Below are 62,063 nucleotides of genomic sequence, written 5' to 3' on the forward strand. Positions count from 1 at the left end.
GATGATCAAAATCTGCAGGGTGTAAGATGAACAAATTTTCAACTTCTCCCCCCCCCCCCCGCTTTTTTGAGAAGGTAGAGCGTGAGACAACTCAGATAATAATAGTAATAACTAACTCTTAGAGCTTTTATTATGTGCCAGACACTGTTTTAAGTGTATTATGTTTATAAAACTGTTTACATCCTTTCAGTCACCCTATAAGATAGGTACTATTCTTATTTTTCAGGTGAGAAACTCAGGCACAGAAAGGTAAAATAGTTTGATCCTAGAAAATGGCAGAGCTGGGATTCTAACCCAGGCAGTCTGGGTGGGTCATGAACCCATGCTTATGGTACCATGCTAGAGGTGTACTGACTCAGCCTTATCCAGGGTCACTTAAAATTTATGGCAGGTGAGCAGCAAAGAATACTGATTTCATTCCATGTCTTTATAGCACCTCTGGAGAGAGAAGGTCAATAGTTGTTGTGGTTGGTCACTCTTGGACACTTGACTGTAATATTAGATTTTAAATTCTTTCCAGGAGACCTGGGACTGCAAATATATCATTTTCCTCTTATTATCTGCTTTCTACTTTATTTTTCTTCTTTATCTTTCCTTTGCTGACCTTTCTTCTCCATGACCTGCTTCATCACTAGCCCACTCTTCTTCCCCAGTCTAAGTGAGCCATACACAGCGGGGTGTGTTCTTGTTTGTATGTTATACTATTGATTGAAGAACTTGGAGTTACTGATACAGATGTATGTCACTAGTTTCAAATTTAACAATTTGGATATGTGACTAGACTTCTCACCCTCTCTTCTCCCATGCAAAGAAGTATGCTGTTAGACTTGTAAACAAATTTATGGGAGGAGGGATAAAACTTCTAAGAGCCTGCTTATCGATACTTCTTCTCTATCCACTAACACATGTAACTTAGGGGCTAATATTTTTGTTAGCCTAACACAATCAAAATATTGCATATAAGCCAGAGTGATAAAGTTGCTTTTTAAAAATACCATCATACCTTCTCAGTGAGAATGGCTACTCACGTTAATCTTAATTCCTGAGGTTTCAGTAAAGGATATTTCTTTTCTCTATTCAGTGCCTCAGCATCAAAAAGAATTCAGTTGCATTTGGGGCTGTGCCTAACTCATTATAAGCACTCTTCATGCATCCTTGGCTCTCCTATTTATATAGTAAATAAGAAAAACAATTTAACACATCATTGCATAAGATTTCTAGGGCACCTGATAATTTTAAAGTGGTAGTTGGAATTTTGGATTATGAGCCCATTTTCCACATTTGAAATAACCTCATAGCCTTCAGCTCTAATTTCTTGGTTCAATTTTCTTAACCATTTAAACCACCTCTGAAATGACATCAGTTTGCTTTTCCATAGGATATGCTTTAGTATTTGTGGAATGGCTCAGTGGGAAAATCTGCAAATTTTATGAATCATAAAAGCACATTTGTAAGACAGCATGGCATTTTATTGGGCCAATGACTGTTATCTCAGCCTGTTCATCATCTTTTAAAAAATTAATTTTACTGAATTTTTTTTGGCTGCACCATGTAGCATGCAGGATCTTAGTTCCCCAACCAGGGATTGAACCCACACCCTCTGCAGTGGAAGTGCGGAGTCTTAACCACTGGAGCACCAGGGAAGTCCCCATCCTTTGAATGCTGTGGTGTCAACACAATCAAGACAGAACTGGAACCAATATGGATTTATTATAGTAAATGGGAAATAGAATTCAATCATGAAACTATTGGGAAACATACACCAAATGAAAGCAAACCTAAAAAAATAGAGACCGCCCCCATCCCCCAGGTTCTTGGTGTGATTTTAGTCCCTCTGGCGCTTTGGAGCAAATGAATCCTGCCCACCCCATTGTGTGGAAGGCATTTGAAAGAAACAGGCACTGCTTTGTGCATTAAAACAGACTCTGAGACCCTTAGCAGCTGCATCAGTCATTTCTAGGACTCCTCATGAGAGGGCTCTTTGAGCTCAATGGTGGCTTATGGTCCCAACAGCTTGGAAATCCAGTGAACATACAGTTGCCTAGTTGCCTGTGAAGCCCTCCTGCACTTCAGCCTGCCACAGTGGATCTGTTAGGTGGAACACATCTTTCCCGGTCAGCCAGGCTGCGAGACTATGGCTTCGAGGCTTCAGCTGCATTAACAGCTGACTCCTGGCTCCATGTGATCATATTTTCATATTCTCATGCCTACTTAGCATTTTATGGTATTGCATAAAGCAATTCTCTCAGAAGATTTTAAGAGTGAAAACACACTGAAATTGGTATCTATATCACATGGCGCTGTATCAAGGATGCCTTTGTCCTGTGAGGGGGGGTTGTTAAACTGCTGTGTCCCATTAGTCCAGATTTCTGGATTTGCAGATTAACCCCGTGGCAGAGCATACTGACAGGTTTTCTTTTGTAAACACAAACAAACAAAATAACTGATGAGCCCTCTTGGTATAGATTATGCTTTCAGGAAGCCATGCACATTCATTTCTTTGAGATATTCATATCAGTGTGACCTGTTCATTTATGGCTCACTTTTGACTTCTTGTAGCAAATAGGGAAACATCTTGTTGTTGTAGTTGTTTACTCGCTAAGTCATGTGAGACCCTTTGTGATGCCGTGTACTGTAGCCCACCAGGCTCCTCTGTTTATGTGATTTCCCAGCCAAGAATACTGGAGTGGGTTGCCATTTCCTTTTCCAGGGGATCTTCTTGATCCAGGGATTGAATGTATGTCTCCTGCACTGGCAGGCAGATTCTTTACCACTGAGGCACCTGGTAAGCCCCCAGGGAAACATTACCCTCCAAGAAATGCCAGCAAAAGTGTGAATCAAAATTCTTACAAGTGTTTAATGCTCCTTGACCTAGTAATACTACTTCGGAGAATTCTATCCTGAGGGATTAAACAGACATGTCAAAGATTTATGGCTGTGTGTGTGCTCAGTCATTCAGTCATGTCCAACTCTGCAACCACATGGACTGTAGCCCAGCAGGTTCCTCCGTCCATGGGATTATCCTGGGAAGAATACTGGAGTGGGTAGCCATTATCTCCTCCAGGGGATCTTCCCAACCCAGTGACTGAACCCACATCTCCTATGTCTCCTGCATTGGCAGATGTATTCTTTACCACTGAGCCACCTGGGAAGCCTGATAAATATTTATACACAAGGGTGTTTGAAGTGGTATTATAACAGTGAGAAATTGGAAATAACAAATGTACAGCTATAGAAAAATGGTTAAAATATTACATACTCATGTTGAAAAACATGCAACCTTTACAACTCATGTTTTTGAAGCAAGTTTAATGACATAGGAAAATAGCAAATATAATATTAAGTGAAGAAAGCAGATAAAGGAAAGTAACAGTGAATATCTCTGGACGGTATAATTATAGGTAATTTTATAATTTTCTATATTTTCAAAAACTTCTAAAATGAATAAAAATTATAATCAGAAAAGAGTAATGAACATCATGTATACATGAATATATATCTCTAAAAGAAATCCAGGAAATCTGGGGTAGTTTTAGCACCTAGCTCTCAATAAACATTCATGGGGTAGGTAGACAGATGAATGAACAAATGGCAGTTGACACTTATAGGTACCATCATTGACTTTATATGATTGCAAGAAATAACAAATGAAGATTTATTAATTAAAAGGAGAAGAATTTCAGACCAGTCAGCAGTTCGAAGGATGACATAGAAGGTACTGGAGGAATCACAAAATGAGTGGCTGATGGCAGCTAAGGTGTGGGGCCAGTTGCTGTTCTTGTTGCCCAGCTGTCAGTACCATCTTTCTTCTCGTTCTGTGCATCCTCGAAGTATCTCTCGAGCCTGCTGTTTTCACTGGGCTCTGTTCACTTTGGCCAGTGACTGAGCAAGTGCAGATGAAATCAAAGTCACAAGTTCATTTCCCATGTGAACCAGCACACACTTCATCATACAGGGTGACAGTATCCCAAGGCCAAAGTCTGGCTAGCCAGCTCCCAGAGATGGCTGTTTGGTCATGTGGACAAGCAGGGGGGGTGGTGATGGATCAGGGAACATTTGTGAGACAACTCAAAATGCCCGTGTCCAGAGGGCTGTGTGTTCTGTTCTTGAGGGTTGTCCTCTGAAACAGAGGTGTGCTATGTGTAACATTAGCTACCCAAGGAATTAGCATAAAACTTAGCCATGTCACAGTATTTTTTTTAACAGATTCACAGTAAGCTGTTCATGGAAATGATTGATGAGCCCAGTTGATCCACATTCTGTCCTACAAGGTATTAATATCTTTTGGCTATTTTGATCAAATTGCTGAACAGGATCTGGCTTCTCTGCAAGTGTATCAGGAGACAACATTGGATGCGTGAATGAAATCTAAATATTTCCACGCCAGTGCATTCCCTTATCTGTACAGGAACCTGCCTCAAAGAAAGCCATTAGGGCAGTACAGAGCTTTCTGTATCTCTGCTCTTGGTGGCTTATCAAACACAGGCTTCTTGATTGCGGTTACTCTTAGACACACGTATATGATAACAGTGCCCAGTTTATATCTCCTCTGTCTTGATCCTGCTAAGGTATTAGATTGATGTTTGTCTTTTCCAGCCTGAGTCACCTCTCATCACTCATTTTTCAAAACCCTTATTCAGGGATTGAGGAATTCATGGTTTGGAGCCTGATAGTCCTTGTCCTAGAGGTCACAATGCCTGCAAACATGACTGATTCCCTTGAATCAATCAGCTGGATATTTTATACCTCAGGATTTTTAAGGAAGAGGAAGAGAACATTTTCTGAGCAGTAACAATGTGCTGGGTTTACTAGGCATTTTTACATACAGTGTCTAAGTTAATCTTCACCAATAACCAAATAAAGTAGGTATAATTACCCCCAATGTTACAAATGAGAAAGCTGTGGCTTTGAGAACTTAAACGACTGAATCATAATTTGATTACTGGTCGGTTGGACTTCAAAACCTGCGATTTTCCCATTGGACACACCGACTTCCAGGAATAGCAGGGTTTTTTTAGGCTGAACCTCATAGCACAACAATCAGCTGGCCTCCGCTCAGCTCCTGCCTTTCTCCTGTAACTAAATTCCATTCCACTTTGCTTGTGTTACCTTGGCAAGATCAGGCCTTTGCAGCAAGGCCAGAAAATTAAGCGTTGAACCACTAATAAGGAGACCATTGATTTGAGCCTGCTTTCAATTTTGTCCTCAAACCCAGTTACCCTTTGTGTTTTACCTCATTCCCAGTAACTCATAACCCAGTCCAAGCTGGCATAACTTGCTGGGTGCTTAGCCTTTCAAGGCATATTGGACTCCATCATCCACTCGAGAGCCAGAAAGTTTTTCAGTTGTAGGAACATAAAGGTTACTATGGCAAAGGCAAGCACGGTGCTGCTCTAGGTCAGAGTAGCAAGCAGAACAACTTGCAAAATGATCTACCAGAGGAGGCTTAATGTGTATTAGAAGAGATCAGAGAAAAATATGCCATTTGGTCTGAAGGTAAGAGAAGAAAGGGAGAAGGGAACTTTCAAGAGCATGGACATGAAAAGGGATGACCATTAACTTCAGAACAACTGAGGAGAGCAAGCTGGGGGTTAATCTAAGAATGAAGGGGAATGAAAACCCAAGTGCAAAGCATCCTTCTGAGAGGCCAATTCCATCCAGGTTCTGAGCATCATAGTTTGAGATTGGAATGAAAATTGTCAGAGGCCTCTTAGAGTTAGGCATTACACATTAGGCTCCGGTGTATCCCCAAGTCATCATTTGTAGAGATATCGAGGGGTTAACCTTCCAAGGTTGTTTGGCACCAGGTCCCAGACAAATCAATCTGTACTGTTTTGGTTTCTTCCTTTCCCATTTTTGTTGTCCACTTGGCAGCTTTCTAGGGAAATAATCTAGTTTAGGGCCTTAGGAGACAAACTTCCGAGGAATGTATTGTGGAGACTAGGAGGTTGGAGTAAGGGTTATAGGAAACTCAAGTAGGCTGAACATGGCTCCTAGATTTCTTCCCCACTATGCTCTTATAGTTTCTGCTGCCAGGGTTGCCCAGACGGAGCCTGAGCATAATTCCCAGTTGTCAACTCTCATTTTCTGTACCCACAAGAGAGCAGGATGAGGCTGGTCTCCTGGGCCATTTTGGGGGCATCCTCTTATGCAACTGAATTTCTTAGGGAAATGCAGATTTGGGAGTAAATGGCAGAAGGTCGAGCTTTGAGGAGCAAAGTGGGCCCAGTGTGGAGAGCTTGGCAGTGCCGTGTTTTGGTACCTGCCCCTTTCTTTCCTTTAAGTGTCTTGGAATCTGTGGTTCAGCATCGTCACCAGCAAGAAGCTACAAGTGACATAAGAGGCCACCTGAGGGAAAGGGGCACCACAGAGTTAAGAAGGTGGTGGGCTGGGTGGGTAGGGGGTGAGCAGCAGAAAGAATCACAAGACTGGCTATTTGTCAAAGAAACACTCTTGAACACCATACTAAAGACCAGCTTTAGTATCTATTTCAGGTTCCTACATTTATACAACCTCACTACATAAAATGTCTGATTACATCAGGGAGGGCAGGACTCCTCTTTTTATCAAAGCAATCACTATAGTAAACAGTTACAAAGAACAGAACCTCATTTTTCTAGTACTGTGCTGTCTAATCTGATAGCCTCTGTCCATGTGTAGCTCTTCAGCATTTGGAACATGGCTAGTTTGAATTGAGGTGTTCCATAAAGGTAAGATACACAGCAGACTTCAAAGATTTAGCATGAAAAAGAGTATAATATTTTATATTGATTACAGGTTGAAATAATAAAGTTGGAGGTATATTGAGATAAATGAAACATTAACATTAATTTTGTCTGTTTCTAGTTTTACCTTTTTAACACGACTACAAGAACATTTAAAATTACATAGGTGGCTTGCAATAGATTTCTATTAGACAATGCTGTTTTCGTGTGTTCAAAAATAAGATTTGAGCTTAAGCCTCTTTCCAGTAGTACACTTGTTGCTTTAAGTGAGTATACCTGTATAGGAGAAACAGGTTCATTGCCAAAGAAGGGCAGGGAGGAATGGAGATTTGCAAGTGGGGAAGCTGATTATAGAGGGTGAGGGGGTGCAGGGGTACAGGGGGTGGTCGGTTGCCAGAAGCAAGTGCTCTCTTTCCCCCATAGCTCCATCTGATCTCCTAGCTGGGGCTCTGCGAAGCGAGGGAGAGGCACTTTGAAACTGGTCTGCCTTTACCATCTTAGCCTTCAGGCTCTAAGTGGGACATGGTGGTGATGTAACGCACACTTTCCCTGTGCCCCTCTGGGCCCCCATCCCTGGCCAAGAGAAGAAGGCATGCGGCGAGCCCCTTCTTCATAGCCAGGGCCATCTGGGAGAACTGTTGCCGCACCTCCTTCTGCCAACAGGCATAGATGAGTGGGTTCAGCAGGGAGTTGCCCACGCCGAGCAGCCACAGGTACTGCTCCAGCACCAGGTAGAGGCGGCACTCCTGGCAGGCCACCTGCACAATGCCCGTGATAAGGAATGGGGACCAGGACAGCGTGAAGCTACCAATGAGAATGGCCACTGTGCGCACAGCCTTTAAGTCACTGGGGGTCCGTGGGGGCCGGTGAGCCCCGGCCAGGGCTCCTGCATGCTCCGTGTTGCGGATCTGCTGGCTGTGCGTGGAGGCAATCTTGAGTATGTCACAGTAGAAAAAGACAAAGAGCAGCAGGGCCGGAAAGAAGCCGACGCAGGAGAGGGTCAGCACGAAGCGCGGGTGAAACACAGCGAAGAAGCTGCAGGACCCCCTGTAGGTGGTCTGCTGGAATCCGTGGATCCCGAGGGGAAGGAAACCAATGATGTTAGACACCAACCACAGCCCGGCAAGGCAGGTCCCGACCACGAACCCATTCATGATCTGGAAATAGCGGAGGGGCCACTTGATGGCAAGGTACCTGTCAAAGGCAATCAGCATGACCGTGAGGACAGAGGCGGCTGCAGAAGAAGTGACAAATGCCATCCGAAGGCTGCACAGCGTCTTCTCCGTGGGCCGAGCCGGGCTGGAGAGCTGGTCTGTGACTAGGCCAGAGATGGCCAGGCCAAGCAAGGCATCAGCCACAGCCAGATTCAAGGTGAAACAGAGACTGACGCTATCATTCTTGAAGATCAACGGCAGTACCGCCATGGCCACAAGGGCGTTAGTAGCAATAATGAGGGAGGCCAGGACAGCAAGGATCACTCCAAATGAGACAGATGATTCCATATCTTGAAGTGGCAGGATTTCCACTTACCGGGGGAGACTGGCCCTCCAGCTCAAATTCTCACGGGCTGGGTGAGACGGAGCTGTGTGTTCAGAGTTGGCAGTCCAGGCTGGCAGCTGGCTGTCTTCAGGATCCTGCTGGTCATGGAGAATCACTCCTCTGGTTTTCAGTCCTCAGCCTCTTGCCTCTCCAGTGATCTGAAGGCAGCAACCCCAGTGCAGATGTATCCCTCGGCCCTGAGCTAGTCCCTCCTCCAACAACCAAGTTACTAGACAACTCCCAAGTACCTGCCTCCTGTTGTCTCGCCAGGCTCTCTCCCCTCACTAATGTTTCAAGGGCTTTGTTTGGACAGACCAGGGCATTCATCATGTCTCCTGTCTCACAGAAGATATAATTGACTCTAATCACACGTTTTTCTCTCTATAACTTGATTTTAAATGTCCACTTCTTTTCTTCCTAAGCCTCAAATACTATCTTGACAAATAATCTCAGCTGAATTAAGCATTTTTCTGGGATAATGAATTCTCAGTTACTATTATGACTGCTTTTATTTTTTTGTTTTTTATCCCTTTTATTTTATATATTTTTTCCATTTATTTTTATTAGTTGGAGGCTAATTACTTTACAATATTGTACTGGTTTTTGTCATACATTGACATGAATCAGCCATGGATTTACATGTGTTCCCCACCCCAATCCCCCCTCCCACCTCCCTCTCTACCCGATCCCTCTGGGTCTTCCCAGTGCACCAGCCCCGAGCACTTGTCTAATGCATCCACCCTGGGCTGGTGATCTGTTTCACCCTAGATAATATACATGTTTTGATGCTGTTCTCTCAAAACATCCCACCCTCGCCTTCTCCCACAGAGTCCAAAAGTCTGTTCTGTACATCTGTGTCTCTTTTTCTGTTTTGCATATAGGGTTATCATTACCATCTTTCTAAATTCCATATATATGTGTTAGTATACTGTAATGGTCTTTATCTTTCTGGCTTACTTCACTCTGTATAATGGGCTCTAGTTTCATCCATCTCATTAGAACTGATTCAAATGAATTCTTTTTAATGGCTGAGTAATATGACTGCTTTTAATTGAGCACGATGACCATAATCCATTGAAGTGGGAAGTGGGGCAGGCAAGCTATTTTAGGTCCAGCATACTTTCAGGAGAGTTATACACATGTTGGTGGTTTCTTATCTTTCATTTCCTAACACCTCAGATTCTAATTCTTTCAAATAGGGTGTGCTGGTCCCCTATTTCTCATCCCTCAAAGCTTGATTAGTTGAGGATTCAGAAAGGCTGGAGAAGCAAAAGAGAATTGTTACTAGCTGTCATTCAGTTTAGAAGAGAGCCCGTTCCCTATTGAAAGCTGCTGTCTGTTGGGTATACTCATTGAGAAAATTTCTGCCATATGTTGGACTCTGTCTCTGATCAAGAGTTGTGGCTGCCAGCCTTGTACTTTCTTCTCTTTGGCTGTGCCAAGTGGCATGTGGGATCTTAAGTTCCCTGACTAGGGATTGAACCTGTGCCCCCTTCAGTGGAAGTGTGGAGTCCTGACCACCAGACTGCCAGGAAAGTGCCTGCCTTGTACTTTCTTGATCCTGTGACCTTGCCTTTCTTTTTAAAGAATTTTATTTTATTCAAGTATAGTTGATTTACAATATTAATTTCTGCTGTACAGCAAATTGATTCAGCAAATTCACACACATTCTTTTTCTTTTTCATGTTCGTTTCCATTATGGTTTATCATAAGATATTGAATATAGTTCCCTGTGCTATACAGTAGGACCTTGTTGTTTACCATCCTACATATAATAGTTTGCGCTTACTAATCCCAAACTCTCAATCCCTCCCTCCTCCTCCCCCCTCCCTGTTAGCAACCACAAGTATGTTTTCTGTGTCTGTGAGTCTGTTTCTGTTTCATAGATAGGTTCATTTGTGTCATATTTTAGATTCCACATATAAGTGATATCATATGATATTTGTGTGTCTCTTTCTGACTTACTTCACTTGGTATGATAATCTTTAGGTCCATCCATATTGCTGCAAATGGCACAATTTCATTCCTTTTTATGGGTGAATAATATTCCATTGCCTATATATGCCACATCTTCTTGATCCATTCATCTTCTGAAGGGAATTTAGGTTATTTCCATGTCTTGGCTATTGTAAATAATGTTGCAATGAACATTGGGGTCCATGTATCTTTTTGAATTATAGTTTTCTCCAAATATATACCCAGAAGTGGGACTGCAGGATCATATTGGCCTTGTTTTTCTTGATCCTATTGACTTGAGGTATCTCTGGGACAGGAGAAGGCGAGGTGAGTTGTACTCTGGAAAGTGCGCTAATGTTTGGTTGTGGAATTTTCCATTTTCCAGCAATAGAGTTAGACCAAAGGACAGCAGTGTTGCTGAGGCAGGTGAGATGGGCCCAGGGAGGGTGGCTGTGTAGCTCATTCTTATTTTAGATTGTATATCCATTTGCTCAGGTACATTAGAACTAACCTTTTGCATGCTACTCTCATCTTGGATACCAAGAAGAGAGGGATGGGGAGAAGAGTGATTAGAAGCTTATTTACTCAATTCGGGTCAGAGCACAAATGGGAAAAGTTAGTGTTTTAAGTGAGAGCGTGGAGAGCAGGGTGCAGAGTTGGAAGCAAATATTATATTCCAGGATGTTTTGACAGTCTGAGAGGGCCTTTGGCAGATGTCTCTCTTATAAGGATCAGAAAGCCAGTGGAGTGGTATTCCGGTTGCCAACCTGAACAGTTCTTATTTTTTGGTACATCCATTAGGAGGCTGCTTTCAGTCGCTTAGCACCTGGTCTAATTTTAAACCTGGATCTAAGGCACGCTTTTGTTTCCCCAGCCCCTTGACTCTATGTGTGGAGTCAAGATGGCTGTTTCAAGGCCATGCTAAAATTCAAGAGTGCATCAGGGTCCCCAGAGGGCTGGTTAACACCCATATTCTTTCTTTTTTCAACACCCAGATTCTTGAGGCTCGCTGTCAGAGTTTCGGATTCATTAGTTCTGAGGTGTTCCCAAGAATCTGCATTTCTAACAAGCTCCCAGGTGATGCTTATGCTTATGTGCCTCTAGTGAAATGCTCCAGGGAAATGGTTCTTAACTTTAACTGTGCAGTGTAAACACTTGTTGATTCCAAAAGTACAGACATTTGGGTCACACACCAAGGGATTCTTATGGCCTTAGTCTGAGATGTGACCTCTGCATCTGGAATTTTAAAAGATCCACAAGTGATTCTAATATACATCCAGGGGTGGGAACCGCTGTCCAATGGCAAAAGCACAGGCTCTGAATTCAGGCCACCTGGGGGCCACCCCTACATTAATTCCTGTACTTTTGTGTGGACAAATGACTTCACTTCTCTGACTTAGCTTTGACTTCCTCATGTGTGACATGGGGACGGTAATACCTACATCTCAGTGTTGTGGGGATGATGAAAATGAGATTATGATGGATATGAAAAGGCTTTTTAAAAGACTGTATTTATTTATGGCTGCAATGGGTCTTTGTTGCTCCATGAGGGCTTTCTCTAGTTGGGATGAACAGGGGGCTACTGTTCATTGCGGTGTGCAGGCTTCTCATTGCAGTGGCTTCTCTTGTTGTGGAACATAGGCTCTAGGGCATGTGAGATTCAGCAGTTGTGACACATGGCCTTAATTGCCCTGCTGCATATGGGATCTTCCTGGAGCAAGGATCGAACCTATATCTCCTGCATTAGCAGGCGGATTCTTAACCACTGGACCACAAGGGAAGTCCATGAAAAGGCTTTAGTTGAGTATACCTTCTTATTGAGGAGAAGGAAAATGACATGAATATCCATCCAATGTTGATAAATACAGTGAATGAAAAGGGCTTCCCTGGTGGCTCAGATGGTAAAGAATCCTCCTGCAATGTGGGACACCTGGGTTCGATCACAATGTGGGAGACCTGAGTTCCATCCCTGGGTTGGGAATATCTCTTGGAGGAGGGCGTGGCAACCCACTCCAGTAGTCTTTCTTGGAGAATCCCTATGAACAGAGGAGCCTGGCGGGCTACAGGCCATGGGGTGGGAAAGAGTCAGACATGACTGAGCAACTAAGCATAGCACATGGAGGAAAAATAAAGCAGCTAATTGTGTCCAACTCTTTGTGACTCCATGGACTGTTGCCTGCCAGCCTCCTCTGTCCATGGCATTCTCCAGGCAAGAATACTGGAGTGGGTTGCCATTTCCTACTCAAGGGAATATTCCCCACTCAGGGATCTAACCCGGGTGTCCTGCATTACAGGCAGATTCTTTACTGTTTGACCCACTAGGGAAGCCTTGTCTTCTAGCGTCTTGTGCACCAAAGGCTGAACCAGATCAGCAACATTGGTATGACCTGACAACTTTGTAAAAATGCAAATCTTTTGCCTTTGGTAGTTCTGCTGGTTCCGCTGCTTGAGATGCTCTTGCCCATTCCCTATCTTCCATCTACAAGGTGACTACCTTCAAGGTCCAGTTCAACTGTTATCTGCCTTTCTGTAGTACACAACAATCTGCTTTCCATCCCCAGCTTCTTCTGACCCCAAGCAGTCAGAATGAACTGATGCCTTATCTAGTTCCAGTAGCACTTCACTCATGTCTTCACTGCAACATTCATCCTTTTGTATATTTATTCACATATGTAACTGTCTGGAAACACTGTGAGCTGGAATCATGTAGTTTTGTTCACTGTAGTATCCCCAGCATCTAGACCAGGACCTCAACACCAGTACCTGAACACTAAGAAACACAGGATATGACTTTATGTTGGTGTTAGACGTGTTATTATTATTATTATTTTTAGCATAAAAAGATACCAGCATAGAATATCACCTCCTTTGCTATCACCCTGAGGCAAACCACCATCATCTCTTGCCTGAATTATTGTGGAGCTTCCCAACTGGTCTTACTGCTTCTATCCTAGGCATTTCCATGCACCCTCCACACCCCTGACTTCCCCACCCCTGACCACCTCCAGTCTGCGGCCAAGGTGATCCTGCTAAAATGTAAGTCAGACTAACATCCTTTAGTGGCTTCTCACCTCACATTGTGTAAAATCCAAAGTTGCCACCCAATATGTTCATGCCTGATCTCCTCCCCTGACCCCATTTATCCTGTGACCCTCATTTATCCCCTTTAGAGGCTAAAGATACAGACTTTGGAGCCACACTATCCTGTGGCTTCCCATTTATCAGTTATGTGACCTAGGGCAAGTGACATAACCTTTCTGTGCCTCAGTTTCTGCATCAGCAAAATGGGGACAATAGTATCTCCTTCATAGGATTGCTGTGAGAAGTAAATGAATTAATATGTGTAAAGTACCTAGAAAAGTGTCTAGTATGTGGTGGGTACTAAATCAGATTTTATTAAATGAACAAAAATCTGTCATTCTTTCCCTTGCCTGCTCCTCTCCAGCCAGTCTGGCATGCTTGTTGTTTCTAAAACATACTCCCATCTCAGGACCCTTGCACATACTGTTCCTGCTGCCTACAATACTCTTCTCCCAGAAATCTCCAAGTGTTGCTCCTCATCTTCTTGTAGATCTCTGCCTTCATGTCACTTTACTGGGGAAGGGGCTTCTTTGACTGACACCACTTATAAAATAGCAACACTCTCCCGCTCTCTGTCACCAATGCTGCTTTATTTTTCCTTCATAGTATTTATCAAGATTGGATGTATATTCATGTAATTTTCCTTCTCCTCAATAAGAGTGTAAACTCCATAAGGACAGGAATTCCACTTCCCCTGTTTGCTGTTATATCTCCAGCACTTATACCAGTGTCTAGCATATAATAGTTGCTCAATAAATACTTGTTGAATGGCTGAATAAAAGACAAAAGCAAGAAAATTAAGGTCATGCTCTTTCTGCCAAGGTAACATGGCAATAAAAATCTGATAAAGATATCTGGATAAAAGTAAGAAAATGATAACGGTGTAGAAAGCGACAAAGGGAAATAAAAGCCTCTTTCCCTTTACCCTCATCTGTTTTCATAAATGTAACCATAGCTGTATTTTCAGTCTCATTAACCAATAATTGTATTGTGTACTTGCTATGTGTTTGGGCTTTGAGGTACTGAGAGCTTAAAGATGCAGTCTTTACCTTCTAGGACCTCACAGTCTTTCTGGGGGGAGAACATAAAAAAGCTGTGAAGAACTGCAGAGTTCAGAAGTTGGAGCCATCAATGCAGGCTGGTAAGGTCAGGGAAAGTTTCCTGAATGAGAAATGCTTTGACTGGAGTTTGGAGCTTGGGCAGGTTTCAATCAGAGTGAGGTGAGTGGCCCAGGGATATATGGATCTCTCAGAAGAGGTATCTAGGTTGGATAATGAAAGGGGCCCTTGAGATAACAGATAGAAGTGGAGCCTGGCTGAAACTGAGGCTTCATGGGGCGGGGGAGCAGTTGGAGAAAAGACTGAAGAATAGGGGCTGGGGCAGTTATAAGAGTACTGAAAGAGCTAGGAGGCATGTGACGATGACTCAGAACATCACTGAGAGTAGACAGGATGTGTTTGACAGACACTGAAGTGGCGCAATTATTAGGAATTGGTGATTGGACAGATATCTTTGGGTGAATAGCAATAGGGAATACAAGCATGACATCCCTGTTTTTGAACATGGGCAACCAGGAAAATAGTGATAACATTCCCTGAAACAGAGAAGTCAGGAGGGAAAGTGTTTGTGGGTATAGTGTGGTGGTCAGAAGTGGAGAGATGAATTTGACTAGCCATATTGTTGAGCCTTTCCTTGAATGTGGGGACTGCCGTCAATTTCCTTAGCATTACCCACTGAACCTAGAAATGAGCTCTGCGTACAGTAGGTGCAAGTGAATGTTATTGGTGAAGAAAGGAGTAGAAGCTGGGAGAGCTGAAAACCTTCCCAGTTTGCCTGGGACATCTCCATGGATGTACTTCCAATTGGTAGGAACTGGTAGGTAAGATGATGCCTAGATTTCCGTAAGTCTGAGTGGAAAGGGGAGGAGAATCCAGAGGACCCTCTGAATTTAATGTCTGAGAGGAGGACCAGAGTTTGCCATCCCAGGTGTCTGTTATTTGGTTGGTCTTACTCTTCTCTTTTGCTTCAGCTTCCTTTTGAACTCTGATGACCAAGGCCTAGGTATTGCTCCAGTTCTCCCATTTCACAGTTGCTGGAAGAATTCAGCCAGATAATGCTGCAAGCTAGTTTACCACTTTGCAGTGACTACTTCAGCCCTACAACTAGGCAACCTAAGGTTTCCAGGAGCAGATAAAACCCCTGTGCAATCTGTCACTGTTTAGTTTTCATTGCCAATGTAATTCTACCACGTTAATGAATAGCTGGGTTGGAGTGGGGGAAGGGAAGAGACACAGAATGAATGAAGAGAAACTGTCATTTATGGGCAGATTCTGTTCTGCTTCTTAGCAAGACATTGGGTACACGGTGAACCATTGAGGGTACAGTTGTCATCATCACTGTCATCATCAAAGTACTTTTATGAAGTGGCTAGTTTCAGGAATTCTGAGCTAGGCCTACACAGAGAACTACACAGCTCTGGAATTTCACTTTTAGACCATGCATGGTCTAAGACCAGATACTGATGTGGACATGTGCAAGATGGATTTAAATCTTCAATATGGTTTATTTACACATTATATGTCACCACCTCTTCTACAGGTTCCTGATTACTTCTGGAGTGAAATCTATCAAGCAGATATATCCTGTATGCTCAATGATATTATCAGCTCTTTGAAGGCAAAGAACCCAACCTTACAATTCTGTCTACAGACTTGCTGTACAGAACATATACAGATGCTCAGTATGGATTCATAAATCAACCAGACCTGATGGGTAGACAGAGTACCTTTTAAACCATTAATATTTAACTCCTTTGAACCTCAGTTTCGTCTATAAAATGGAGAGAATAATTGTATCACAGACATCACAGGGCTGTTGTGAGGATAGAAAGCCAATGCATATAAACTGATTAGCACACAATTTAGTATTGTCTGCTCAACTGTTAGCTGTTAATTTAACAATACGAATTTCTACCTCCCGTAGGAGACTGTGGAAAAGGGGTAGCAGCTTTTCACACAAATCTGGGTATTCAATTCCGCCTACAGAGGTATACTTGTCAGTTGCCTATGCATTGGGATTTGAGAGAAAAAAAAAAAAAAGATTCACCCTCTCACATATCTTCTTTACTTTTCTGCCGTCACTCTTGAACAAGGATGGTTTGCTGGGGGTGCGCGTGTGAGTTACTGACTGGGAGTGAAGGATGGAGGCGGAATTTGACTGGGAGCGAAGGCTAGGATTCAAGTCGCCGTATCAAGCACTTTTTCAGTCTTAATTCAGCAAACATTTGTAGCTAACCTAATCAATGCCAGGTGTCGTCCAGGAGCTAGGAGTCCTGGAATAGACCAGGCTCGCACCCTTACCCAATTTTACGGAGGAACGTACGAACGGACCAGAGAAAAACTCTCCGATTAAACAGCGAGCTCCCCCGAACAAGGAAAGCCGCTTCGGGCTCTAGTGCTCAAGCGCTACGCCCCCGGCGCGCCAGCTCTCTTCCGGCGCGGCGCAAGCTCCGCGGCAGCCAATGGGCGCGAGGCGCCGGGACCGCGCATGCGTCTTGCGGCTTCTTCCGGAAGTCGCTTCCTAGGTTCTGAGGCCGAACCCGCGGAGATGAAGTAAGGCCTCCACTGCCCTCTGGGGAGGGGTCGGGGGAACTGGTGTCCGGGGGCAGCCCACCGGGGCTGAGGTGGTAGAGCATCTGCGGGGCTGACGGGCGGGAGAGGCGGGGAGTCTAGAAAATTAGTCTCTCGGTTTTGTTCGGTTTTACCTCAGGCCGGGGCGCGCTTACATGTCCGCTTTTCCTTCGGTTTACAGCCCTTTAACTAAAGTGAAGCTGATTAATGAGCTGAATGAGCGTGAGGTCCAACTGGGGGTGGCGGAGAAGGTGTCTTGGCACTCCGAGTACAAAGACAGCGCTTGGATCTTCCTGGGTGAGGCCCACGTTTTCTTCCTGTAGGGCGCCTCCTTTCCTGCCCTGCTTCCTAACATTTCAGCGTTCCCGCCTTTCATTCCTCCCGATATTCACCACCCACATTTATTCCCTTCCGCTTTCTCCCGGGGTTTTCCTTGTCTGTTTTCTCCCCATTTCTAGTTTGCTGTCTCTGCCAAGTCAGTGCTCATAATAGGTACTGCCGGCCGTTCACTGTGCTGAGAATCGTGCCACTTGGTTTCTCAGAGACCGTTATCATCATCCCCCTGTCGCTCCCCATTTATACAGCTAAAGAAACAGGTGCAGAGAAGTTAATGACTGCAGGTCACATAGCTTAGGAAGTGGAACAGCCAAAACTATGGGACTCTAGAACTCATGGTCTTAGCCCCTATCTCGTATTACTGCCGACTCCCTCCCCTCCTCGTTTTCCTTCCCTCAGAATTTATGTTCCTCATCTGATTATCTCCTGCCTTCTATCTGTGGCCGTATCACCATCGCTAATTCACTTAGTGTCGTATGCAGTAATTTGACAATTTATTCAAAGAGGTTATTGCACCAGACATTGTTTTAAGCATTTTATTTCCATTTATTTAACTAATATAACAATTCTGTGATGTTAGAACTGTAATATCCTCATTCTATTGATGAGGAAGGAAACATTTGCAGGGAAATTTATTTCCTATGAAATGCTTAGCAATTGACTTTATAATCCTTAGTCTTTGTGAGGTGGGGTTAATATTTGCATATTTAAACTGATTTTGGACCTTAGCTGTGAATTTGCAGATAGACAGCACATGAGTTCAAGATATGTTTTTGGAAGCCAAGTTTTGTGCTGGAAACTATCTGCTTTGTCCAGAAGATTTTGGGTGTGAGGGGGGTTAGTTTGGTTAGGGGTGACCCCAGCTTTTCCACTCAAAGTTAATCACTCCTTTTTATGTGTTACTGCTACATCTTCTATGTCCTTCTGTCATTGCATTAGACTAGGTTCTTTGAGGGAAGGCCCGGTTGCTTATTCTGATTTGCATTCCAGTGCCTGGCCTAGTGCATGCATGGTACATAGTAGACACTTGCTAAGTGTCTGCTGAACTGAAATGTGTTTTTCTTTTTGAGGGGGACTTCCTTATGAACTGACTGAAGGGGACATCATCTGTGTGTTCTCACAGTAAGTCACCTTTTTTCCTTCTTTTTAGTAAGTCACTTTTTATTTCTTACCTTCTGGGTCTCAGAATAATTTGCTTCTGTAATTTTATGGCATCACAAAAGCCCATTTATTTTAACTCTAGACTGACTGGCCTCCCTGCATGGGGAGGCCTGGAGCTTCTGTTCTAGTCTAGATCAGTCCCAGGACATGGTTCTGGAACTCTCCAATGTGCCAAATCCAAGAAGTTGGTTGATACAGGAGCCTGTCTTGGAGATTCTGGTCTATTTTTATTGCCTTTTCACTGAGGCCTCCACTGGAACAGACTGGAACTCCTAGGGAGGTACTCTGTTGGCCCGTCTCCTTGGGCTCTTATAAAATAGTGGTAACTCATGATCACGGGGCCATTCTGGGCCCACACCTGTGTGGCACTGTAGGATTAGGACAAAGCACAGAGGAACTGGGAAAAAAGCAAAAGGTTTAGGCAGTAGTTTTTCCATTGTTGTTGTTTGTTTCTAGTTGAGTGTAAGGTTAGTGAGCAGAGCCAGTCTCTTTAACTGGAGACTAAGAATCACAGGCTGATGAGGGATAAGAATGAATAGGAGAACCTTGTATTCTTCATTCTGCTATGGGGTGATAGCAGCAGCAATCGGTGGGAGAGAGGCTTGGCAGCTCACACTAGTAGTGGCAGCCGGTAGGAGAGGGGTTGGGTACAACCCCAAAGCTACACAGAGTAGTTAGTCCATAGATGCCAGAAGGCCCTGGCAGCTCACAGCAGCAGAGAGCCATGACCCCTGGACTGTGGAGTCCTCAGGCAGAGGACCATGATAAAAGAGGTTGGGCAAGCAGACAGTGGCTGGCACACCCTGGCAGAGGCATTGCCATGGCAGGGAATGGTTGGACCATCCAGTGGGCAGAGGTCCCCGGCTGACTGGTTGGGCCATATATAGGACAGAAGGCCGTGGGAAAGAAACTGGGCAAGAAAAAGGCTATGGTAGAGGGCCCTAGCAGGGCCTGAGGCTGCTTCTTCCAACTCTTGGGTATTGGGAAGGTCACAGTAGGTACAGCCTATAACTTCCACCCCTTTGTGGTAGCTGTGCCTAGTCCAGTCTTCCACCTGGGAGCTGTTTTTGTCTTATTTGCATTGAGTCATGATCACTAGTGTGTGTGTTTATTCCAGTTCTCTGTTTTGGCTCCACACATTGCTCTCCATGAAGATTACCTGTGTCACTGATAACAGTGGCTTTCAAAAAATATTTTGTTTTCTGATTATCAGAGTAATGTATAGTTGTTGTAGAACATTTGGGAAAAAGAAAAAAGTATGAAGAATAAAGTAAGAATGTACTTTAAGGAAAAAATGTTAACATCTTTGTGTATTTATTGTCTTTTTTTCAATGTTGGGCATTATTTCCAGTATTTTGCTGTTATGAATTATACTGCAGTGTACATTGTGATATATACATCTTTGTATGCCTCCCTGATGGTTTCCTTCATGAAATTAATTTATAAACATTGTCAAATTACTCTCTGAAAAAGTTGTATCAGTTTTCACTCTGACTGGAATGCTCATTTTCCTGAATCCTAATCAGTAATGGTTATTTTAAGAAAATATTGCCATATGACTTTTCATTATTATTTTACTTTGCCTTTATTTCATCATCAGGGAGGTTGAACATCTCTTCGTAGATTTATAGGCCCTTATTCTTTTTCTTTGTAAATTGTCTATTAAGATCATTTGCCTATTTTTTCCCTGTTAGTGTGTTCCTCATTTTCTTACTAATTTTACAAGAGCCCTTCATGTATTAAGAATATTAACTTATTGTTTTTAACACTTTATCGTGTATTGTATTGCTGTGGACTTATTTTTTTAATTTGATGTGTTATACTACATTGCCATTATTATTATTTCTTGATGCTCAAACTGTCCCAGTTTGGTCTGTACTTATCCTGTCAAGCCAGCTCCTATATTCTTTTTTCTTTTACTTTTTATTTTGAAATACTTGAAATAATTTCTCGGTTAAAACAGGAAAGTTATGAAATAGAATAAAGAATACCTATATCCCCTTTACTCAGAGTCCCCAGATGTTAGCATTTTATCACATTTGCTTTGTTATTTCTTTCCACCTATATGCATATTATTTTTTTTCTGAACCATTTGGGGATCAATTGCAGACATGATGCACATTTACCCATAAATTCTTTTTTTTTTTTACCCCTAAATTCTTCAGTGTGTATTTCCCAAAATACCGGGACGTTTAACTTCAGGATAGTAATCAAATTCAGGAAATCAACACTGTTACACTGTTATCTAATCTATAGACTTTATTTGACTTTCAGTTGTCCTGATAATGTCCTTTATAGCAAAAGGAAAAAAAATGGCTTTCTAGCCTTAGTCTGTGATGTAAATTGCAGACGTTTTCTCCTAGTTTGTCATTTGACTTTGCTTGCTGTGATTTTTTTTCTTTGCAAAATTATTATTTTTAAATTTTTATGCATTCATCTATTCGTATGTTTAAATGATCTTATGGTAACATTGATTTTTTAGGGGATGTACAGTCCTATGAGTTTTTTTTTTAATACTTGAATAGATTTGTGTAATCACCCTCACAATCAGGATGAAGGACCATTCCATCATCCCCCAAACTCCCTCATGCTATCCCTGTATAGTCTGTCCTCTTAAGTATTTCATGTGGTCAAATTTATCAGTCTTTTATTGCTTCTGGATTTGAGTCATAATTAGAAAGTATTTCTTCCCACTCATCTGTGTTCTCTTCTAATACTTGTATGGTTTCAATTTTATGCACAGAAATATCTGATCCATTTAGAGTTATTCTGATGTGTAGTGTGAGATATGGACCCAATTTCATATTTTTTCAAATGGCTATCTAGTCCCAACAGCATTTATTTAAAACTCCATATTTTCCCCCAGCATGTTGGAGTGTCACCCTTATACAGAAGTATTAACTTGGGAGGTGATTTTGATATCTTTATAATGTTGAATCATCTTATGCAAGAAAAAGAGATGTCTTTATATTTATTGAAAACTGGGTTTGTGTCTTTCAGTAGTTTTTAAGAGTTTTCTTTGCATAGACCTTGTACATTGCTTGTTGTTAAATTTATCTCTAAGTATTTTATCTTTTTGTTGTTGCTGTTACAAATGGGGCTCCTCTTTCCTTATATCTTATGATTATTGTTTGTAAGAGAGTGGTTTATTTTTGTTAACTTTATATCCTGTTATCCTACAGATTTGTTATATTGTTTGTTTTTATCATTGTTTATCATTGCTTCTCTTGGGTTTTCTATATATACCATCATATATAATCTTCATACAGAGATAGCTTTACTTTTTCATGTTTTAATTAATTTTTAAAATTATAGTTGATTTACAGTGTTGTATTAGTTTCTGCTGTGCAGCCAAATGAGTCAGTTATACATACACATATATTTACTCTTTTTTTATATCTGTTTTCTCCTGTCTAATTGCATGGGCCAATACCTACAATATTAAATAGTGTTAAATAGTTGAATACCATAGTTGAATCATTTCTAGTGTGTTCTTTTAAGTAAGATGCTAGATTTTGGGCTGAGGTGTATATATGTGATTATGTTATAACATTTCCATCAGTTACTGTTGTATTTTTATGACTGTAGTTTTAAATTTATGAAGCTTTAACTTTTCTGGAATTTATATAATGAGTAAGGTAGAATTTTTTCTGTCTTCTTTTTAATTAAATTATGTCTTTGTTAACTTCCACTTACGTTCCTTAGATTTACTCTCTCCCACTCCCCAGTGGCTTATGGGATCTTAGTTCCCTGACCAGGGTTTGAACCTGGACCCTGGCAGTGAAAGCACCAAGTCCTGACCACTGTGACTGCCAGGGAATTCCCCTTTCCTTTTTAACAATAAAATTCTTTAATGTTACATATTTTCCTGAGTGTGGTTTTAGCCACATCCTGTAAGTTTTGGTGGGCTTCCCTAGTAGCTCAGGTGGTAAAGCATCTGCCTATAATGCAGGAGATCTGGGTTTGATCCCTGGTTCAGGAAGATCCCCTGGAGAAGGAAACAGTAACCCACTCCAGTATTCTTGTCTGGAGAATTCCATGGACAGAGGAGCCTGGCGGGCTATAGTGCATGGGGTCACAAAGAGTCAGACAAGACTGAGCAGCTAACACACATAGTCACTAAGTTTTGGTATATATTCCCATTTTTGTTGTTTTCTAAATAGTCTACCATGATTTCTTTATTTTATTTCACTTTCTCTTTCATCCAGTAGTTAGCCTGGAGAATAGGCTTCAAGTTCTAGTTAGGGCATTTTTTGTTTTGAAATTATTGTTCCCAGCTGTTTCACATTATGATTGGAGAACATGGTCTGTGCTGTTTTTGGAGATGATTGGGGTTTACTTTGAGATCTAGTCTACAGTCAATTTTAATATGTGCTTCATGGATTCTTGAGAAGAAACTCTTTTTGTACAATCAAATATATCTGTATATCTACTAGTCTGATGTTAATATTTTTAACAATGTAATTGTTATATTATTAAGTATATATTTATTTGTAGTTATATAAATTTATAATATTAATTCCTCTGACTTATTTTTCTCAATTTTATGTGTTGTGAACTCAAAGCGGTGTATTAAAATCTCTCATAACTTTCACTCTTAGTTGCTCTTTGTATTTTTAATTAAAATTTTGAATGTGTTAACATGTATAAAATTTCATGACTTATGTATTAGGACCTTGTTCTGAGTAAAAGAGCCCTCTTAGTCACATTTAAATGTTTTTTTTTGGTTGGCCTTGAGTTCATCTTTGATCTTAATACTACCACCCATTTTTTAAATTAGGTGTTCTTGATATATCTTTTTCTAACTTTTAATTTTTAACCTTTGTCATCTTGTTCTCAGTGTGCCTCCTGTACAGATTATATTATTTGAATTTTGTTTTGTCATCTGATCTGAAAGTTTTTACATTTTAAATCAATAGTGTTTTACTCTTTTATAAATTAAATAGATACGGGGAGATTGTTAACATTAATCTGGTACGGGACAAGAAGACTGGGAAATCCAAAGGATTCTGTTTCCTCTGCTATGAAGACCAGAGGAGCACAATTCTGGCTGTTGACAATTTTAATGGGATCAAGGTGAGTATGCTTACTGAGCAGAACTTTTCCATTGTGTAGGGTTTCAGTTTCATTTCCCAGCTGATGACTACAGGCTCAAGGGCAATACTGGTCATCTGGGTTGCAGAGGTGTGGGGACATACTGACCGGGAAATGACCCCAGGAAATAATTCCATTGGCTCATGACCCTGTCAGCACGCATTCCTTTTCCCCATCTCTTAGCAAGCTATGTCCTCAGGAGCATAGGTACCGTGACCCCCCCACTCCCCTTCATCTTGCACCCAACCAGGCATCTGTCTCTCACCTTTTCCTCCTCACACTTCACTCTCATTTCTGCTATATTGGAGAGCAAACACTGCTATTTCATGCTGTCCTGTATCAGGGAATTTGGGGTTCTATCATGGTTTCGTGGCTGAGGACATAGCCATGTATGTCATTGACTTAGTAGTACTGGGCCCTGAAAATTCTCTAGATAAAATCTGATGACAAATTCTATGAAAGTAACTCATTCTGAAGTTTTCTGTCCTCTATTCTCTCTCCTCCACCCTTGTAAGTGAGACAGGGTGAGTGATGACATGAGAGAGACATGAGAAGGGGATGGGGCAAGTCAGGGTTATCTATGTTCCACATGCTCCCTGTGCTCATTTAGGAAAAGCACTGCCATTGAATGAGCATTGTCACAGGTTGAAGGGGTGACTCTTGACTTGGAGAATTTGTCACTGATTGCACCAGCAGTGAAAGGAAGTCACCATAAAAGGTGACTTTATTCTACCTTTTATGGTGGAATGGGATAGGTGAAAGTACTCGGGCTTAGGGGTAAGAGTAAAAACTTGCTCTTGAATGGAACAGTGAGAGCCAGACATTTCAAATTTCTGATGGCATTGCCTATAGAATAAGTCTGTATCTGCCTGAATGTTTTTGTTTTAAGTCAGGGTTTTATTTTTTGTTGTTCACCTGGAGAGTTGTGATTCACAGTGATAGTATCAGCATGAGCCAGTGGTTCCAGTATGGTGGGGGTGGAGCAAGGAGTGAGGGCTTAAGAGAAAAGAAAGTAGTCCTTTCTAGATTCCTTACCCCCTCCCAGCTATTGTTCTGCTTTGGCCTCATCCAGTTGTGTTGAGAAAGCAGCTGTAGCATTGAGCTGAATTTTAGGAATTCCCTTTAGCTTCCAGGCTTTTTCACAGTGCGTTTCACTGTAAATTAATGTTACAGATGGAAGGTAATTCATGTTTGTGCATCTAAACTCTTGCAGTTTTCCATGCTGCTTATGCTTTGGGGCAGTACTTCCCAGGCTCTTTTCACTTCATGGCACACTTATAACATGGAGATATTTATATAGAACTCTGGGATAAACTTATGAGGCTCCCAGGATCTCCAGCTGCCCCAGGCTCCACCTGACTGCCCCTAGGGCTAAGCGAATGTGTAGGGATGTGTGCTGTGACACATCAGTTGAGTAGGTCTGCTTTTGAGATTTTCTGAGAAACAGAATTAACAAGAGGGTAATGGGAATGGTTCAAACCATGGATTTCTGCAGCTGGGTTCAAATAGATAGAAGGCTGTGTTTGGTAGCAAGTAGTTAGCTATTTGCTAAAGCATTGCCCGTCTGTCTTAGATCAAAGGGAGAACTATCCGAGTGGATCATGTATCTAACTATCGAGTTCCTAAGGACTCAGAAGAAATGGATGAGGTGACCAGAGAGCTGCAGGAGAGGGGCTGTGGGGCTCATACTCCTCCACCAAGTTCATCTGAGGGCTCTGAAGATGAGAAACCCACCAAAAAACACAAAAAAGGTAAATGGTTAAGGCTTATGAGAAGATTCTGGGTAGGCTTAGTGTTTGCTCTTCTTAGCCTTCACTGAGAGTTGGTAGTCAGTTCTCAAGTGTGAAGGGGGCAGGTGTGGGGAACCTTACTTTAACTGGGAAAGGAGAAGTATCAGCAGAAGACTAATGCTGTGGGCTAAATTCTGGCCACCAAAATGCATACATTGAAGTCCTAACCCTCTGGTAACTAACAATGTGACTGTTTGGGTAGGATATTTAGAGAGAGAATTAAAAACTGGAGTTGCCTTATACAGCAACCTGACATATTAAGTGTGACAGACATCCAGCTTGGATTCTTGGAGGCACTTTTCTAGAAATAGAGACCGTGAGTGTTTCACGCTGCTGCCAAACATGCTTTCCTTTTGTATGTCCTTCATCTTTTCCATCTTCTTTTTCTTACTGATTGTGCCCCTCTTTTCCTCCAGACAAAAAGGAAAAAAAGAAAAAAAAGAAAGACAAAGAGAAGACTGGCCGGGAGGTACAGGCAGAGCAGCCAGCCTCCTCTTCATTGCCCAGAAGCAAGATGATAAAGGAAAAGGATGACCCTGGCTCTAAAAAGCACAGTGGCAAGCACTCAGAGAAGGCAGAGAAGGGTCAGAAGTCAGAGTCCAGGGAGGTGCAGAAGTCCCACCCCAGTTCCCCTGAGGTCAGGACGACCTGCCGTGGTGGAACGGAGGACCGAGAGAGGGAGCCAAGGAAGGAGAAGTCCAAGCACGAACATAAGTCATCAAGCAGGAGGGAAGAGAGAGAAGACAGGCACAGGGAGAGAGACAGAGGTCGAAGCTCAGACGTGCATTCCAGACGTCATGACAGGCGCTCTGAGGGGCGGCATGACAGGCGCTCTGAGGGGCGGCATGACAGGCGCTCTGTGGGGCGTAGTCACAGGAGTAGAAGTAGGAGCCGAGATAAATCCCACCGGCACAAAAGGTCCCGGCACTCCCGGGACCGGGAGTCCTCTAATCCCAGGGAGCGCAGGCATCACTGATGCCGCAGCCTGTTCAGCTATTCAGCACAGTAGAATTAAAAATGAACTGTATTTTTCAAATACAATGAAATTCAGTTATTCTTTTACTGTTTTTACATGTAAAGTCTCTGAGAATGAATTCTTTTGATCCCTTGAGTATAAGCATCATCAAAAAAGCTGTAGTTTTTTAACAGCTAAATGTCCTGGATTTTTGAGCAGAATCCATTGTCCCTGGGAGTATACTCGGTACTTTTGGTACTTGCCAGAGCATGTATTCTAAATCTGGGTTCATATATATGGCCGTTGAATTCATGACCCCAATTTAGGATGAAATGGCCAGGAAGGGGAAATACCAGACAGTTCTAGAATTCCAGTCTTTGTGCTACATGTTAAGAACCCTTCCAGTTGGCAGCTATAACCACTGAGCAGAGAAGTGTGGCTTAACTAGGTTCAGACAGGTTGCTATGAACATGATAAGGATTCTTAACATCAGTCTGCTCCTTCCTTATTTTTGCCTACATGCCCCCTGTGTTTTGAAATTGTAGACATCTTTTTTTAATTTTGCTATTTTTGTTTTGGTTGATATGTCTACATTTTTTTCCTTGTAACTTATTTATGTATTTATTTTATTGAGAAATTCACATGAAATTAACCATTTAAAAATTTTTATTTTTTAATTTAAGGATAATTGCTTTACAGAATTTTGTTTTCTGTCAAACATCAGCATGAATCAGCCATAGGTGTACATATGTCCCCTCCCTCTTGAACCTCCCATCTCCCTCCCCATCCCAACCCTCTAGGTTGATACAGAGCCCCTGTTTGAGTTCCCTGAGACATAACAGTATATTCCCATTGGCTATCTATTTTACATGTTATTGAAAGTTTCCATGTTACTCTCCGTACATATCACCCTCTCCTCCCATCTCACCGTGTCCATAAGTCTGTTTTCTATATTTCTCCATGGCTGCCTTGCAAGTTCATCAGTACCATCTTTCTAGATTCTGTATATATGCGTTAGTATACGATATTTATCTTGAAATTAACCATTTTAAAGGGAACATTCAGTGCAATATGGTACATTGACAGTGTTATAAAACCACCAACCCTACCTAGTTCCAAAATATTTTCATCACCCCAAAATGAAACCCTATATACCCATTAAGCAGCTCCTCCCCATCCCCTCCTCCTCCTTTTCCCTGGCAACTACCAATCTGCTTTCAGTTCCTGTAGATTTACCTATTTTGGACATTTCATGTAAGTGGAATCATACATGTGGCCTTTTGTGTTTGGTGCCTTTCACTTAGTATAATATTTTTGAGGTGCATCCATATTGTATCAGGGAAAGTGTTACTCAGTCATGTCCAACTCTTTGTGATCCCATGAACTGTAGCCTTCCAGGCTCCTCTGTCCATGGAATTCTCCAGGCAAGAATATTGGAGTGGGTAGCCCTTCCCTTCTCCAGACACTTCTTTGTTTTTATGGATAATGTCCCATTGTATGGATATTCCATGTTTTGTTTGCCACTCCTGAATGGATAGACATGTGGGTTTCCACCTTTTGGCTAGCCAGCTCCCTTTTCATGTTCCAGGTATACCAACCTGCCTCTGTGCTTAGTCTGCTTTTCGAGTAGCTCTTGGTGAGGTGGGAACACTTTGTCAGCTCCATTGCATATCTGTCTGGTCTGCTGGGTAGTTCTTTCTCATTTTGAGATTCCTTTTATTTATTTATTTTATTCTATTTATTTATTTAATCAATCCTTTATGAGTTTGATAGGAACAGTCCACAAAACCTTAATACTTCTGCTGAATTATTGAAATGAAATTTCTGACACTGTAAAACAGAGGACTAGAGCTTTAATAGTGAATGTATCAAGTTAGATTAACTGGTATGTTTGTATGGGTCCTAGATAAGATGTGCAAGAAATTTGGTGGTTAGGATGTCCATGATGGAGAGTGGGGAGGGAGCTGGTGGAGATTGGGAAAGCTGTCAGACTATGATGTATGTCTAACTTCTGGAGTAGAAAGGGAGGGAAAGAAGGAAGTTACATAGGAAGTCTTAGACAGCAATGGAGTTATAAGAATATTTCAGCAAGACCAGTGGTGAACCCTTGATCAAGAGTCACCTGTCAGAGGAGTCCCAGTTAGATGAGCCTTGGTAAACAGGCATCCTTGCTGCTGGACCTCTGTCAGTCATCGTGACCACTCTGCTCGTGTCCATCATGCCAGTTGTGTAGTAACTGATGAAGGCCCCTGCACCTGGCTGAGTCATTGTGTCTGCCTGGTAGTTCAGTGCCTTTTCCATAACAGATGTTTTCTGGTGGTTGTTAACATATGATACAGAAATCTTCACACTTTGCATGCTCCCATGTGTCAGTCCATGGCCTTTGCATCAGATTGCCTTGTCTCTGATCTTCCAGCCCTTTTCCTTCCAGGCTTCCAATTGGATGGTCAAGCCATTGGCCACTTCCAGGAATCTTATGTATTCAATAAACGGTCTCACTTTGGGTCACTTTTTCCACACCAAGTCAAGTGCCCTGCTTGTTCCATCCACTGGAAAAATGTTCCTTCTCCCCCGTGAACGTATCTGCTGTTATATAGATACCACCCATCTTTGTTTTGTACTTAGATATTGAGTGCTGGCCCATCTGTAAACCAGGCTCAAGCTGTTTCCTCCTTCAGCTGGTCATACAGAAATCCCCATATGGCCATAGGTGCAGAGTTACCATAGAGCCTACCACTGTCTGCATCAGTCAGGTGTTCAACAGCAGTGCTGATCTACTGCATCTCCATGGAATATGTATTTGATTTATGTATCAATTAGGGTTTTATCAGAGAAACAGGGTATACATATATGTATGTGTGTATATATCTACATATGCCATGTATATCTTGCATCCAGTATTCAAATGTCTGGCTATTCTTGCCCCAGTGTACATACACCCAAATGAGTGGCTTTAGGTCCCTTCATTAGTTAGTGCTGGGAGAAGCATTACATGGCATTGTCCTTCCTTCTAGGGGCCCCGCTACCTCTTCTAGATCTGAGGATGGACCGATGTCTGGAAATTGAGCAAGGAATTTGGACTTTTTATTGGGGAGAACCTCCCTTGGCCCCCTGTTTCTCCACTTTTGCCTTTTTCAGCTTGTAGATCTTGAGTGATAACCCTTGGTTGCTCTCTGTATTGCTTCTAGGGACACCATGGTCCATTTGCGCCATTTCCATGAGCCCATGTGGGTGAAGCCTGCTTGGCTGCCCTTCTGACCTTGAGGTTCACTTTATTTTATTTTTTTTTATTAGTTGGAGGCCAATCACTTCACAACATTTCAGTGGGTTTTGTCATACATTGATATGAATCAGCCATGGATTTACACGTATTAGTATTTGTGTCTTCCTGGCTTCTGGTGGATAAGCACCACTCAGTTCAGTTCAGTTACTCAGTCATGTCCGACTCTGCAACCCCGTGGACTGAGGCACACCAGGCTTCCCTGTCCATCACCAACTGGAGCTTGCTCAAACTCATGTCCATCGAGTCAGTGATGCCATCCAACCATCTCACCCTCTGTTGCCCCCTTCTTCTCCCACCGTCAGTCTTTCCCAGCTCAAGGGGCTTTTCTAATGAGTCAGGTCTTTGCATCAGGTGGCCACAGTATTGGAGCCTCAGCTTCAGCATCAGTCCTTCCAATACTATTCAGGATTGATTTCCTTTATGATTGACTGGTTTGATCTCCTTGCAGTCCAGGGGACTCTCAAGAGTCTTCACCACCACAGTTCAAAAGTACCAATTCTTTGGCACTTCCTAGGTTTTTATTACTGTGGGGCCTCAGCTCTGTGATGGTCTCTTACAGCCATCCCTGGCGTGCAGAGGAGGCCACCTCTGAACCTAATGACACTGGTGCCCCTCTCACCAGTGTGTGCCTCGGTGAATGGGATATCCTCTGGACCCTGCTATGGAATACTACCCTCTGGTGAGGTTTCTTACCTCATGTAATCTCTCTTCTCCAGGATACCTACTCCCCTTGGCCTCTTAATTCCTTCCTTGGTCCTTTGCCAGGACAGCTCAGGTGTTTCTACTTTGCTTAGTGGTGACCAGCACTTTCTCCAGTCTTCTGTGAGCCACCTCAGTGGAAACTGCCCACCCCCTGCAGTTCTTACCTGGGGGTTAAATTCTGTATGTGTGTGTGTGCGCGTGTGCTCAGTCGCTACAGTCGTGTCTGAGTCTGCAACCCTAGACTGTAGTCTGCCAGGCTCCTCTGACAGTGGGCTTCTCCAGGCAAGAATACTGGAGTGAGTTGCCGTGCCCTCCTCCAGGGCATCTTCCCTGCCCAGGGATTGAACCTGCATCTCCTGTGTCTCCTGCATTGCAGCTGGATTCTTTTACGACTGAGCCACTTGGGAAGCCCTCTAAATCCCATATGCTGAGTTCTAAGTCTGAATTCTTGCTTTTCTGATTCTTGATAGAGCACCCTTGAAAACCAAACCCAGTGTTCCTATGGCTCCTGTCAGTACTGACGCCTCCCCTTCCAGCGCCCCTGTGTGGGGAGGCCCGAACAGGGTCTTACTTTGTGCTCACATCTTATTGTGTGCTGGTTTTACTTATTTCATATCTGCATTTCTTTGTGTTTATATTTTCACTATTCTTGTCATTTTTCAGTGCCTGTATAGCATTCTTTCCTGATAATACACCACATGTGTCCCACTAGGATTGTTTTAATTTTTCTTCATAATTAATAGTAATGCTATGTACATTTTTATATAGTCTTTTACATTTTTTTTCACTTTATATTATTCCCTTGGACAAAATTTCCCTAAATGTAGTTACCAGGTCCAAAAGTACAGCTGGAACCATAATTCATCTTATTGTTAGATTGCTTTTCAGAAAGATCAAATTTGTAGGATTGTCACCACTGTACCCTTGCCTGGAAAATCCCATGAACGGAGAAGCCTGGTAGGCTACAGTCCATGGGGTTGCAAAGAGTCCGACACGACTGAGCGACTTTCACCACTGTAGAGTTCAAATGTAATTTCCTACATCTGGGCAACACTGGATTTTTATCATTTTATTCCTTTTTTCTTCTCTGAAACATATAGTGTGATACATTTGAGTTATTCTAATTTGCATTTTCTTTCACTGCATTGTTATTTTTAGTGCTTTCATTTTTTTTATATTTAAATGGTTCCATCTCTAAGGACTGTAGTTACCAGCTCATACATTCTTAATGTATTTTGGCAAGCAGACTTTGAAGAGCTATGGTAAGCACCTTTCCTCTCATTCTGGTGCTCACCTTTTGACATTTAGTTCATTAGACAAAAGAGCATTTTAAAAAATGATTGACTTTATTTGAGACTATGAATGCAGTGATATTAGGACATAGTAGCTGTCAGATAGCATGCATGCATTCTCTCCATCCATTCTCACCTCCCTCCCTCTTCCTCTCTATTTTCTGCCTGTTTTGAGGGAGGATATTAGACTTCTTGCTAAAGTTCATATGAAAATACACTTGTTATCCATAGCCTATCTCTGAGAAGGATACTGGACCCATTGGTAATAGAGATTGCTTTGGGAGAGGTGAACCAGGCAACAGCTGGGAGAGGAGAGGGAAACTTTTCACTATAGCTTTTATAACTATTGATTTCCAAACTAGATTGCTGTTACTTTAAAAAAAATTTTATTTTTTGGTATTACTTTTTAATAAAAACAAAGGCTTATGTAAGATCAGTGCTTGTCATTATTGTGGATCTTTAAAAGCTAACTTTAGAACTTATGCTGCCGCGTGTGATCAACTTCAGTATGTAAGGACAGAAAATGAGATGAAGGCAGCCCAATTTAGATATATGTGATATTTGGGCAGAACTGCCTGCCATTCTATTTATTAAACTTCAGTTAACATTTCTGGACTATAGGTACAGCATAAAGGAAATTTACTTGCATAGAAATATTTCCCTTGGGCATTAGTATAAGGCTGAGACCTTCCACTGACCTAAATTCCTGGGTAAAGCTGGGGTATGAGAATGACTAGTGAGTGATCTTCTTCATGTGTTTCTGTCTCATGGAAGCCGTTTCTAGCCAAGTACTGCTTGAGGCCAGCTGGCAGATGCAGGCTCTGATTTTCTATTTGTGATTCCCTGACTTTGCTGTTCTCCATGGGGCTTATCCTTTCTCCATCAATTGGGTTTTGACAAGTGCAGCGGCACAAATATGACTGGAAACCATGAGCTCCTCTCTGGCCACATTGGTGGTTCATGTCTCTTCAAGGGACCAAGAGGATGCCTGGAGGCTTCAAAGCCCCCCTGAGGAGTTAGATCTCTATACGTCTTTGTTTGAGGATACACTTTGGAAATGAACTTTCAGGGAATCCTTCAACCTAGTTGGAGTTGGCTGCTGTCCCTGAGGCCTTGTACCAATTAGACTTGTGCTGTCTGATAAGGGAACCACTAGTTACATGTGGCTATTTAAACTGAAATAAAATGGAAAGACTGGGTTCCTCAGTCATGCTAGTGACAATAGCCACGAGGGGCTGGTGCCTCCTGTAACAAACTGAGCAGATACAGACCATTTCCATCATCGTAGGATGTCCTATGGGCCAGAGCTAAATTGTTCAGGCATGGCAGCAGTGTATGCAGGTGTGTGACCTGAGGGGATAGCCTTCCTGATGCCGTCAAGGCCTCCCTAATCCTAACGGTCCTTTGAGGATTGTCTGAATTCCAGTTCCTCCAGGAAATGTATCCTGACCACTCCAGCCCACAGTGATGACTCCCTTCTTTGAACACCTAGGGTGCCTGAAAGATGTGATGACACGTTGTTTTATTGGTATCACACTTTTGCTTTGAAGTTAGTTCTCATCTTCCCAGCAAGGCTGCAGGGCCCTCAAGAGCAGAGCTTCAACCCCACACTACCTGCTAGATGCATCTATATGTGACACAAAGCTGCTCTTTTCATCCCAAAATGCTTGTCAGAAGCATTTATCAAAACCCTCCTTTTCTCCAACTGCCTTTTTATGCTTTCTTTGCTCTTATTTTCAATATTTATAAGAATCAATGTGTAGGACACAACGTCAGCTTTAACAACCATTTATTTTTTGAGGAAGGTCAGCATGCTTATTGCTATTGGGTGTTACAGTCTCACTTTCTGTCCTGGTGAGGGGGTGAGGGTGAGGAAGGTTTCGGAACACTGGTGTTAGATCTTGAAAACACTTTCAAGAAAGCTGATGATATCTTCCTCATCATTTCAGACCCCTGTCTCGAAGAAGTATGGTGCTTTTCAAAGTCTGTGAACAACCAAAAGAGAAATGTGATCAGTTACCGGGCTTTCCAATTGCTATCAGGCCCAGGGAGTGATCATTTAGGATTCAGAAATAAGTAGTTATATAATAGCTTTTGTTTTTGAAAGTGTTTTCGCAAAGAGTATTTTGCTCCTTCTGACAGTCTTGGGAAGAAAGCAGGAGAAACCCAGTGAGGTCAGATGCCTTGTCTAAGGTCACGTGGGTAGCCTGATGAGCTAATTCCACACGAGAAGGTAACTTTCAACTCTCAACAGCACTGGTGTCCATTTTCCAGGCAAAAGCAGCTGTGCACTACAAAAGGCTATCGTTTCTCACTCACTCTGGGTACATTTTCAATTGTCTGACCCCCAGTGATCTGTTTGTTATGTGAGCTATACAGGACTTGTGTGGCCAATAAAAGTCTCCATTTGGACTCATTTTTCTATACCACTTGTCTTGTGCAAAGGGCTCTTAAAGCATCTCATAGTTTATGTTAACAAAATGATTGTTGTATCTGTAAAGACAAATGAGCATTTATCTTTGTTGCTGATACATTGTGATAGGATGTCATAAAAAGACACAGGGCAGTAAAGCACATACCTTCTTATTTCTAGTAAAAGACATGGTTCTCCTAGACCTCTTGCATTTCCTCAGTTTTTCTCTTTAGCAATATAACCTTAGGAACCTCAAGGATCTATGATTAAAACTAAGGTAGCAGATAGCAAATTTAACCCCAAATAAGGCGGGGGGGGATAGTTTAGCTCTTCAGATCAATAATGCAGTACTGGAATGTGCTGATAGCTTAAACAAAATAAGAAAAAACAAGAAATTAATAAGGAAAAAGCCAAAATTTGCAAAGGCAAAGGTAAAGGCTTGAATGGAGAGATCTCTTCTGAAAAAGTTAGACAAAGACTTAGTTACAGAATTCAAGCATATACTGCAAGGCCACATTCTGAAAATCTTGAGGGGAAAAATAAAGCTTTGTTTCTGCAATTGTGGGTCTTGTTAAAAATGTAGATGCCTGGTCACCATTTCTAGGTCTCCTTCAAGACATTCTGCTGCTGCTTTGATCTGCTTTGTGGGCAGCACCATGGACTTCACTTGGTTGGTACTGGTCACTCTTGAAGAGAGAAATGTACCTGGGTGTTGGTGGCCAAAGTGGATGGGCCGTGACACATGCCAAGAGCTATGGAATGACACATCTTACCATGAACTGATTTTGATTGCCCCAAAATCCTATTTGTGAAAAATAAGCTGTAATGAGCCTGTGTTGGTCCCCTCTTTTTTGGTGGGTTTTCCTAAGCAGGTATGGTAATTTCAAATAAACTGTCCTCTGTGGGGAGCTTTACTACTTTGAGCACCTTAGCACAGGGTGAGCCATTTCTGCATTTCTTCCTCCAAAAGCCCTTAGCAGAGCAAAAATAGGTTATCTGAACTGCTTCTCAGTGAATTCCTCTAATGTGTAGAATGTAGGGATTGGGAGGAGGTGTCCCCATCAAACTGAAGTCACAGAAGAATGTGATTTTACTCTTTGACTGGACATGCTACTTGGAAACCTAGATGGGATCGTTTCTACTTATCACTGAACTCTGCAGGCAGTTCCTGGTCACTGGTTAGTTCTGAGATGTGATTCTGAGATGTGGCCCCTGTTTGGCAGGAAAAAGAATATGGGATAGAGCCTCAAGACCTGTGATGTTTGAGCCCTGGCTCAGTCACCTGCTGGCTGTGCCACCTCAGGCAGGTCATCTGCCTCCATTTTCTCCTCTCTGAGAGACACCTTCAAGACTTGCAAGGAAGCATGGTATGATAAGCTTTAGTGACTGTTACCTCATCAATATAATGGAAATGATGCTTCACAGGGTGGATGTGAGAAAAGCACTTAGCAGAATGCCTGTTACATGGCCGGTCCCTAATAAATGTTACTCCCAGTACCTGTTACCCCTTTGCTGTGAGGTTTGAGTCAGAGAACTGCATAATAACCTGCAAATTGCAATCTACATACATACTAAGGGAGAAGGAAATGGCAACCCACTCCAGTATTCTTGCCTGGAGAATCCCATGGACAAAGGAGCCTGGAAGGCTATAATCCATGGGGTAACAAAGAGTCAGACATGACTGAAAAACTCACATACACACACACACATACATACTAAGTCATATTTCATCCTCACATTGGTGGTGGGTGGGTGTGCTTCAAGGCAAGAGCCATTCAATGTGATGGGCAAGGGGGGTGAATGATCAAAACTCCTATGTTCAAAATGACATAATTGAGAGCTTCATTCTAAAATGATAAATTTGTTGTACCTGAAGTGTCATCGTTTGAGGGATATTGGCTGGTCAGGTTACTTCTGCGTTGATAGTGGGTGATAAACTGCCAAGACAAAGGTGTAACACTAGCTTAAGCCTCTGCCCTTTGATGGACAGCGAACACTAGAAACCCTGAAGGGAGCACAATCATTGTGGCATCGTACATAGTAATCTCACGGCCCCTCGGTCTCAAAGAATTATCTTCTGGGACTTTGGTTATCCCTAGGCACGACTTCTCATAATTCTTGCTAATTAGGACACCCAGGATTGGCCCCAGACTCAGACAAGGGCTGCCCCTGGCGGATAGTTTCAAGGGCTCACGTGTCCTAGGTCACAAAACAATGTCAGCCATGCTGCCCTTCGCCTCCTGGAGCTTGGAACAAATAAAACATTTTCGATCCTTCTCTGAGCAAAGATAATGATAGTGGAGGTCTTAAGGGAAGGAGGAGGAAAGGGGAGGTCCATTTTACTACCCCAATCTTCTTTGAAGCTCTGGAGCAAGAAAGTGGTAGTGTGAGGTTGCAGCAGCCTGGAGGGGGCAGGGCAGAGATGGTGGCCCAGGTGCTGGCTTTGCTCTGTGGATCTTCCGCACCCCCTGGAATGCAGAAGCAGCAGGGTCCCAGAAGGGCCTGCAATAGCCTGGGGGAGGTGGCTGGGCTGCAGGGTAGGTGTGCCATGATGAGGGCGGTTAAAAAGGATGGGGCAAATCAATGAAGGCAAGATGAGAGAAGCTCTCCACACCAACACCCATCGTTGGTGTGGAGAGCAGAGTATTACGGTGAAAGTTTTGGATTTGAGGCAGTTTATGGATTACGATACTGAGGATAGGATACATAAACGGATAAACTGGAACAGAACAATCTAAGGAACTGGTTCTCAACGTTGGCTGCACAACACAACCATCTGGAGGAATATTACAAATAGGCATGCTTGGACTCCGCCCCAAATGAACAGGAATCCCTGAGGCTGAGGCAAGCATTGTTCTCTTTTCTAAGTTGCCTGGGTGACTCTAGTGTGAAGCCAGGTTGAGAATTCCTTATCTAAAGGAAGGAGGGGAAGGGGCAGATGCTACTAAATGGCCAGACACAAGTCCGTTAACTCAGTGGTTCTCAACACTGCCTGTTCATCAAAATCACCCAGGGTCCAGGCTGCAACCCAGACCAACTGAATCTGAATCTCTGGGGATGGGACGCTGGGTGTCAGTTGTTAAAGTTGATTGCAGGGTGCAGCCAGGGTTGAGAACCTCTGCTCCGGGTAATAGTTCCCACACAGGGCTGTCCATCTGCTTCATGGGGGTAGGAGTTGAGGCACTCCTGACTTAGTTGAAATTTGACTCTGATGGTGCTAAGGCTGTTCTTCTGACAAACATTTATTGAGCATCTACTTTATCTCAGTCCTGTGTTAGGTGCTGGGCATACAGTTATGAGTGAAAGAGACAAGCCCTTGCTGTCATGAAGCTTATACTCAAGTGAATCCTCTGCCAGAGGATGAGGGCAGGAATATTTGACAATTTTATTTACTGCTGAATCTCTAGCCCCTGACAAACAGTAGGCACTTCATAAATGTTGAATAAGTGACTAAATGGTGACCTAAGTGCTGTGAAGAAAATAATGCAGGATAAGGGGGATGGTTTGTGTTTATGTGTGTGTACACGCATGCTGGGGGATGGTTAAAGTGAACCAAGAGTAAAGCAAAAGTGATACAAAACAGAGAGGAGGATCTGTAGCTTCAGTGTCCTCAGAGACTTCCTAAGAGGGCTTTGGGTGGAGGGAATTTCCTGGGATCACACTAAGGAGTGGGCCAGATTTTTGGAGAGCTGCCTAGCAAGGGTGCGCTGCGAAGCAGTTGGAACCAGCGTTCATTTCCCTCAGCCAGTGCCCCTTCCTCTCTGAAGCATCTGTTCCCTTGCTGCCCCCACCAGGCCCTCCAGTTTCAGGGACTCACTCCTTGCGTGCCATTGCCCTCAGGTGCTAAGGGGCTTACTCTGTGCACTTACTCGGGGACAATGACTTCAACCACGGGTTGGCCCCAACTGGGAGTGCTTCCTGAGGCCCCTCAAGGCACACCACACCCTTACTTTATGGCACTCCCTCATTTCTGTCAGGGTTCCACTGGCTCACAATGAGGGGAGCCAGTGAAAAATATTTACCTTAAGACTGCTCAAATTCTCCAGAGGTGGACATTCAAGACTCTCTGTGATCAAAACACAATATTGGAAAACAGTTATTTCTGAGACATGTATGCATTTTGGCACAAAAAATAACCTCAATAATTTCATCAGAGAATCGCAGAATCTAGGCAAGCAGAAGAAACCGAAAGAGGTGAGATCCTCAAATTCTGGGCACAGGTCTTAGGGAAGATGCCTCTAACATGCCAAGCTCATCCCATCTAGGGTCCCTTGCACCTACTGAACTCTGTGTGTGGGACCCTATGCTCCCAGATCTTCTTGTGGTCACTTCCTTCCCATTATTAAGATCTGATGTTTCTAGACTTCTTGGACCAAACTAGTCTAGCCAGTCATTCTATATCACTTGGGCTCTTTATTTTTTTCCATATTCATTCATGAATTTCACAAATATGTACTGAGTATCTCTGTGCTTCTTTTGTAGACACGTGGGGATACAGTGAACAGAGAAAAATCCCTGCCCTCATGGAACTAACATTCTAGGGAAGGGAGAGAGTCAATAAACAAATTTTTAAAAAAGCTTTCAGATAGTACAAATGCTAGGGATAAAATTAAAGCAGGGAGTGCTGGGGTGGCATTGGGGTTTCAGTTTTAAAGGAAAATGTTCAGGGAATTTTTTACTTCAAATATGATATTTCAGCAAAGATCTGAAGTAGATGAATGTTCATATGGCCGGAGTGGAGTGATTAAGAGGGATCATAAAGAGAGGTGGTCAGACAGGTCACCAGGAGGGGAGAGTGGAATCCAGACCATGCATGGCCTTGTAAGCCATTGTAAAGACCCTGGCTTTTATCCTAGGTGAAACGGGAAGTACTTATTCCTATCTAGAATTATTGTGTTTATGTGCTGTGCTCAGTCGCTCAGTCCTGTCCAACTCTTCACCACCCCAGAGGAAGCCCTATTGTGTTTATATCCCCTTCCCAATTAGAAGGAGGTAAAGACTTGGTCTCTAATTCGCAGCTGTATCTCCACAACTTAGAACAGTGTCCAGCCCGAAGAAAGTGCTCAGTGACTCTGTTGAATGTGAATGAATGCATGAACTGTACAGGTGCAATATTAAATATTACCATAGGACATAGGAACTAAGCGTGACTCATGCAGTGTAGTTGAAGAAAACTGACACTGAATTCAGATTTAGGAGACTTGGGATCTATATTCTGGCTGACAGTATGATGTTGGACAAGTCACTTCCCTACCCTGAACCTCAGTCTCTTCAGCTGTAAAATAAGGTTATACTAGCTACTTTCTGGCTCTGACAGCCTATGATTCCATAATATAGGAAACACACCAGTGATGCATCATCCTCTGACAACGACCTGTTTGTGGAATTCTGGCAAACTTACCTACATTCTGTGGTTCATCTTTTAATGAATGTTATTCCCACTCTCAAATGGAGAGGATATATTTCTTGAGTAACTTCTTGAGTGGGTGCAGGCTTGAAACAACCAAGGCCAACTCCAGCTCTGTAGTTGGAGTTTTCAGTCGATCTTTACAGTAAACATGATACCCCTACCTCAGTGCTGTCCCATTGTTAGAACCACATTGATCCTTTGAGCTTTAAAAGAATAGAGGCCGAAACTCAACTCATAAATATCTTAATGAGTCAGTTTTAACAGAGACAGAATTAAAGTGGGGTCCACCCTAGCCAGGATTTAATGTAAGCAAATAAATGTAGGTTTAATTTTTAGCTTTAAAAGCTTTTAAGTATATTTTACTAGGGCTAACCTAGTTATACAAAGCAAGCATACATTCTTAAAGAGATGATTAAATCCTAGTAGCATGGGCTGTAGTCTACATGTAGATGTGATAAACCTTTATTTCCTGGATATTTCCCACAGGATCATGGTAACTGTAAACTTATAGTCACACCACATACTTTTCACCACAATTATTAATGGAATCTTACTAGTGTTTCAGAAAAAACAAACTAGTTCATCAGACTAACTGGTTAACTGACTCAGTATTCCCCCAATTTAGATCAGCCTACTGGAAAACTCAGTATTCATCAATGCAATGAACCAACTCTCTTTTAAAATACAATCCAATTTAAAGTAAGAAAAAAAATCAATCCAACCTTCTGTAACTTTGGCACTTGGATCTGACAGACGTTCGTCATCAAAACTAAAGAAAAGATACAAGACATTTCATTTTCTTTGTATTTTATATGAAGGAATGAATAATGATTAATGAATAATAATGACTGTTAAAGAACCATCTGTCCAAGTCTTTATTTATATAGATGCAAACCTGGAATGGTGTGTCTGTGAGTTCTCAAAAATGACAGCTACATTGACTTTGGTTTTATATGTTCCCACTTGTCTTATGCAGTGATACCAATAGTTGAGATTTGCCTGCAATACTAATTATGTATGTTAAGACAAGTGTGAGTGGAGATAAAGCCAGTGGTGGGCCAGGAGTGGGTGTCCTAAAATGGCATCGGATCAAAAAGAAGCCAGGTAGAAAAGAATATAGTTGGAACAGGGTTGATTTTCTTCCTTATGCCCTATTTCTCCCATGATACAAAGTGCTACTGTTCCGAACTTATTGTTACCAGTGGGGGGAGGGTGGGGTGAAGGGATGGTTAGGGTGGCTGGGATGGACATGTACACACTGCTGTATTTAAAACAGATAACCAACAAGGATGTACTGTATAGCACAGGGAACTCTGCTCAATGTTATGTGGCAGCCTGGATGGGAAGGGAGTTTGGGGGAGAATGGATACATGTATATGTATGGCTGAATCCCTTTGCTGTCTACCTGAAACTATTACAACATTGTTCATTGGTGATACCCCAATATAAAATAAAAAGTTTTTAAAAAATTAAAAAACAAAAACAGACTGCTACTGTTCCCAGTTTGTGAATATTCTTATAAACACAAGGGCAATTTCAGACATGGCTTGACTATTCTAGAAAAACTATTAAGACTTCAGTGTACTTTGTCCCCCCCTGTCCCTATAGATACCACATGGTCCAACCTTTCTCTTATGTTAGTGTCTTCCAACCTGGATGGTCTTATCTAAATCTTATCCATCATTTAAAGCCCAACTCCAACTCTACTGCTTTTGAGAATTCTTCCCTGAGTGCTCTAATTTACATTGCCCCCTATGTCCTTGGGGTTCTTCTGACAGTGCCACCCTGCTGAGCATTTAGGTGCATACATGAACTAAGTGTGGGGACTGTTGACGCACAGCCTGTCTCCCAGATCCAAGAACCTAACACATTAAAGACTCAAAGTAACTATACTACAGATCACTGCTAGAAAGTAGATCCCAGGAGAAGAAAGTAGAGACCAGATAAATAGGAATAGGAGAGAAGATGTGAAGGGAGGGCCCAGGAAGTAAACACAGAGGGGAGTTAGGGAAAGGAGTGAGGAGTGAAGCTAAACTGGCTTCCTCACAGGTTTACTTGAGGGGCTCATTCTTCCCATCAACATAATCTTCATTTCAGATTTCTATTTCCTTAGCCAACTAGTATTACTTTAACTGACTGTACCTAGAAAATGAAGGCAGATCTTCTTCATTATATGAAGATGCACTCATCATTCTATGGATGAAGTGATGTGTTGGTTCGGTGCTAGATCTCATTTCTGTTTCCTGGAAAAATACAAGACACAAAAGAGAGTTTATAATAAATAAAATATACCACATTTCCTTAGTTATCTATATAGTCAGCTTTTCTGACCAGGCACACTTTGGCCATGAAATTTCACATGACTTTCTAGTAAGTAAACAGATCCCAATACATAGAGTTTGTGTAAGGCTATTGACCTGATGAACTCCTGAACTGGCCAGAGTTATATCCCTGTGTTTTGTTTTTTCTGGTTCATTGCTGCTTCTGAGTTAATTGGAAAGAAGTGAAAGTGAAAGTCACTCAGTCATGTATGACTCTTTGCGACTCCATAGGCTGTAGTCCATGGAATTCTCCAGGCCAGAATACTGGAGTGGGTAGCCCTTCCCTTCTCCAGAGAATCTTCCCAACCCAGGGATTGGACCCAGGTTTTCTGCAAATGGATAATCCATGGGATTGTCTTACTAGGAAATTCTAAATCATGTGTAATCCCCATACATATGAGTAAGGTACAATTTTTGGGGTAGGGCTAACCCAAGAGGTCAGTGAGGCCCAGATCATCACTAGAAGGGTACAGAACCAGGGATAAGAGCTGGAGTTTAAGGGCTGTTTACAGGGGGAATATTCAACATATTCAACTAATAAGCTGGATAAGTAATTTTTAAGAAGATAGTTGGTTAAAAACTTTCCCCAAAGTCACATAGCTACTAAGTGACAAAGCCAGAATTCAAACCCAGATAGGCTGAATTTGCATGAATGTTTTTACTCCCCTTCAAGTCCCTCTTCTGGTCCTGCCCACTGGAATGGAGTTGGAACACACAAAACTTCCAATGAATATTTACAGGTCAGTGTACAAAAAACCCCCACAACCTATCATTTAAAATAATTAGCTTGTGTTTCTCCTAACCAGTTTCCATTTTCTGTTTTTCTTGTCCTTCTAAATAGCCTAGGACTCTTTCCATGATGTTTTTCTTCAATTGAGGCTCCTGGCTTCATCTGTTAATCATTTCCCTTTTGTTGTAAATATCATCAGAGTTGGGAGAGACTACTTGGGATCCAGTTGATGCCCTTACCTTCCTACCCAATGTGTATTACTTGGACTAAGTTTGTTAAACTCTCTACCCTTTCTGTAGAAACCTGGTCACTGATAGTTACATTTCTCACTTACGCTCAGTTGTGTCTTTTTCTCCCAAGGCGAGTTTGTGTCAGTCAAGCATTCTGAGGTAGTTACATCAGTGTTAGAAACAGTTCTCATTAGTGTCTGTTCAGATTCCATCTGTTTTGCCCGTGACCCTTCAGTAATTATAGTTACACTGGATTTGGGCTGACATTTTCCTACTGACAAAAGTTTTTTCAGACTGCATTTGCTAATTGGTGGCTTAGGGTGAGCCACTGTGCTGGTAGCGAGCTTCATGTCTTCTTTTACTTGATCTTCGAGTGAGTTTTCTGGAAATTCTTCTTCTTCTTTAACAACCTCTTGTAAAACAACTTCATCTTCATCAGAAGCTAAGCTTTCTTCTTTCCTTTCTAAATTTTCTTGACTAATATCATGAGTTATTAACCGAATGATAAGATCTTTTTTGCTTTGGACATCTTTTAAAAGCTCCACTTTGGTGATGTCGGGCTTTATTAAACTCTGAAATGAATTCCTACTAGAAGTCTGGAATTAAAGAGACAATGAATGTTAAAAAACAATCAGTTCAGTCATTTTTGCTGTGGTTCTATTGTATTAAATAGTAAGGCAACTTTCACATGGTTTCTATTTCAATGTAGTAAAATTATTTAAGTGCCTTTTACTAATAAGTCATATGTTTAAAAGAAAAAATAAATGAAAACCACAAGCAATACTTGCTCTTTTCTATAATCCTTTTTTGCATTCAAGATTAACAATCCAGTTCAAAGAAGAGACCCTAACTAAGGTTCCTCCTTTTGCTTCAAATTTTACATTTTACTCATCAAGAAATGCAAAATGCATACTTTAAGTACACTGTTTTCACCATTTGCTTTGAAAGTCTTATAAGAGATTTAGACACAATAACATGTTTTTCTGAACTTCTTACTAGGGAACTAACACACCAATCTAAATAAGAAATTTTCATGAAAAAGACAAAGTGTTGGCTGACCTGGATTTTTAAAACTGATGAATAATGGCAAAATTGTGAAGGACTTTGAATGTTCACTCCTCACCCCTCCCAACACCCTAATCCTTGGAACATATTTTCCAAAGGAAGCTTCAAAGAGTAAATTTTCATTCTCCTCACTTCCCTAGTCAAATGTTACTTTCCATTTTGCAATGTTAAAGACGGATTAAGGAAGAGACCATTACATTTAAACAAATAACTTTTCCCATTTCTGTAGCCTTTTGATGCCACAGAACTTTTAAGTTAATTTGAGTTATCAATCTTAGATCTTTCTGTAACACTGCAAACCAGATTTTCAGATAAATGCTGCCTTAAAGGAATATCCTTTGTGCAAAACAAAATTAAAGAACTTCTGTAAGAAATGGAAATAATCAATTTTGGTTATCTGTGCTGGTGGAGGGAAAGGGGTCAAAAAAAAATTAAAAAGATCATTGTATATGGCTTTGGAATGTGGCATGGTATGAGCTTTAATAGGCATGTGTCTGGTGTATTAGGAAGTTTTGGTACCTCAAAATAGCAAATGAGGCCTGGCTTGAGGATTTCTGACAGAGTTGTCTGGGTTTTCTAAACCAGTCTGTTCTTTCTGTAACCCTCATCCTCATCATGACACTGCTATTCAGATAGCTGGAAAGAATCAAAAACAACTGAAGCATGCTGCGCTATCTATGTCTACTTTCCTTAAGGCAACTTTCACTTCCCTTAAGGTTAGCAGGGGTAGTCGTTTTGGATTAGCTATTCTCTTTCAAGTTCCTCTGGGCTATAAAGAGATAGTTAAACTACTGATAAAGGATGTAAGAGAAGAAAGCAGGTAACCAAGAAGAAGAACTGATGGGTATGTCTGCAGATGGTTAAGAAGTAATGACATAAGAATCATGTTCTATAGTTTAGACAGATTTTGTGCCCATTTATATTTACATATAAATGAAGACTACTAAGTAAATGTTAATATAATTTTGAAAGCCCAGAGAGAAAAGGACATTTGGGAGCTAGAAAGGACCTTTATCTAGTCCAAGAAACTAAGGACCAAGGGGATTTTCATCAGTGTATGACAGTCTCAGTATTTGAAACAAAAAAGTACCCATCAATGTACTCACTAGCTCTGAGACTTAGTTCAGTGAGTTGGAAAATGGTGTTAAGGAAAACATGCTCCTGGGCTTAGGCTCCAGGCAGGCTAGTTCCATAGAACTCTGCTCTGTTTGTGAGCCACAGGTGTGTGAGTGCACAGTGCAAGAGGCTCATTTACACCTAGGGACTTTGGTATTCAGTGAGAAAATGGGGTTTATCAGTGGAACTCTATCTCCTGGCAACACTGCCCCTAAGATCAGTAAACAGAACGAACTACTTTTTCAAATAGTTGCATTGTACTAAGGACAGCATTTTGGCAATTCAGATCCCCATTACTGAAGTACATTTGGAGCCCAAATATGGGACTGCAGAGAAACTAGTTCATAAAAACAGCAGCACGAAGACAACTCGATCCAGAACAAGGCTAGAATGGGAAAGAAACTTAGTTCGTGCTGAGGATGTATATAGAGAACTGGGAAACAAAGGGAACAAAAGTGAAATAAGAAGAAAACTCTGAAGAGCTTTTGGTCTAATGTTTGTTGATAAATGTTACTAAGTGAAAACAGTACTTCTGAGGAGCTTTAAGATTGAGGATTTCAATCCAATAGAGACTAGTTTAGCTGATATTCTAACTGGCCCTTTTGGACTCATATAGTACCATGACAATGTATATCCATTAAAAAGAACTGTGGTAACTGTCAGAATTGTATTTCCTCTGAGTTGCCAAATGAAAACTACAATTCCAATCAGCTCTGTTTGCTATTAAGGTGTTTCTCTGCATTCCCATTCTTCAAGAAATGGCAGTTCAGTTTGACTAGCTCCTGGAAACTAGCCTGCCACCTTTACATGGGCCACATTGCTGATGGGTTAGTCCCAGGAAAGCAGAGGATTGTACTGGAGGAATCAGGGTCCCTAATTCTACTGGGCTGGGCAAGAGAAACTGACCAGACTTTACAAGTGCATTCCCACAGACCTCCCTGAAAAAGGAAATCACAGAAGGACAGACAGGTCTTACTAACTGCTCATTTCCTTTCACCACTGCCTTTTGCACTTACCTCTAAAGGCTTTACATTCAGTCGTCCCATCTGATCCAAAGAAACGCGTTTTTCTTTCTTTCTGTTTCCTGCAACAGGTATCTCAGTTGAGTAATTCTTCCCACTTATTGATGCTCTTCTCAATGTTTCAATGCTGTGTCCAGTTCTAACTAAACACTCCGTCTGTAGCTTGTCAAGAGATTGTGTTTTAATAGAAATGACCCCTAAGTGCTCTGCAACAATGTCGGGATCAATATTAATTGGTTGTTTGCCGAGGTGCGGAATTATCCTAACTGAAAGCTCCTCTTGCCTTAAACCTTGATCTAACCCTTTTTGCTCTAGTCCAGGTACTATTTTGATAGCATACTCATGCACCTTTTCAACAATTCGATCAATGTCCAAATCACCAAAGAGATTAGCACATGGATCTCCTGAGCTAATCATTTCTAATGGACAATTGGAAACTTTCCTGATAATTAAAGAAGCTACTTCTTTAGGAAAGATGTGGTTTGTATCTTTCATATCACGATAAAGTTCTTCATGTGTTCCAGATTGTTGTAGTACACAATTATAAACAGAATCAACCATCTGAGAAATCATTTCTATGCTTTCTGGATTTAAAAAGAATTCTTCAGGATTGGCGACTACAATAATGTTTTTTCTGGAAATTTCAGCTGTCACGGATTTTGTCAATTGAGATGCAATTTTATTTAACTCAGGCTTTGATAAGTTTTCAGCATCTTTGCTTGAGGCACTTGGCAACTTGACTAGTTTAGCCAAGAACAAGGCAATTGTTTCTTCTAAAAACCTGGCATCTAATACAGCCTCTTTTTTGGTGGGAGACTTTGACTTCAGATCATCAATAATCTTAGCCACTTTTTCCATAATTTTGACAGATTCTAGAACTAACTCTGAACTTGATGTTTCATCCTGTTCTTGAGGATGAAATTCGGAATTGGAAATTTCCTTCACCATTAAAAATCCTATTATATCAGAAAGGACATTGCTCTTACCCATTAAATCTTTGTACACTGAAATATGGGAGCCACAGTGCTTTAAAACAGTGCTATAAACAGAAGTAACTACTTTTTCAATAGTTGCACTATCTGTTAAAGATACAGTGGCTGACTCTATGACCTGTGGTACTACTGTAATATGACTTTTAGAGATATATTGTTGGAATGAACTTAAGATTTTTGAGCTTATTTCTTGCATTTTAGTGTTCAGAGGATTGTTTTGCTCCCTTTCTGCTTTTGGAAACATAGATAGAAGCTTTGACAAAAACTTCACAGCAATTTCTTCTATTATGCTAAAAGGCAGTTTGTAAGCCCGGGATGGTTGAGGCTGGGGAACTTCACTGGTTTGGATAACACCTCTAAGGATATTTTCAATAGTATTATCAATTTCTGTACACTGAAGTGGTGTTAATTCTCCAGAAAAATAGTTTTGTAACCGATTTCCAGTCACTTCCTGTACAACTAAATTAACTATGGCTTCTGAAAGGATTTTGCAACCACTGCTAATACACTTTCGTATGCTCTCTTGAGATCCAAATTGAGGCAAGAGATTATTATAAATAGTTTGAACCACTGATTGAATAATTTCTTCATCGTTAAGATGTAAGGATTTTACATACTGTATAATCATATCTTCATCTTTGGAGATCTCTGTTTTAACTGTACTTGCTAACTTCATTTGAAGGGAATCTAACTCTGTGTACAAATTATCTTCAGATATTTCTGTTTTAGCGTTGGCTACTGTTGAGAAAATTTTTGATAGAAGAGAAGAAATTATCCTTTCTAAAAATTCGTAAGGCAGCATTATGGTATATGGCGATGATGTTTGACATTCTTTGCAGGCTGTCTGGGCCATTTTATGGACCTTTTTCATAACTTTCTTAGATTCTAGGGGCAAACATTCTGAATCTGGAACCTCATCATAAAGTAGCAAGTTTAGCTGATACTGAAGAATTTCTTCTATTACTGCATTAGCTAGCCTTTTTGCTAATTTTTCAACATTAAAATTTATGTCCTCGCAGATGGAGTCTTGAGATCTATAATCCTGTAAGATATTGCATATAGAGGAGTGAACAATCTTATTGACCAACATTTTATCAATTGATGGTATTTTAGCCATAAAAGGTGTCTGATATGAAGAAGGTATTTTAGTTGTAGGTGCCATGTTATGTATGGGTGGTATAGTATCCATAATTACCTTTTTCTTGGAAGGTCTTTTAACCACAGACAGTTCGTTTTGCCTGAGAGGTGCTTTATGAACTGATGAAATGTTATCCTCAGATGGAAGGAACTTACTTCCTTGATCTTGGTTTAATACTTTAATTTGAGCATCCGAAAATTCCTTTAACAGGGAATCAATCAGTTTCATAGCCATGCCATAGAGCTCAGCTGGATTTACATCATTGGTTACATTTTGACATGCATCATATGTATCCAGTGAGGAAGAAAAAATCAGTTTGTTAACTATTTCAGAGATAACATCTTCTAAAAAGTTAGCAGGGAAAATCCTGGGTTTATTTTCTAGTAGGTTCTGAGGATTGTCCCATTTACGAGGTTGCCTTTGGATCTCACTCTCTTCCTCTTTTGCAGGAACATTTTCTTTAGCTGAATTCACTGAGGCAGGCTGGGCAAAATCCTTGCCACAAGCTTGAGTTACATATGCTGCATTTTCACCTAGAAGACTTGGGTAATTTAAATCATCCACTGGTCCTTGGAGAGATGTTTCTAAAACATTTCTGTAAATGCTTACAGGGACATTTTGGGCATGTTTAGAATGTAAGATCTGTTTGTCATTTGTAGCTGGGTAAGCTGGAGAATCCCTCCTCTTTTCTTGGATCTCTGTATTTCTCACCTTGGATTTCAGAGATGATAATTCAAGAGGTCTATCCCCTTTTCCTAATGAACTTCCTTTTTTCTTGTCACTCTTCTTTTTACCACATATTTCAAAACCTGGTTCCAGGACAACTTTGTTTTTTGTATCATCCATAGCTGGTGAAAGATGTTGGTATAGCTCATCACCTCGCCCTTTCTCATCTTTTCTAGCCATGCGGTCTTTCTTCTTGATTTCATTCTTTGTAAATGCTGTACCCAAATCCAGCCCCGGAGTATCTTTACTTTTCACACTGGTTGTTGTTGAAGTAAGTTTTGATATGTTCTCATCTTTTGCAGTTGAAGTTTCCTTTTTCTTTTCATCCCCTTTCTTTTTCTTTGCCATACCTCCAACTGCCTCTAATGCTATGGTAGTTACTTTGCTCTTCATAATACTACTTATATTAATACATATTGGCTGCTGGATGCTGCCTGTTTTCATTGATGTCTTCTCTTTGAAGTTCTCTTTTCCATTAACTGCTCTGCCATCTATTTCCGAAGTGTCCATTTTGTTTTTCAGTTCTGAGGTTAGAGGAATAAGTGTAGATGATCGTTCTAGTGAAGAAACTGGGTTCTCCTTCAAGCTTCTGTTTATCTTTGTAAAGGTTTTATATGGTAGGTGTTGAATTCTTTGCATGATGCTATCCACATCTAGAAATGAAAACAAGGTGGAAGACCAGCTTCCTGAAAATAGTGGCAGAATCTTGAAAGCAGAGATTGCCTTCTTGGTTAAAGCAGCAACCGTCTCTATAACAATGTTACTTCTATCATGTTTTTGAATATTTTTAGATCCATATATTTCTGTCACCTCATCATACACAGAATTACATACTTTATCAACTGTTTCTTTATCTACTGGTGGAAATGAAAACATTTTTTCAGCATTTGTTAGAACTTTAATTTCGCTTTTCCTAAATTCCCCTATCAGAACATTTGCAAATTTAATAGCCAGGCCCATGATACTTCTTTCCGATATCTCTTTGTCCTTAGGATTTTCAGCAATTCTTGGTAGAGTATAAAATTTGCGAACAAGGTCAATGACGACATCTTCCAAAAACGTAGCAGAGTATACAGAAGTCTGGGGGAAGGACTGTATTTTTTCTTTAATGGGATTCAAGAGTTCAGTGACATCATCATTTCTGGGTAAGTCACTGGGAAATGATTTTTCATCACATAGAAATGGTTGCAGATGGTGGTCCACAATTTCCTTCATAATGAAACCAGCTATTCTCCCAAGGAATGAGCCTCCTCTTTTGTATGTATCTTTCTGTACTTCATCTTCAAACTTAATTTTTTTAATAATATTGTTACATATAGAGTCAGCCAAGTCATCAATTGCCCCTAATTGCAAATTTTCCACATGTTCCTCTGCCTTGGCAAGTCTAATCTCATGTTCAGAAATTTCTGTTATAATATCATCAGTTAGTTTTGAAGCTGCATTCACAAACTCATAATCTGGTGGCACCTCTTCCTCGTTTGGCTCTATTTCAGTCTCAGGTGAAGGAAACATACGTGCCAGAAGCTTGTAAATCATATTTTCTAAAAGGGAACGAGGCAATACAGTAATGCATGATGGCAAGTCATGGCTATCATTGTTGATGGTGTTGAGTACATTTCTGATGATATTCTCCTCTTGGAGGAAGGAATACGAAGAAGTTGCTAATTTTCCTAAAACTAATGACTCCACCTGATAATCATAAATTTCTTCTAACAGAAGATGATATATTTTTTCCCCAAAACTAACAGCATCATTTTGTATAGCTCTATAAACATGAACCAGAGATTGATAATCATCTAATATTTTTTCATAAATAATATTAACAGTTTTTTTAACCATTTCTTTGTATCCTTCTGAAAAATAGAGATTTTCATGCAAGTGATCTGCAACTAAAATTTGTGAAGTGGTGAATTCCAGCACAATTGATTTTACTAATCTTGTAACAATATCTGTAACATTGGCTTTTGCTTTACATGGATTTTCAGTAGCCAAGACATATGAGAATATACAAAGAATTTTGCATAAAAGCTCAGAAATTACTTCCTCCAAAAAGACAGCTGAATTCACAATGAAGGATAATTCTCTTTGTTTAGGATCTATTGCTCTCTGCTGATAAATTTGCTCCATTGTACAAGGAAGAGTTTTATCTCCAGGTAAAAATGACTCAAGATGATGGTTAAATATTTCCCTTATTATATAACTTGCTGTTTTTGTTACAGGTATATTACTTATGCCTTTTTTGTCTTTCAAAAGAGACTGGTATAGCTTTAAATGAGAAATGTCAATATATATGGCATCAACCATAGCCTGGATACTGTTTTCTGAAATTACATTTTGTTTTTCACTTCCATCTTTAATGATGCATATTGCATGTTTAGAAATTATTGACATGATTTCATCAATCAGTCTCACAACTGTGTTGTTGAAGTCTGACTGCAAAAAGTATGGGTCTTCTGCACTGCAGTTCAATAGATTTATCTGAGATAAAACCTGAGTTACTATTTTTTCCAAATGTGTATGTGACAATATGGTGGTATATGTTGTACAAGTCTGTCTTCGGAGTCTTAATGTATTGATTGCATAATGAACTCTCTTTATCAAAACATCAGCATTGAGTTTTGAATATGACTTGAAAGGCAGCTTTGCTATGAAATATGGAGGAATTTGGAAATCAACAACTTCAGCCAGGATAATTTTAGTAAGCCTCTCAGCCAGTGTCTTGGTGTCACTGAAAAAGTCCTTATTAGATTCCAGTTCATATTCTTGTAAAACTTTGCTATATGCTGTATTGATAATTTTTATCACTATGTCTCTATCTACTGGTGGCAAACACAATTGTTCCTCAGCATTTTCTAGGGTACTAACTTGAACTTTTGAGAATTCTTCTGTTATCAAATATATGAATTTTTCGGCTGTTTCCAACAGTTCTTTTTCTGAATCTCTTAGTGATTTTGTTTGTACAATACCTAATGCTCTGTGGAATATTTTTCTTAAAACTCCAGAGATCACATCTTCCAAAAAGGCTGAGGGGTAAACACTGGCAAAAAAAGAATGTCTTCTTCTTGTACTATCAAAGTATCTATATGATGAAGTAAATGGCAACTTTCCATACAAAAATGGATGAAGATGTTGTTGGCAAATATTTTTAATGATAAAACTTGCTATTCTATCAATAAAAACATTGTCACTGCTTGTGATATCATGCTCAATTGCTTCTTGAGACCCAGAGTTTTGCCCGATATTTCTGAGTGTGGAATCAACGAGACGCTGAACATCCTCCTCTGAATAAACAGATTCAGTTTCATCTTCATCTTTTGAAAATCGAATCTCATGTTGAGAAATTTTCATCCTAATATCACTGATTAACTTTGAAGAGATTTCACTGTGATTAATTTCTGATCTATCTTTTGGAGTTTCGCTGTATGGAACCATGTTAGATGCAGAAGGAAAGATTCTAGATAATAGTACTCTGATCATTTCTTCTAAAAATGTGTATGGCAGCAAAGTCTTATATGGAGGTAAATGCTGGCTTGGCTGGGTAGGTTTAGTGATGCCTCTAAAGACTTTCTGAATTATGTTCTCAGCTGTCAAAATAGTGTAGGAAGAAGCTGACAAATCTCCAGAAAACAGCGGATGAAAAAGATAATCAGATATAGCTGCTACAATTAAATTGGTGATATTTTCTGCAAAAATATCACTGTCTTTGAGGTCTTTACTATCAACAGCCAGCCCATGCTGTTTCAGAACATTCTTATAAACTGAATCGACAAGTTCATCCATGGTGTCTGTATCTACAGTGGGCAATGGCTGCTCTTGGTCATCATGAAGAATGCAGATTTTAGCCTTGTTAAAATGGTTGTTTATTGAGTTTACTATTTTTTGGGTCATTTTATCCAAATCATACTCCATGTTATATTTTGGATTGAAGACCTTTGATAATAGTCTGGCAACAATTTCTTCTACAAATGCATTAGGATAAAAGCTTATACCTAATGATGATGGCTTCTGGGGTCTGTGTGACCCTGTGACTTCACCGAGAACCTCTTTAACCATATTTGATATTTCATCCAATGGAGATGTTGAATGAGGTAAGCCCTCTTCAGACAAAAAGGGTTGAAGATGATTTTCAATAATCTCTTGAATAATAAGACTGGCCATTCGGTCAACCATAATTGGGCTTTGACTTTCTATACTTTTCTGTATTGACCCAAGTGAGTCAGACATCTGCAAAATATTATTATAAATAGACTCCACCATATTTTGAAGGTTTTGTTCTCTATATACACATTGATAATCATATTTAGTGAGCCAAATCTTATGCTTTGAAATGGTTAACAAAACTTTATTTATTATATAGGTGGATAGCTCATTAAAATCTGAAGTCTTTAAGTATTTACCTCCTAAGCATGAAGCCTCACTGGGTGATGGAATGAGCTGAGATAATAGTCTTCTGATGACATCTGCTAAAAATGAGTATGAGAGCATGGTGATATAGCCTGTTGAATGTTGACTTTGGTAATTAAGTTCACTTAGGTTGTTTTGAAGTTTCAGTAGTATATTTTCAGCTTTGAGAGGGTAATATGAATTAGGCATGAGCTTTCTTATAAAGCACAATGGGAGCTGGTAGTCTATACTGTTTTTCAATATGCCACTAGTTATCTGTTCTGCTACTGACATGGCAGCATATGCCAAATGATCACTACAGGTAACTTGCAATGTATAATCCCATAATACATCATTATAAACAGAGTCAACAATCTTACTAACAGTTTCTTTATAGACTGGTGGAAAACACATCTTTTCTTCAACGTCCCGTAAAACAGTGACTTGAGCGGTATTAAACTCATTCACCACACAGTTGATATCTAATATATTCATCTCGTTAAGCTGGGCTTCAGTGACATTCACATTTTTGCCCTGCACTGAGGTGGTGAGATTAAGAAAAATGTCCACAATTATTTCTTCCAGAAATGTGGCAGAGTACACGCCCGTGTTCATGCCTCCTGGATACTGTATGTTAAGAAAGGCTGTTGCCTTTTTATCTGGTCTTCGAAGAGGAGGTAGAAAAGGGAATTTTCCTGAAAATTGCTTACTGAATGGGGTTTGCATCTTGGAATGAATCACCCTAAGATTATTTGATGGTCCTGTCAGAGGTTTGCTATCATAACTCATGAATCGCACAGAGTTTTTACCCTGTTTTGATTCTTTTAATTCTGGCCTTTCTCCTTTGGGGAAACTGGGAGGTCTCTCACTTGTCCTGTATGTTAAATGTTTGTCTGTAACTGGTGGACTTCTGGGAGGTTGCTGTATACCGCATGACAATTTTTCCATTAAGGACTTTACCAAGCTGTGGGAAATAATATTAAGCATAGACTCTTGATCTATTTCTGCCAGATTTTCGAAAAGGTCTGGCATGTCATATTCCTCAAATGGCAAGCCATAGTCCATTGTTAAGCCAGAATAATCATCTATTCTTTGAAGTGTGTTGAATAGTTGACGTTCTGTTGATATTTCGTCAGAAAAAGGACTATTCGTAAGGAAGTTGCTGGCTGTGCACTCTTCCAAGAGCATTCTAATAAGTTTCTCACACACAACATTCAGGAGAAAAGCTGATTTAGGGGAGAGCCCTAGGTTATTTCTAGGAATTCTATGACTTTGCGAGTTATTTGAAGATAAGAACATTTTTCTTGCTGTTTTACCAGAATCTGTATCCCAATTTGGGCATTCATCTGGCAAAAACAAATTGAAAACAATATTGAAAATTTTGTTGACTACTTCTTTGGATTCAGGAGATCTTAGGCTGCCAACCAGAGTGTTTAACTTACAAGCTAGAGAATTTAGTTTACTTTTCTGTATTAGTTGCTTAAGATGGTGAGTAGGAGCTGATTTCCAACCTTTGGCACATATCTGTCTTTTCATAGTTTTTGCTTTGTTGCAAACAAGCAAACGATGGCTTTTAGGTGTGGAGAGTGATTTGTTTTTTCCTTTGCTGTCAAGGTGATGATTTATTCCTATTTCTTTGGACAGAACATGGATCACTCCTATTAAGAGATCCTGAAAGAGATCGCTGAAATCAGCCACAGCTGCTTTTGGGCAATAAATATATTTTGCTTTCACAGAAACCACTTTTGTAACATCTTCCTTTAATATGTCACTATTTAAAAGGATTTGAATAATGACCTCAGAAATGCTTAAAGCAAGTCCTCTGATAGAAATTGACCGATGCTCAAACACTTGGGAATGAACTAAAATAACCTCGCTACAAGTTGTGTCTTCATTTCCTAGTGATTTCTGTTTTGTTTCACCATCTTTGGTGCAATCAGAAATGCTTGAAATTATATAGGAAATAACCAGTTCAGTGAGATGTTCACAAAATTGATTAAGTGAAGAATCAGTGTTGATGCTTCTTAGAGGCTGTTTTGATTCATATTTTTTGCTTAGTAGTGTGGAACTAATAGATACTTTTTCATCAACAGGACCTTGAAACAGAAAACAGTGGTATTGTTTTAACATGCATTAAGGAACAATGTTGCTCATTCAAAATACTGGCAATATTTTATATATGAATTTCACTTTGGGTATACCTTACTCAAGAAATAGAAAAACCTAGTCAAGAAAGGAACTGAGTTTTCTTCAAATGTCTATTTCCCACCTGTGAAATCTTTACTTCTGCTGGGAAGCCCATTTAAAATTCAAATCTCGCTGGAAAGGGTGTGGAGAAAAGGGAACCCTCTTACACTGTTGGTGGGAATGCAAACTAGTACAGCCACTATGGAGAACAGTGTGGAGATTCCTCAAAAAACTGGAAATAGAACTGCCATATGACCCAGCAATCCCACTCCTGGGCATACACACCGAGGAAACCAGAACTGAAAGAGACAAGTGTACCCCAATGTTCATCGCAGCACTGATTATAATAGCCAGGACATGGAAGCAACCTAGATGCCCATCATCAGATGAATGGATAAGGAAGCTGTGGTACATATACACCATGGAATATTACTCAGCCACTAAAAAGAATTCATTTGAATCAGTTCTAATGAGATGGATGAGACTGGAGCCCATTTTACAGAGTGAAGTAAGCCAGAAAGATAAAGACCAATACAGTATACTAACGCATATATATGGAATTTAGAAAGATGGTAACGATAACCCTATATGCAAAACAGAAAAAGAGACACAGATGTACAGAACAGACTCTTAGACTCTGTGGGAGACGGCGAGGATGGGATGTTCTGAGAGAATAGCATTGAAACAAGTATACTATCAAGGGTGAAACAGATCACCAGCCCAGGCTGGATGCCTGAGACAAGTGCTCAGGGCTGGTGCACTGGGAAGATCCAGAGGGATGGGATGGGGAGGGAGGTGGGAGGGGGGATTGGGATGGGGAACACATGTAAATCCATGGCTGATTCATGTCAATGTATGGCAGAAACCACTACAATATTGTAAAGTAATTAGCCTCCAACTAATAAAAATAAATGGGAAAAACCCCCAAAATATCCCACTTTAAATTATGCCTATTTAATCTCATCTGTAGATAGGGAAAACTGAAAAACACTCCTCCATATAAAAATTATGCAAATGGGTAACATTTTTTCTTTTAGCATATTGCCCAGTTGAAAAACACACAGCTATACAGGTAGATAAACAGCCATCCCAAATCTAAGGCTATTTTCAGAGAAGTGGTGAATGTAGCTTCTTGCATGTGAGGGCTAAAAACAACACTCTTAACGCTGTCATTGACTTTTTTGCCCCTAAAATCATGCTATCTCTTTATAAGTCATCCCTCACTCACCTCTGGTTTCAAAGTTGTTGAAATGTGTGACCACTGATGTAGTAACATATCTTGCTACTAGGTGGACTTCATGTGGTCCCAGTTCCCGATCAGCAAAAGCAATGACTCCAGGCTCTTCAAGAGTTTTCTCTAACTTCAGGTACTTATTTTTCCACTTTTCCAGTAAAACGGAATCTTCTCCACTTGCCACAAGGCCTTTGTTTTCTTCTTCAGTTCCATAGCTGTTTCTTTTTTCCCATATTTTAAGCAGGCTTTTCTCATTCTTTAGTTGTTCAGATGTTAGGCAGTGAAGGCTTTCCTTTGATATAAAAAACGGCTTCATGGTTTCCGTATTTTCAGTAGTGTGTGATGTTTGATTTGAAAGGCCAAAACTTGTCAGCATGGTATTGACAATATCTTCTGCAGCTAAACATATTTTGAGTGGAGAAATGGTAGTCTGTATTTCATCTGGGTTAACAAGTGGTTTGAGGGGCTCATAGTGAAGCACTCTTTGATTTTCACCCTCTTCCGTTTCTCTGAAAGACATGGGGTGCTCTAGTGCTGCCCGTGCAGGGTCACTGGATTTCTGAGATGAAATTTGTGAGACAGTGTCTTCTGGGAGAGAGGAGTCTCCTTTCACAGCTTGATCAAAGTAGCTGAAGACGTGGGCTTCACTTCTAGAAGATGATGGTTTAAACTCTGATTTGAGCCCTTCCATTGGCTCTATGGTTTTAGTTGAATCTCCTATAGAGTAGCTGACACATGCAGGTACATCTAAGGAAGTCTTGTCCTTTATTTTCCTATCTTCCTCTGAATAAGACAACAAGCTGGAGATTTGTGGAGGATCATCCCAGCAGCTAATTCCCTTTGACTTTGAAGTGGACATTTCTGGTCCAGTTGTAAATCGGGAGCAATTAACAGTGCAGGCATTTTTAGCTCCTTGGAGCAGATTTTCCTTTGGATGGTTTTTGATCATCAACTCATAGAAATAAGTGCACTGGTCCATCAGTGTGCTGATGATCTGATTTGCTACGATGTTTTCTTCAAATATGCTAGTTGAAGATGGTTCCTTGTGGCATTCTTCTTTGTCTAGTTTGTTCTTAATTATACTAAGCATGTCAGTGACAGTATTAACAGCATAAGTAAGCAATTCTGAATGGAAAAAGTAAAGCTGTTGAAGGGCATTGTCTATGTTTTCCTGGGAAATCATACTACTTGATTTAGATTCATCAGGAAATGTAGTCCGTGTTTGTAACTTGGGAAATATTGTTTTCATTGGTGGTTTCTGTTGCATAGCAAAAAAGTTTTCAATAGGTGTTCTCACAAGTTCAGAAAAAGCATATGTAGAGACATGTTTAAACTGTAGGTCTACAAATGACTCTAAGGTGTTCAGAACCCCTTCCAAGATCTCTTGAGTAATTTGGTGGCCAGCAATCCCCAGTGTTTTGTCTTTCAACTTTGTGTTATAAGTTGGTACATTGTTGAGATTGTTTGTTCCTAAAGAACCACATTTTCTTCTAGCAGCAGTTTCTTTCTTGCTTTGTAGTGTTTCTTTACTATCTGTTGTGAACATCTGAGTCAAGAAGCACAACTCTAATTTTTCAAATAGTTTTTTAATGATTTCCTGGCCAAATATATTAATTTGTGCTTGAGAATCCTCAACTCTAGAAGCAGCTCTTTTAAAATGATGGTGCCTGCTTTCACAAGGCTCAAGAAGTGACAAAGTTAAAAGTGAAACAGATTGTTCTAATTCTCCTGCTTTTGTTGAAATTTCATTCAAAACAGCCTTGGCTATCATCAGTAGCTTATCTTTTTCGTTTTCCATGTTGCTTGATTCTGTTTGCCATTTGTCAAACATTTGTTTAAAAATATCTTCTTTGGGAAAGAGTTTGTCTAACTGTGAAGAAACATTCTCCAAAGTGAAATGGGCTTCTGGATTTGCAGCAGAGGTTGTACTAAAATACCCCCGTGGAAGTTTGATATCATCTGAATGTGAGCCTTTTATTGGATTGGCCAAATTATTCTTCATAGCATGTAGTCCTTGCAAAACTGCATTCACTATTCCACTTGCTCTCTCAATTTGATCAGAAAGTAAAGTGTTTACATTTACCACTGCTCTATTTTGCCTCACCTCTTCAAATTCATTCACAATTGTTTGCAGAATGTTATGTACTATATCCCTGGCATACCTTTTTAGCTCTGCAGTGGGGAGTTTTGCTCTTAGTGAGGGAGTTTTGGCCTCCCCTATTGACAGTAGGTGTGGGAGCCCAACGGAAGTCTTGGACCAGCTACCTTTTAGGGTCTTCTCTCTAGGACCTAACTTGGTTTTGCTTTGGGCTTTAGCTCCAATAGGTCTGAGCTGTGGTTTTGTTCCAAATTTAGCTAAAGAGGTAACTTTTGATTTTGTTTTAAAATTTGTCTTAACACTTGCCCTAGGGCTGCCCTTGGGGCTACCTTTAGAACTGCATGGCCTCAGAATTTCATCAGATTGACCTTTAGGGGATGAACTCTCTTCTAGATTCAGCAGAGCAAAATCTGTGATCTTTTTGAGAACCTGTTGAACCAAGTGTTCGCCCAGTCGCAACGGAGAAAATTGCAATGAGGTGTTTTCTAATGAACTGACACTTCCAATACCTGTGTAAGGATAAACTTGTGGTATCACAGGTTTAGGGGGATCACTGCTTTTTTCTGCTTGTTTAAGTTCTCTAAAGCATGATGGATTCATCAGTAATCCATCACTGCCAGAGGCTTCCATTTCTCCTCTGGTCTCACTGTTTTCATATAACGAGGTCATAATTACTGAGAAAATTTTTCTGTAAACACTTTCAACTATGTCATTTGCAACACTGCTTATATGTGACTGTAAGGCTTTTTTTTGTGCAGATGTTTTAATTTTAGAATCAGATGTAAAGTGGGGGAGTTCATTAAATGGAGAACAACGTTCTGTGTTTTCCCATACCCTTTGATATGCCTTCTTTAAAATTTCCTTAACTACACTTAATAAAGAATTTGTTTTTTCCTGTCCAGATTCTCCATTTCTAAATATTTCTTCCAATGTCCTTCTCTGGTTTTCCACTTCTGGTGTTTTTTGGTTTTCACCTGAGTATTTTGAAAAGAGAGACAGTTTGGTGTGGTCTTCCATTTCTCTTTGACCTGGCACTATTTCATTTTGTACAGCTAGTTGGGTAAAAAGATCAGGGTCCTGCTTTAAGTAAAAGCCACTTGCCTTCAAAGATATTTTATTACATAAATTCTTTAAGATGTTGTTGACAGTTTCACGTGCAATGATGTTTTCTTGAAATGAAGTATTGTTTTGATATGTATACATCTTTTGGATTTCTAGGTCTATGTCATTTTTTATAAGCGTCAAAATGGTATTGGCGATTAGGTCAGCATATTCCTTAAGACTAGCTTGTGATATATGAATTGCAGGTCTACGGTTTTCTCTGTAATTAGCTAATGTGTAATTTGTGACCTCTTGACTGAGAATGGTTCCAGCTGTTGATATTTTCGGGACAGTCACATCTAATGGCGTTTGGTTTGATTCAAGAAACACACTGTCATTTTGTTTACAATTTGTAAATTCTGAGCCAACATCTGGTTTTTCTCTAGTCTCAGGATCAAGAATAAGTAGCAAATCTATTCTTTCTGTGGCAAAAGATTTTAATCTATTCAAAATAGTTTTAGTAACAAAGTGAGCATTTTCCTTACATGGATCAGGAGTAGATTTCTTGGCATCTTGTTTCTTAAGTACAGTTGTCTGATTATCATCAGAAAGAGCTGATTTCAGCTGAACATCTCTTCCTTTTCTTGCAAACGGAAATCTCTCCCTTTTCCTTTCATTCACTGAATCTATAACAGGAGGTTGCTTACGCTTTGCCCTTTCATTCACTGAGTTTGTAACAATAGGTTGTTGACGCTCTGCCCTTCCATTCACTGAGTCTTTACTAGGGGATTGTTGATGCTCTGCTTTGGAAAATGCATCAGAAAATTCTGTAGACAATATTGGAGAAATGGAATCATTTGAACTGATGCAAACCATGATAGCAGAAGTGAGATTTTGAAGAACAATATCCACCATATCATTGGAAATCATAGCAACGCACTCCTTAGGAACTAAAAGTTTAAGAATAGCCTTATTTACATGCCTAGGGTCCCTTTCAGAGTTTGTTTCTAAATGTCTCCCACTTACATTACAGTTAAGAGTGGATACAGCAAGTGGGAGATTATTCTCATCTATTGTTTCCTCACAGATGTCAATTAAGATACCTTCAATGGTATCTAGTATTTGAAATTGAAGTTTTTTACGATAATCACTTTTATTGAATAGCTTTTCAATAATATCTTCTGGTGCAACTGGATCAGTCTCTCTGTCAAATACATTTTTTTCATATTTGCCTTTAGTAGACACAATATCTAACACTGTGCTAACAACTTGACTTGGAATACTTTCAAAAGCCACAACACTATGAGTTAAGAATGGACTTCTTAGGTCTTGATCTAGTTTATGTTTGATTCCTTGTAAAATTTGTCTAGCCACTTCTGTTGCATACATATTTAATTTAGAGGCACTCAGTTGACATATCGAGGTGGTCTTTCCTGATTTACTGTGATCCATTGAGCAACACGAAAATTGGTCTTCAGAATATGAATCTTTGGTTGATAACCATGGTTGTTGTAAAGCAATCTCATCCTGCTGTGAAGGTAAAGCCATAGGAACTGTGAAACTAATGTGAGGACAAAAGAGAGCCTTTACTTTTGAAGTAGCAAATGCTTCTAAATTTGTTAATATTGACTGTATAATATCTTCAACTAAATTTATTTTGGTCAGTTTACCAATATTGAAAGTGGACTGAAGTGTGCATGGATTTCTGTCCAGTATGGTAGAACAAACAGGGGACTTTCCTCCACGGGTATGTTTAGGAAAAGAGATATCTGCTGGAAAGGTGATAGTATTATACCTATTTTCACTTTCATTTCTATCTGTCATGGCAGCAGAATAAAGTTTTTGAAATATGGTTCTAATGACATCATCTGCAACAATGGTTACATCTGCTTCAGATACTAAAGGGCCCACTGTTTTATCCAGGGATTCAACAGATGTTTGAGCAAATGGTTCATCATCAGCATGAGGAGTGTCACATAAATGGGACTGGGGAAGAGTGAACGCCTTTAACTGACCAATTAAATCATTCTGAAAAATTTCATTCAAAATACTTCTTACAATGGGCACAAGTGGGGACTTTTTTGGCTCTTTGAGTTCTACTTCAAAAGTTTTTAGTGTTTTTTCTAGTTCCTGTTGCTTAAGAGAATCTGATTTAGTTTCATCTTCTGTTGGTCTTTCCTCCCCAGCACTTTCTTTCTCTGTATCTGCAGGATCTTCTAGATATGAATCTGGGTCAGCTCCTCCAGGAAGAAAATTTCCATAGATTGGCCTATATCTGTAATTTTTAATGCCTCTCTCTTCTGGTTCAGGTTCATTAAACATATCTGGAGAAATTGCCTCTAAAATGAAATTGACTAAACTCTTAAGTATTTGTTTCTCTTGTAGTGGCTTACTTATACATGTGTCCAAATCTG

The 62,063-nt window shown here is 40.6% G+C and overlaps 3 protein-coding genes across 3 annotated transcripts; 1 reads left to right on the forward strand and 2 right to left on the reverse strand.

Moving 5' to 3' along the window:
* Window positions 1-7,222: 7,222 nt before the first annotated feature.
* On the reverse strand, window positions 7,223-8,227 carry GPR119 (G protein-coupled receptor 119). The gene has a single exon (XM_043895040.1). The coding sequence runs from the start codon at window positions 8,225-8,227 to the stop codon at window positions 7,223-7,225; it is 1,005 nt and encodes a 334-aa protein (XP_043750975.1).
* Window positions 8,228-16,808: 8,581 nt separating this feature from the next.
* RBMX2 (RNA binding motif protein X-linked 2) lies at window positions 16,809-26,365 on the forward strand. Its single transcript, XM_043895345.1, has 6 exons — window positions 16,809-16,912; window positions 17,112-17,227; window positions 18,337-18,388; window positions 23,374-23,503; window positions 25,095-25,272; window positions 25,728-26,365. Exons 1-6 carry the CDS (start codon window positions 16,848-16,850, stop codon window positions 26,285-26,287), a joined length of 1,101 nt encoding a protein of 366 aa, XP_043751280.1. The 5' UTR covers window positions 16,809-16,847; the 3' UTR covers window positions 26,288-26,365.
* Window positions 26,366-33,382: 7,017 nt separating this feature from the next.
* LOC122690310 (fibrous sheath-interacting protein 2-like) lies at window positions 33,383-57,022 on the reverse strand. Its single transcript, XM_043897369.1, has 8 exons — window positions 56,505-57,022; window positions 45,845-46,006; window positions 42,752-43,243; window positions 41,509-41,609; window positions 40,089-40,135; window positions 37,979-38,022; window positions 35,827-35,893; window positions 33,383-33,528 (listed from the first exon to the last, which is right to left on the reverse strand). Exons 1-8 carry the CDS (start codon window positions 56,550-56,552, stop codon window positions 33,383-33,385), a joined length of 1,107 nt encoding a protein of 368 aa, XP_043753304.1. The 5' UTR covers window positions 56,553-57,022.
* Between the last annotated feature and the right edge of the window lie 5,041 nt (window positions 57,023-62,063).

Source organism: Cervus elaphus, chromosome X (genome assembly GCF_910594005.1).
Source record: "Cervus elaphus chromosome X, mCerEla1.1, whole genome shotgun sequence".
Classification (NCBI taxonomy): domain Eukaryota; kingdom Metazoa; phylum Chordata; class Mammalia; order Artiodactyla; family Cervidae; genus Cervus; species Cervus elaphus.

Excerpts from the sequence above, each read along its gene's own strand:
- GPR119 (XM_043895040.1), bottom strand. The coding sequence starts at position 8,227 with ATGGAATCATCTGTCTCATTTGGAGTGATCCTTGCTGTCCTGGCCTCC.
- LOC122690310 (XM_043897369.1), bottom strand. The coding sequence starts at position 56,552 with ATGTTACTACATCAGTGGTCACACATTTCAACAACTTTGAAACCAGAG. Across the intron at positions 43,244-45,844 it reads TGAATGTAAAGCCTTTAGAG|ACTTCTAGTAGGAATTCATT; the intron begins GTAAGTGCAAAA and ends CTTTAATTCCAG. Across the intron at positions 40,136-41,508 it reads GATCTGCCTTCATTTTCTAG|TTTTGATGACGAACGTCTGT; the intron begins GTACAGTCAGTT and ends TCTTTTCTTTAG.
- RBMX2 (XM_043895345.1), top strand. The coding sequence starts at position 16,848 with ATGCGTCTTGCGGCTTCTTCCGGAAGTCGCTTCCTAGGTTCTGAGGCC. Across the intron at positions 16,913-17,111 it reads GCCGAACCCGCGGAGATGAA|CCCTTTAACTAAAGTGAAGC; the intron begins GTAAGGCCTCCA and ends TTCGGTTTACAG. Across the intron at positions 23,504-25,094 it reads ACAATTTTAATGGGATCAAG|ATCAAAGGGAGAACTATCCG; the intron begins GTGAGTATGCTT and ends CGTCTGTCTTAG.